The sequence below is a fragment of the Sarcophilus harrisii genome, chromosome 6 (genome assembly GCF_902635505.1).
Source record: "Sarcophilus harrisii chromosome 6, mSarHar1.11, whole genome shotgun sequence".
NCBI classification, from domain to species: Eukaryota; Metazoa; Chordata; class Mammalia; order Dasyuromorphia; family Dasyuridae; genus Sarcophilus; species Sarcophilus harrisii.
This window is the reverse complement of record NC_045431.1, coordinates 43,536,166-43,608,254: the sequence shown is the minus strand read 5'-3', so window position 1 is coordinate 43,608,254 and position 72,089 is coordinate 43,536,166. Positions and strand designations below refer to the sequence as shown.

Here is a 72,089-nt window from a genome sequence, read left to right as displayed (position 1 = left end):
GGTCTATGCCAGGTGTTGCCAAGAGAAGAGAAAAGTCATTTCTAAGTCAAAGACACAGTTGGAAGGAACCACAGCTGCTATCTACAAAAAAAGAAAGGAAAAAACCCCAGAAATTCCTTACTTTAACTTACCCAATAAGCAATTTTATAGCTTCTGAAAACCTCTGAAAAGGGAAAAAGCACCATATTTAGAGATAAAGCATCTCACTTTTGGACTATTTTAATTGGTCGGGAGGTTTTGGTTTTTGTTTTTCCTTCCTGACATCAAGCTTAAATTTGTCTCCTTGCAACATGACCTTTTTCGGCTGATTCTGCCTTCTGGGGCTAAAAGAGTAAGTCAAAACTGTCTTTCAAATAGTTGGATGCAGTTATTATCCCCTAGCACTTCCATGATACATCCTTTCTCCAAGCATGGTTTCTTAGCTGAATTGTTTGTGATAGTCCATATCATGACATCACAGTTTTACATTGGCCATTTTTGGGGGAATGTTTTTCCTCTTTACCTATACTTCTTTCAACATAAGCTCAAATCCTACCTTTTGCAAAAGTTCTTTCCCAGTGTGACAGTTCACCCTGCCTCAGCAAGCACCATCAGTGCCTTCTGAGATAAAATCTTTCATTTATAAAATATAAATATATACATATCTTTTATGTAGTCAGTTATTTGCATATTAACATATATTTCATTTGGATGAGACTTCAAGAACAGGTTTCAGGTATGATATAAAATTTAGAATGAGGAGAACTTTTTCAAGGAAAAGTTTCATTGGAGAGAATGGGACATGCATAAAATGGTTTCAAGTAAAAATGATGTGGACCACTGACTGCTTCATTGATTCAGGCCAAAACACAGAAGTAGCAAAGTGGAAATTTACAAGGATCAAATATATCATAATTAATGATTTTGTCTCTCCCTGACTAACTTTCTGTTATCATACTAGTTTAACTTTCATTTGTCATTACAGAATTGGGATTGTAACCTGAAGATTTCTAATGGTAGGAAATTCAGAAATTCTTAAGGTTTTGGATAACAAATTTAAATGAATTAATTTAATTTAATTAAGGTTTTGAATAACTTAAATTATTAAGTAGTTTTTGCTCATAGCAAGTTAAACTTTTTCTCTTTCTTTTTCTTTTTTTGTAAATCCCACCATCTGCTTGACTTCTTGCCCTCTTTAACCAAATTATTATTTTAATACTTCTTAAACATAATAGCCCTTCACATACTTAGAGATGGCAAGCTTATCTACTCGGAAATTTTTCTTGCTAAGGCTATATGTTATATACATATACATCTATAAGGCTATGTATATACCACATATACATATATGCCATGTATACACACACACACACACACATATACACATATACATACTTAAGGGTATGTATACACATACATAAGGTATGCATATATACATATATATATATATATATATATATATATATATATACATAAGGCTATACAACTCTTCAGTTTGGCAGTGCCACTTAGTTTTTTCCCTTACCTTAAAGCTAATTGATTTAAAATTTAAATTAATTTTAAACTTTTTATTACTTATTTATATTTTATGGATGTTGCTCATAGTTTTTATAGTTTGTGAAAATCCACATTTAAAAAAAGAAGAATAAGAATTAGATTGAGTTGTTGCCTAGGGGTTCACAATAGGATATATAATTTCAAGTTGTTTCTTGCAAATTAATATTAACATCCATTAAAAAAATAGAGCGACTTCACTCCAAGCCTCCTAGAAAAATATGTTCTCTTTTAGATATCAATTATAAGGGAAATTAATTATATATATATGTAAATATACATATGTGTATATATATATGTGTGTGTGTGTGTATGTGTGTATATATATATATATTAATTACCATGCAGGGGCAGGTTAATTCTCCAAGAGTCTCCACAGCTATAAATCATAAACTTGAAGGAACTGCAAAGCAGCCTTTGCAATTGTTGCTTGTGGATTAGGAATGAAATAAATTGGAGGCAAGAGAGAAGAAGAGAGAGGTCAGAAAACAGCAACTGCCTCTCAGTTTTATTGTGTCATCATCATCTTCTCACATGAAGAGATGCATTTTACAGGCTGCCACCAGCCCCTGACAGGTGGCTCCTGTATCATGACATATATACAAACAGACCTATCTTATATCCTGAGAATTTAAATTTTTGGATTATATTTCCTCTTAATGGGGAAAATCATTTCAGTTCATTCTAATCTTGCAATGATGTTTTCAGGATGGATGAAAAAATAGAAACAAAATTATTTTAATTCCTAAGAAAATTGGTAATTAAATAATTAAGATATGAATTATTGCAATCTTTCTGCAAACATTTTTGAGTACTTATTGTTATTTGTCCATTGCATTATTTTTAGTTGTGATCAAGAGTTACAAATAGAAGCAGAGATTCTTGGAGTTGGAAGGAATCTTAAAGGTCACCTATTCTAACTTCCCACCTACGTAGGCATCCCTACTACAACCTCCTTGACAGATGGTCATCCCATCCCACTTCACATTTTAGGTAAAACTTTTACTACCTGAAACGTGAATGAAATGGTAGATCCAAGATTCTGTCAACGGAGACTAATATGTGAGAGGGAGAAGGCTTAAGGTAAAATTACTCTTGTGGTGAGAACACTGATGATTTGTAGATATCCCTGCAGTAGGTGAAATAGTTGAACAGAAACACAGTCCATATGACGAGTTAGGCATTTGATCTTTAGATAAGTGGCTTTCAAAAATTGATGTAAAGTAGCTCACCTACATCCTAACTGCTATGGTCAGTGTATTTTGAAAACAATATTATGCCATAAAGAAAAAGAATAAAATGGCAAACATAATCTTTTAATGGCCTGAATTTATTAAAAGCACTTAACAATGATTAAGATTGTAAATTAAATGACCTGTGGTCTAAGCCTTGAAATAAAATCTTTATTTTTACTTCTCTTTTCAGATTGGTTTTTTGATGCATATAGTTATGAGATTGTATTTTGACTTGACTAAGTTTAAGATAGCAGACGTACTAGGGAACAAAAAAAATTCTAAGATTCCTTTCTCCTCTTAAGACTTTTCTAAAATTCTTTAGGAGTTTGTTTTCAAAATTCAAGTTGCCCAACTGATATTGTTGCTGCTAATGTTTTAAGTTAGTTTTTTTTTGTTTGTTTGCAGAAACTGATTGTAATTAACATTTGTTAATACATGCACAATTTTTTATTACAAACATCTGCAGCCACTCAGGCATTGGCAATAAATTGTTAATAATTTCCTTCATGTACTTGGAGTAAGTGACCATCCTTGATTGCTTTAATCAGTTAAACTGTTTAAAGTCTTAATCTTATATATGTTATACTACTTCTATTTAGACTGCAATTATTTTCCTTCACAAAGCTTTGAAAATGGACATGGGGATAGTCTGAATATTTAAGTTAAAAACCGAGTATGTGTTTCTGTGTGTACCTATATTCTTTATATGTAGAACAGCTCCATATGGCATGAAACATATTTGAACAGAATATGGGAATAATTTTGTTGGAGGTTAAAGTTTAGTTACAGTGTTCATAACTTGTTAGTTATGCCTCAGTATTTTGGTGGATTTATTAATTCATTGCTATTATTATCTCCCCCCCTTCCCCCCCCCAGTTGATACAGATTACAACCTCTCCATATCTTCTTATCCTGTGCTATTCTTTGTTCACTTCTTTCTGTAAGTCTTCTAAAAAAGATCTTGGCTATGTAGGTCACTTAACATCTATTTACCTTATATCTTAGTGTCTGGCTATATTATTTCCTATACTGCTTCAAAGGAGAACTTTCAAGCCTTTGTTATAGGGAAATCCATAAGTAAATTTTCACTTTTCAAAGATATTCTTTATCTTTCATCTTTTCATTATTCATTCATTGTATATATTGATCATAGGTTCTGCAATGTAAGTTGGAGATTTTTCTTTTGTTACTCCTGTTCTTAAAGTATTTCAATAATACAATTAAATTTTTATTGGTCATTGACTCTTTTGAGTCTTTTTTGATCATTTGTCTCCCAAATTATAATTTTTAAGTCCATTTCAAGAAAGATATTATGATAGTATTTCATGAGGGTGCTTATGGGGTGGGGAAAAGAAATGCATTTGAAATTCAATTTTATCATTTTCTTTTTATTTCTAACCTTTGAAGAGGGGAGAATAAGTGAAGGGACTTTGTAGTTTCTCAGCATGTGAGATCCTGATACTTTTAGAATTGTATTGCTTTTGAAAGGAAATACATTCATTCTTTCCTTGTTTGTCTTCTTGTACTCTAATTAAATTGTTATACTTTAAATACATGTACCAGTGCCCTAAATCTGAAAAGCCATCATTTAACATTGCAACCTTTTTCAGTCAGTTCTATTTTCCAGTTAATATCCAATTCTTTAAATATTTTATTTCCATTTGTTGCTTCCATTTTGCCTATCCATCAGCTCTCTCCATGACTATTTTTATAATTTGGTTTATCTCCTCACTGCTCTAACTGCTTAAAACTGGACTTAAATGGATCTGTACTTTTCTTTATCTTTCTCCTGTTCTCTTTGTACTATTTTTATTATCCTAGTTCTGTTATAATGTTTAATTTTACTATTACTACTACTACTTCTACTATCTGGCATCTATATAGTACTTTAAGACTTGCAAAACACTTCTCATTTTATCATCACAACAACAAATATTTCTCCACTTTTCAATGGAAGAAATGGAAACAGGCTAAATGAGTTACCCAGGGGTCTTCTAGTTAGAAAGTATCAGGCTGAGTTTCAACTCAGTTCTTCTTGATTTTAGGTTGAGTGATTCATCTACCATTCTTCCTAACTGCCTACTTTTCTAAAATTTTGGAAGATTTACAAACTCCTTATCTCCTGTTTCTTAAGTTTGAAACATTTAGAAAAGAAAGGAAGTAGAGCTCAGATTGACTAATTTTATTATTGAATTATCTTTTTCCTATAAAATTTAAAGGCAAAGATAATTGAAACTTTAGACTCAAATGAAAGTTAGTGATGATGATTTGATCTCATTAGTCCTTTAAACTATAATTGCCCCCTTCCCAACACCATGTATAATCTCAACTCACTATATTTGAGTGGTATTAAATAGAATCCTTTTATTCACGTTATATATGATTTTCATTGAATCATGCACACTCTCTAATTTGCTTCTCTTTTGTCTGCAAGGCAAAATAATTGACAGTCTGAAAGCGGTCTCTGATAGATATTGATGAAAGGATTTCCAATAAAGCTTCCATCTTTGTTTCTTGTTGCTCTACTGCTCTAAATTCACATTTTTTTTTATATATTGTCTTTGAATTTCCAAATTAGTATATACAAAGAAATGGAAAAGAAAGCCCTTAAAAATCAAATAAAAATGTTCTAATGTGTCCGATAATCTTTGACTCTCTCTGCTGATTTGTAAGATTTAAGTTTGATCAAAAACTATCCAAGAAGACATGAGAATTTATGGAGGAAAAATTAATAAACTGAAATGTTGGAAGCTTTTATTTGTCTTTTTAAAAAAGCAAAGTAACTTTGTGTTTTGTTTTCTCTATAAATATTTCTATTTCCAAAGTATACTTTCTTTGGAAAAACTACATAATTGAATGTTAATTTAAATCTAGACACCAACAAGTCTTACTTAACATGCTTTTATAGAACCTAGTCTATTATTTTAATGCAGTTTGGCTTTCAGCAAAGGAACTGTCTTAATTTTAAAAGCAGGAAGATGAGCATCATTACATTATAAGAGGCAGCATCCTGCTGCCTTGGGCACAGGAGAATCTGAACTTAAATACTTTGAAGGAGAATTCTACAGCTGAGTATCTTCCCTCTTCAATCTATTAATCTCTCTATGTGTTAGCAAGGGATCTACAAAGAGTAATGGAATACTCAAATTCAAGTATTTCCTTTAGAGGTTGGTTATATCTGAATGAGGAACACTTAAAATATAAGCATCAGTGGAAGCTTATAACTCTCAAATTCTGTTTGTAAATTCATAGGTTTAGTGCCAGAAAAGATCTTGGAAGCCAGTCTCCTTACTGGTTAAATGAGCAGCTCATGACTCACAGGTGAGATTTGGAATTTAAGTGTAGGTCCTCTGCTTCCAGAACCCTTAATCTTAATAATTTTGCTATGCTGCCTTCCCCTTTAGTGGTATGACTTCAAAATTTTAGAGTTTGGAAGAATTTAAAAAGTCATCTTCTTTAATCTCTGCTTGGTAGAGATGAAGAAACAGTGTTATTAAAGGAAGGAATTTGGTCAATTCCCTCTGTCCTGAGTCTAACACTATTAATATAAGGTAGTTAAGTCAAGGTCTCTAATCTTATCTAATCTCTAATCTTAAATAAAGAAAAATTACTTAAAATAAAATCTTCCAGATGACAGGCAGGGGGGATCTTTTCTTCAGTCCAATCCTCATTCCAATTTAGCGAATTCCCTAGCAGAGACTGTGTATGTATTAGACTTTCTGTTTCTCCCTTTTGAGGCAGTATCTCCCTCCGGCTCAACTGTGTCTATACTTTGGGTTTCTTGCCCTGGGCTGGTCCTCAATCCCTGCCTTAGGCCCAAATATCCCTACCCATGGAATCAGCAATTAGATGAACAAGATGGAATAGAGTACCAAACTCCTAATAATGCCTTCCTTTATAATGGGTAGAAACTGGACTTTCCAGTCCATCCCATTTTGTAACTGCTGCTCTACCTGGTTTCAATTCTATGGAACAAGATGCCCCTGCTCTGGGTATCTCTTAGTCTCCTTCATTCTTTCTTGCTTCCTTTTGAATGTTATCTCCCCCCCCCCAAATTATTTGGGTGAAGGGACTTTCTTTTTATTAATAGTATTTAGTAGTAGGCACTTAATAAATGCTTATTGGATTAAATCAGAAATTAATTTCTCTTTAAGATATATAATATAGATCGTAAAAGAAAAATAAGTTTTCTGTAGGTTCTATTTTTCTCCTCTTATGAATCAAATTGTTTTTATAACATAAAAAGGGATATTTCATATTCTTCCCTTGAACTGTTCCTTTTCGGTGCACCATGGAACCTTAAACCATTTTATGTCTGTGCTGTGTCAGTCCAAAGATGTGAAGAACAAAAAGTGACCTATGCCAGAGGGAAAGAGAAATGCCAGGAAAATGAATTTAATTAGTTAGTAGATTTTGAATTTCATTAAAAAAAAAAAAAGCCTGCTTTAAAAAAGAAATCACCAAAAGAATCCAAGGAGAGGCATTTTGTCAAAAGTTTTATGTGGATATAGATTTTTTTTACATATATCTTAAAGATATGCCAATTTTCTCAGAATTATGGAGAAAAGTTATCAAATTTGATTTTTCTTTAAACTCAAAAGAAAATTTTAGATGTTTTTGAAATTGATAAAATAATATAAAGACTCAAATTGCATGTATATGTATATATAAAATTTGAACTGCCACATTTTGTGAGGCTAAATTGTAGAGGGCAGAACTTTGGAGAAGTATACTTGAAAGAAGTATGTTTGAAACAAGATGTTAACTCAGTGGAATTGATGAGACAATGGTTATCTAGTTTACATATACTTAGTACTTAGCATGGTGATGTAATAGTTCTACAGCTGGTGTAATTGTAATAGAGTATTTAAATTGAGGACAAAGTCAGCCACAGAGATTACATCTTTGATCAGCTTTGTGGTGGCTCTCCTGCCTCCTGCACTAAGATTAAGACTGGGCCAGAATAAAGAATGTAGACTCTATTCTTGACCATTCTCATGGTGATTATTCTGCTGAGACCAATGCCTTCCAGAAAGCTAGCCTGAACATTACATTAAATGACAATATTTTATTAAATGACATTAACAGTACATTGTCACTTTTAAAATCTAATAAATCCTCTAAATTTCAGCATGAAGTTATTAGGGGCATGTATTATTCATTTAATAAATAAGTAAACTAATACTTATAAATAAGCTTTAATATAAGATGACAAATGACAATGACTCGACAGTAAAAAAATTAGTTTCATCTAGAGCCAAAATTACATGAGATTCTAGAAATCAAAATCAGATTTTATCTATAACTGAGATTTCTCTTGTGAATTCTTTTTCCTTTGCTTTTAAATCAACATAACCAAAGTTATCCCTTTTATCAGACTTGATCATGAATTTTATTATTTTATTTAATGTTCATTTTTGTCTACTTTATTATTACTCAGTGTATTTTGGTCTGAGTAAGGCTACAACAAATAAAAGAGATGGTCATGGAACAGCATTAGGCAATTTAAAATATATGCTTATTCCTGAAAGAACTATTTGGCACCCATCCATAATCCCAGGATGAGGCAGCTACTAAGTAAATTGAAATTTAGCTCCACAGAGAAATTAATTAATGTCAGAAGGCCACTTCACTTGTTAATTGTATCAGAAAAAAAAAAAGGTATTTTCTTTAGCATATTCCTCATTACCAAAAGGATAATACTAAACCAGGCAAAAATGAATCATTCAATTGGTTTTGTCTGGTTGTGGTTATGCTATTAAAAATAATTTGGAAACATTTATTTATATAAGATTCTGGTTCTTAAAGATGTATTTCTAAATATATTGAATATATTCATGTCCCAAAGTTCTGTAGAACATCATTGCAGAATGTCCTTATGTTTTTGAATAGATTCTTAAAATGTCCACTTAAACTGACTGCCATCATCAACATACTACTGTGGATTGAAGAAGATTAAGACATGTATTAATATGTGTCTACTTTGAGCCTAAAATCTTCATCCTTTCAGTTGTTAACTGAATTTTGCTTTCTGAACCACATATTTTCTCATTCTAAGATATAAAATGAAAGTATTAGAATATAGAATGTGAATTCTTTCCACTTCTAAAATTCTGTGATTCCAAAATTGTATAATTGAGAAAAAAGCATAACCTTTAAAAAAATAAATATTATTCTTCAGCAGAGGTCAGCAAACTAGAGGTTTCCATCTGTTTATGTAAGGCCTTTGAGCTAGAAATTTGTTTTAAACATTTTAAAATATTTAAAAATTTAAAAACAGTTTTTAGTTAGGGCAGATGGGATTTGGCCTTTGGACGCTTGTTTTTTCTGACTTCTATTCTACAGGCTATTAGCAAAGTATTGCAGTAATGTGGACTCAAAAGTTTAGACCAAAGTAGTATTTCCCAGTCTGTAGGCTGTAGACCTCTAAAAGTATGAAGTTAATACAGGAGATTTTTAAGGCAATCAGTAAATTAATAAAAACATATCTTTATAAACTAAAAAAAACTATGCATAAATAAATAACATAATTAGCAAAATATTAATTCATAGATGATTTTTGTATTTTATCTCAATCAAGGGATATTCATGATATATTTATGTTCACAGCAGGAAGATGATATTAAAGAGATATCTTTGGAACAGAAAGATTGGGAAGCAGAAAAGTAGATAAATTTAACTGGATTAACTACAGTAGAGAGTAAAAATTTCCTTATGTGATTATGAGATTCAGACTTGACTTGCCAGTGGAGTTATATCTGCTTACTTGACTTTTGACTTTTGATATCGGAATATCATATGAATGAATTTAACATAAAGAACAATTTGGTATACTAAGAAACAGTTTGTTTTTCCTTATAAACCATAAAGTGTTATTTTTTCCTCCAACAAAATGTTTCTTTCCTAGAATTACTCAAACGCTAGAAGACAAAAAAAGATATTCATAACAGTATAAGAAGCAATAAGGAAAAGAATAATACCTCAAGTTAAGATTGGATTAAAATTTTGAAATAATTATACATTTCAAAATTCTATAAATACAAGTAAATATTGAATAAATCTCTACATCCTTAATTTAGAACTTTTTACATTTTTATTTTAAAATGATTTGAATTTGTTAAATAAATTAATATTTACTCTGTGTCTATATATAATATATATATTATATTATTATTATATATATTATATATAATATATATATATATATATATTATAAGTATATATAATAGGTGTTTTGTGTTTTCTGTTATTATAATTGATGTTTATATATTTTGTCTTATGACATATGTATATGTTTGTGTGTTTGTCTTTGTGTTTTCTCCCTTAAAGTCCTGTTTTGGTACCTCCTAGGATGCAGGTGATCATGATTTCTTTCAAGATATATCAGTAAGAAGGTAAACTATAGTCTTTCTAAGCTAGAAACATAGTATTGGACTGTATGTCTGTTATCTAAAGACTTAAGATTGAGAAGATTATCACAAGGTGGGACAAATATGGTCATCAACATCATTTTCAAAATCATCATTATCATCATTAGCCCAAGAGGTTCTTAGAGACTGTTTATCAATTTGTACAGTAGTTCTGATCAGTACTGGACAGCCTATTCATAGAGAAAAAAATGCAGATCTTTGGAGTATTGAGGTACCTGGAGATAACATCTATAAATCACTTTTCAAATATGTTTTTCGTGTTTGAAAAATGATCAAGGAATAATAAGGCATATTTTCAGGTACTGTCTCTCAGACTAGTAGAGGCTCATGAAAAGCAGATAAACCTAGGGATGAAATAAATGAGGTTTTGCCCATGGCAACACTTTTAGAGAAATGGCAGCTCAAGCAGTTCCTTCTTGGTATAGAAATAACAGAGATTAGCACTGAGTTAGTAAGAAAAATTACTTAAAATAAAATCTTCCAGATGACAGGCAGGGGGGATCTTTTCTTCAGTCCAATCCTCATTCCAATTTAGCGAATTCCCTAGCAGAGACTGTGTATGTTTCAGACTTTCTGTTTCTCCCTTTTGGGGCAGTATCTCCCTCTGGCTCAACTGTGTCTATACTTTGGGTTTCTTGCCCCGGGCATGGTCCTCAACCCCTGCCTTAGGCCCAAATATCCCTACTCCTGGAATCAGCAATTAGAAATGTTATTATTTACTTCAACCAAAAATTGAGTGTCCTTTTTTTATTCTGTACAAAGACCAGAATGATACTAATAAGAAATCCTAAAGACGAATCAATAAACAATAACAGCAAACATCTAATTCCCTTCAAATTAAAGGGAACTCTTTTGTGACTATTATCTGTGAAGAGGAAAACTATCACTCAATAGTTTTTTTCTTCAAATTAGAATGTAGCATTTGGATTGATATAGTAGTGAGTAGTTGTTTTTGGTAGTGCCATTCTTATTATACAGGTATGATAGGGCCAAGAATTTCTCACTGATGGGACAATTCTTCCAATGTTAAAATTAGAACAGTATTTCAGAAAGCTGTTCTGATTTATCTGGAACCAGAGAACAAGTCATAGGTTAAATTCATTATTATTAAGGACAAAATATTTATAGTGTATTATAATGACAAAATAACAAAAATATTAACAACATTTTGTACTGTCCTTTTTATCTCAATCAGTTAAATCTAGCTCTTACTAGGAGTCAGATATTGTGCCTAGCACTGAGAATACAAAAAGTAAAATGAGCTGACATTCTAATTGAGGAGACTACATTTAAATAAAGAGAAGATAAATACACATGTAGAATAATATAAATAAATAAATAGGAAATTCATAGAGAGTAAATAGAACATTTCATAGCCTTAAGACGACACTAGGTTCTGGGACAAACCAATAAAGGCCTCTTTTTAAAAGTGAGATTTGAGTTAAATTTTGAAGGAAGGGACACTGAGTGGCAGAGTTGAAGTGGAAGAATATTCAGGACTTGAGAGTCAGTGAAAGTCAATGAAGTTGGAACTAGCATGTTGGTTGTTAAAAAAAAAAAAATTATTGGAATCTTTACTAAACAAAGAAGAAGATGCAGATTTCTAAGGCTGCAATAAAAGCTTGGAATTCTCTCCCTGGACAAAAAGATGGAAATAAAGCTTTCACAAAAATAGAGCAAGGTCCCAATGAACCTTTTGCAGATTTTGTGGGACATTTGCAAACAGCTGTAATCAGAACCATTGGAGATAATGCTGCTACAGAAATAATGACAAGACATCTGGCTAAGGAAAATGCCAATGAGGTTTGCAAAAGAATTATATGGGGACTAGACAAAGATGCTCCTTTAGAGGAGATTATAAGACGCTGTGCCACAGTGGGCACAAATGCTTATTATACCCAAACTATGATGAATATGGCAAGACAGGGTCCCTCTTGGCAAGGGACTTCTAGAAAAATTCGTCGATGTTTTCAGTGTGGAAAAGTTGGACATTTGAGGGCCCAATGCAGATATGGAGATAGAATGAGAAGACAGGTGAGAGAAAACCCAAAACCCCATGTCCAAAATGCAATCAAGGCTTTCACTGGGCCTCTGAATGTAGATTGACTCAGAGAAGTAAGAAGCAGGGCTCAGCTCCTAAGTATCAATCAATCAAGGACAGGTGGGGCATGATAGCAGCTGAGGTTACACTCAGACAGTCTTTAGAAATTCAGGATTCTGATGTCATCAACCAACAGAAAAACAATCAGGATTACAGTTGGAGAGAATACAGATTTTTTAACCAAACAGGGCAGTGTCCGGGGCAAACAGCTCCAATATAATTACCAGATGATAAAGAGAAAGACCTCAAAACAAAGGAGAAGATTCAAGAAACATTTGACACTGAAGGAGCATGGCTGACAATGAGACTGTTAAAATAACTTTAAAATCTATTATTGGATTCTTGGCACATTAATGGACAATGGATTTCTTTGGGACTATTTCTAGGACTTATGGACATGTACAAATTCTCATGTTGATTCATGTTATTTGTTACATTGCTACTAGACTGTGTTATATTGATGGACAATGGGTTCCTTTTGGACTATTTTTAGAACTTATGGACATGTATAATGTTGTATATGAAAAATTGTTTACCTCAAAGCTTACAGGAATCATTGGATTCCTGGCACATGAACTAATGGACAATGTTTAAATGTGTAAATTCTCATGTTAATTCATGTTGTTTGTTACATTACTACTAGCCTGTGTTATATTACTATGTGCTTATGTAACTGTGTGTAATGCCTCCCATACTGATGGATTTATGTACACCTTGTTTCAAGTGAGCCCCTTTAGAAACCCCTTAATCTGATTTGATTTTCTATTGGTATTTTCATTTCAGTTAATAACTATCTGAGGCCAGATTTCAACTCGAATCTTCCTGACTCCAGGTTCTGTGCTTTATTTATTGTGCCACATAGCTGCCCCCTTAGTACTTGCCAAAAAGATTCAAAAGACATCCCTGATGCTAAGGATCTTGCAAGTCAATGGAAGAGGCAACATTCAAACAAATGTATAACCAAGATAAATAGAAAGTAAGTAATAGAGGGAAATCAGTGGGTTTGAGAAAAGTTGGGGAAGATTTCTTATAGCAGATGGGATCTTAATTGTGACTTGAGGGAACACAGAAAAGAGTAGGCAGAGATTAGGAGGGAGAGCATTCCAGGCATGGAGGAAGTAGGACAGTCAAAGGAATAAGAAATGAGATACTATGTATGAGGAACATTATGTAACACAATTAAGCTAAATTTCAGGGTATTGGGAAAAGAGGAAAGTATAAGAATCCTGGAAAGATATAAAAGAACTACATAAAGAAGAGCTTAAATTAAAAACCATTTTATTGTAAAGGTAACATTAAGCTGTTGGAATTTAGTAAACGGGGGTGACATGCACATAACTATATTTCAGAAAATTCACATTGGTAGCTGGGTAAATAATGTATTGATGAAGAAATACTTGAAGCAAGGAGATCAACCAGAAGGCTATTGCTATAGTCCAAGAAATAAATGAGGAAGCTCTGAAAAAGCTATAGCTAAAATGATAGCTTTATAAGTGGAGAGAAAGGGATATATATATATATATATATATATATATATATATATATACACATATTTATATATACTAGATGTTGGGAAGAAAGAACAAGATCTGTCAGTGAGTGACAGCTAGGAGTCCGAGATGCCATTGAGGTTGGTGGACAGGATCACTGGGATGATAGTGGTACCTTCTACAGAGGGAGAACATTATGTTTTTCATGAATATTGCTATATGTTCCTATATGTCTCTGAATTCTTTGTATTTATCATCTTTGCTACTGAACATGTGCTATTCCATTCATAATACACAAAACTATAATGTAGCATTGTAAACTCTAGCTTATAAAACTACAGTTTGCTTTGTCTTCCCTGACTGATGTACATCTTGTTTACTTTTAATTCTTTTCTACTACCAAAAGGGATGCTAAAAATATTAAGGTTTATATGGGATCTTACTTTTCATCTTTGACTTTCTTAGAGGTATATACCTTTTCATAAGATCACTAAGTCCAAAAGGAGTAGACATTTCAGTATTTCGAACAATAACAGCATCAAACAACAACACAATTCCAAGTTATTTCCCATAGTTTTATATTATATTTATACGTGTATATATATGTGTGTATGTATGTATATATATGTATATGTATGTGTGTGTATGTATATGTATATATATATATATATATATATATATATATATATATATATATTTCCCCCTCCCCCCCAGTTCTACCATTACTGTATTCCTATGCCTGCCTTTTGGCAGAACCTCCAGCATTGACTATTTCCATCTTTTCCAACTTACTATTTCTGCTTTATTTTTAAATCACTACTCTCTAATAGAAATCTTAAATACAATTAATTTTCTGAAAGATTTCTTCCAAAGCTATAAAAAAGCAGGGATAATTGCAACCTTCTACTATTTTTAATTAAATCACAGAGTTAATGATGCAAATTTTATTGACTTAATCAATATCTAGGCCATTCTATCTGAGAGATTTAAACTCTTGATATTCTAGATCAATTGTATTATTCATATCCTGATTCTACAGATCATTGAGAGACTGTGGGTAAATCAGGGCAAATCCATTGTAGCTATTATTAGAAAAATAATTTAAATTGACTACTTGGGAGAATTCTGTGAAGATAGTGAAAATAGGTCAGAAAATTCCAAGCTCTCTACATTTCCTCAACAAACAAGATAAAATAGGGCCTCAAGGTGAAAAAGAATTGTAAAAACAACTAGGAATTGAGGCAAAGCAGCAGTCTATCTAAGGACAATTTAAAACTTTGAATAAAGCTATCAAGATAGTAGTTTGACCTCTAGATTAGCTCCACTGCCCAAGCCACAAGAATTATCACCTCCTGGACTGTGTGGGGAGTTGGGTGTCTGAGTAGAGGAAGATTGAGGGAATCTCTGCTGATAATGATGCCAGCCCCACCTGTGCGGCTGAGATATGGCCCTAGGTAGGAAGAAACAAACATATTCTTGATGAATGTAAAAGCAGTGGGGCAGGCATATTGACTGTGGAAACTTATAGGATAGCAAACTTCTTGGTTTCAGATCCAGCTCAAGGGGAAAATTGTAGGAGGACCTAAGGCCAGAGACCCCATCCCTTATAACCTAAGACAAGATGTGATAATTTGAAAAATAAGCAGGCAAAAAGAGAAAGAACCCAATCATGCAATGCCACAATGCTACAGAAAAGATTGAAGTTCATCTTCAGAAGATACTAAAAGAAGAAAAGAAAAACAAAAACAAACAAACAGAAAAAAACTTTAAAAATCAAATGAGAGATTGAAGATTTTTTTTTTTAAATAAAGACAACCCAAGAAGAACAAGATTGTAAGGGGGGGTAAAGTCTACCAACTGGAAAAGAAGATCCAGAATCTTAAGGAAGAAAATAATTCATAGACAAATTCCAAAACTCCTAGCTCAAGAAGAAAATAGTATGAGCAACAAGAAAAAAAATAATAAAAAAACCAATGGTGTAGCCACTATTAGAATCACACAAGACCTAGTAGCACCTATATTAAAAGACCACAGGTTTTGAAATACTATATTAGACAGCAAAAGAATTGGAGTTGAGACTGAAAATATCATACCCAGCAAAGTTAAAATTAATCTTTAGTGTAAAAAAGGATATTTCAATGAATTTCCAGACTGTCAGTATTTTGTTGCAAAAACTTAATAGAAAATTTGATGTATAAGATCTAAGAGACCGATAAGGTAAATATCAAAAACTAATTACAAAATTAAAAAAAGTTTTTAACATGTGGAAATGTACAAAGTATATCTAAGATTGTCATTAGTGATTGGGTAGTTCTGAAGAAAGATCTGAGGAGAGCTGAGTATTATGTGATTCTAAAAAGCAAAACTTTAAGAAAAGGTAAAATAATCTTATCTTATCCAAATCTTATACAATATCTTATACAAATGACATACAAGAGGAAACACTGACAGAGAAAGACCTGTCTTGGTCTGATCAGCCATAGTTAGACACACTGTAACTTGATTCTAGCCTAGTGATGTAATTTTGGTCCTATTTCAGAATGAAGGACAACAATCAAGAAGTGGAAAGAAAAAAAAAGATGACTCCTATCTTCAAGGATCTGTCTTACACAATCCCTAACTTCCTTCCAAGCTCAGATCAAAAGCTGCCTCTTAAAGGAAGCCTAATCTGTTTGACTAGTTGATTGTAAATTATTTTGCATCTTTTAAAATTTTTCCCCATTCTCCAATTGATAAATGGTCAAAGAATATGAACAGACAATTTTCAGATGATAAAATTGAAACTATTTCTACCCATATGAAAGGTTGTTCCAAATCACTATTGATCAGAGAAATGCAAATTAAGATAACTCTGAGATATCACTAGATACCTCTCAGATTGGCTAAGATGGCAGGAAAAGATAATGGCAAATGTTGGAGGGGATGTGGGGAAACTGGGACACTGATGCATTGTTGATGGAGTTGTGAACAGATCCAACATTCTGGAGAGCAATTTGGAACTGTGCCCAAAAAAGTTATCAAATCGTGCATACCCTTTGATCCAGTAGTGTTACTACTGGGCTTCTATCCCAAAGAGATCTTGAAGGAGGGAAAAGGACCCACATGTACAAAAATGTTTGTGGCAGTCCTTTTTTGTAGTGGGTAGAAACTGGAAACTGAGTGGCTGCCCATCAGTTGGAGAATGGCTGAATAAATTGTGGTATATGAATGTTATGGAATATTATTGTTCTGTAAGAAATGACCAGCAGGATGAATACAGAGAGGCTTGAAGAGACTTACATGAACTGATGCTAAGTGAAATGAGCAGAATCAGGAGATTATATACTTCAACAACAATACGATATGATGATCAATTCCGATGGACATGAATATCTTCGACAAAGAGAAGATTTAACTCAGTTCCAATTGATCAGTGATGAACAGAATTAGCTACATCCAGAGGGAGAACACTGGGAAATGGATGTGGACTGTTTGCATTTTTGTTTTTCTTTCCAGGTTATTTTTACTTTTCTAAATCCGATTTTCTTTCAACTTTACAGTTGCTGGCTGTATAAATATGTACACATATATGTAGTTAAGATATAATTTAACATGTTTAACATATATGAGATTGCCTGCCATCTAGAGGAGGGGGTGGAGGGAGGGAAGGGAAAAGTTGGAACAGAAGTGATTGCAAGGGACAATGTTGAAAATTACCCATGCATATGTTCTGTCAATATAAAGCTATAATAAAAAATAAAATAAAATATTACCCATTTACTTCTTCCTTCTCCCTGAATAGAAATAGAAATTCTTTGATGACAAAGTCCCTGATGACAGGGACTATTAATTTTTCCCCTTCATATATCTAGTTCCTTGCCTCATTAAGTGTTTATTGAGTGAATCAATGAATGAATGTAGAACAGCACTTTTGTGACTTTCCATTCTCTACAAAATATTTTCACAGCAAATGGACAATGATTCAGCAATTTATTAAATTAGCATTCTGTGGAACTTCTGAGTAGGTGCTAGCATAAGGCTAATTACTATGAAAAAGAAAACAAAAGTTAGCTGTTCCCCATCCTTAAGAAATTTATTATCTCCTGAAGGAGAAAATGTATAAATAAATAAACATTCTGAAAGATAAGAGAAGGGGACAAACATTTATTAAGCACCTACTATGTATCAGGTACTCTGTAAAACACATTTTGGATTTATTTGATCCCTATGGCATTTTATTTGATCTTCAAACAACTCTGGAATGTAGGTGCTATCATTACATCTATTTTACAGTTGAAGAAACTGAGATAAACAGAGGTTTAGTTAGTTGTTCAGTGTCACACAGATTTGAAGCTGAATTTGAACTCCAAGCCAGTGAGTGAGTATTTGTGTGCATGTATTTATATATATATATATATATGAATTATATATGTTTAGATTTTTGCTGAGCTGCCTTTCCTTTTCTAGAAACAATCATTTTTAGGGGTCAGGAGTTAGGGGAAGTGACATTGGGCTGGTGATAATTAGGAAGAGTACCAGATAATTTGTGTTCAGTTGCTAGGACAACTCCCTTCCTATCTTGTCTATATTCAACATGGACCTTGGTAAACTTGTTCAGTACTGCTACTTTTTCTTCCTTAAAAGGTTTCATCGCCTTTAACCCTTCCCTATTTATTGGGAGCTGTCAATCTTAAACTTTTCTAGAATGCTACATTTCAGTTAACCTTCTCTTAAAAGGTTAGCATTTCCTTTTCTCTCAAAAAGACAAATAAAGATGCAGACACTCATCTGTTAATTCTGCTTCTTTTTACAAGGATAAAGAAACTAAAAGTGCTCCAGATGCTTTAAGCGTAATTTTCATTTGACAGTAAATTTTCTTCAGAGTGCTTGCTTCAAATAAGGTCAGGGCATTAGTGCTCATTAAGGACTATATACATGCAGAGCTTGAAAATTCATCCGAAAAACAATCAGTTGTCTAAACTCAAAGAAAGCTTGAGAAAGAAATGCTAACTGATTTTTCCCCCCTCTAACTTAGTAACCTACTTTCACCTTTCCTTCACATAAGATAAGAAAAGGAAGACGGCTGGGTTGCAGTGTTGGAGAAAGAGGGCTAAATTTGGAATCCAGGGACCTGACATGGAATGCTGGCTATACAGACCATATATTTCTTGGGAACGTCCTAAGGTCTCCAGCTTCTGATATTTCATATAACATTGGAAGACTGGACCAAATCACCTCTGAAGTACTTTACAGCTCTGGGGAAGAAGGAAGAAGAAAAAGTATTCAGTCTGCCAAATCTCAACTAAGGTAGAATTTTGGCACATGGTCTAAAAGCAATTTTAAAGTATGTGTCAATGAATGGGTGTGTGTGTGTGTGTGAAAACCATTTTTAATTCTTATTTAGGTTGGCTGGCTTTACAATGAAGAAAAATTATAGTTAAGTAGTATTAAAATAATTGAATGACTCCATATTTCATTACAAATGATTCCATATAGTATAGGAATGCCTTCCATACTGTACGTTAGTGTAATTTCTTTTTTAAAACTGAGTATGCTTAGATGGTTTCATATATTCCTCAAATGAATATCTTAAACTCCTTTAAGATGGGAAATGAAATATTTTACACAGGGGTATGAGACAAAGGGAAAATTTAAATCTCTCTGCCTGAGCCTTTGTAATAAAATAGAAAATTACAAACATACTTATTGTATTAATAATATTCTTTCAGTCTTATGACTGGACACATGACTTTGTAAAGCTCAGTAATTATGTGTGTATATATATATATATATATATATATATATATAAAATTCTGCATTTAATGTGGTACTTCTGGTGGGTGGAAAATTATGTGAAAGGTAGAGAATAATAACTGGCTGAATATTTAGCTGTATAATTGAAGAATTTTCTTGTACTCACACATACCTAGTACATTACTTTTTTGATTCTTAATTGTATTTTGTTTTTCCAATTAAATTAAAGATAGTTTTCAATATTCATTTTGGTCAGATTTTTAGTTTCAAATTTTTCTACTTCTCCCTTTACCTCTCCCCTCTCTAATAAAGCAAGTAGTCTAAGTTTTACATGTACACCCATTTTAGATATATTTCCATATATATTTTCATGTTGTGAAAGAAAAATCAGAACAAAAGAGAAAAACCGCAAAAAAGAAAAAAACAACCCCCCACCAAAGTAAAAATAGTATGTTTTGATCTGTATTCAATCTCCATAGTTCTCCCTCTGGATGTGGATGGTACTGGTTCTGCTCACTTCACTCAGCATTGGTTCATGTAAGTCTTTGCAGGCTTTTCTGAAAGCAGTTTGCTGATCATTTTTTATAGAATGATAATATTCCATAACATTCATATACCATAACTTATTCAGTCATTCCTCAACTGATGAGTATCCACTCAATTTTTAGTTCCTTGATACCACAAAAAATAAATGCTACAAACATTTTTGTACATATGGATACTTTTCCCTCTTTTAAGATCTCTTTGGGATACAGACTCAGTAATGGCATTGCTGGATCAAAAGATATGCATAGTTTTATAGTTCTTTGGGCATAGTTCTTAATTGCTTTCCAGAATGGCTACATCAGTTCACAACTCTACCAACACTGCATTAGTGTCCCAGTTTTCCCATACCCCCTCCAACATTTATCACTATCTTTTCCTTAGTCATCTTAGTCAATCTGCCAGGTACAAAGTGATACTTCAGATTTGTTGTAATTTGCATTTATTTAATCACTAGTGAAAATCATTAATTTCTTCATTCTCTCTCTTATTCCTCACTCCATCCTGTAGACCAGTGTTTTTTTTTCCCTTCTTTACCTTCACCCTTGGCATGTACAGATAAATGTTTAGCTTTCAAAAAAAAAGTGTTTAAGATATAAGCACTATGAAGATTAATTTGCATTATTAACATTTTCTCCATACTTAAATTTAGACAATCAATAAAACAATGATTGCTGATTTCCAAGGGATAAGAACTCACACTGAAAATTAATCTCTTGTTGCTTGGAGCTGGCTCCAGGACATCCTTGTTTTAGAATCATCTCTCTTCCCTCTGTTTAATCTTTAATATTAGGTTTGTAGTCAGTGGTTCTATTTAGTTATACAAAGTTGTTAAGGAATTTTTCTGCAAATAATAAGGAAAAGGGGAAATTTTTTTCCCCTTATACATTCAGACTCTTTCTTCTGCATTCCTTTTTACCTTTGTTCCCATGATGCTTTCTCCATTGAAGCACCCAGGGTCTTCAGCTCTCTTCAAGATTATTATGAAAGTTTTTTTCTTAGATTTCCTCCCCCTTCAAACTACAGTATAAAAGACTAATAATTGAAAGTATTACATTGTCTATTAGTATTTACATTTAAAATTTAAAAAATTTATTTAACTTTTAATTTATGAAATAAAACAAGCATTTCTATAATGTAATGAAAAAATGATTGTATATAAAAGTGCAAATAAAGTATTGAATCTTCTATTGGTATTTGAATTTTAGCAGTATGATTTGATCTAAAGAAAAAAAAACAAAATTTTTTTGGCATTAGCTTTTGTATTAAGATTTGAAAGATATTTCCAATTCTCTTGCAACAATTACATCAGAAGTAATCAACTTGACTTTTTATAAGAATGTCTCCTATAACATACTTGTTACATGTGGTAAAAATCCATGGACAGGAAGTTCAAGTTGATTCTCAATCAATAGTGTTAATCAGTGCAGTTGGACTTTTGTGTATGTCTCATTCCTTTAAATCAACTCGATAAAAATGTTTATCATTTTTACTATTTTGTATAAATATAGACTATAACATATCTATGTTTGATTTCTTTCTTACTTTTAATGAATAAACTTTTTTTCTTTCTCTTAATTCCTCCCCTCCATTTTTTAAAAATGGAAAAACAAAGTCATTCTATGGCATAAAAGTACCTTATTTTCAATTTATGGAAGAAAGTATTAAAGGAAAAGGTAAGAGCATGATTGAAATTATGGTCAAATTACTTAAAAAAAAACCTGCCTGATTATAAATGCAATAAATACAACACAAACTTTTTAATATATACAGAAGAGCAAAAAATGATTACATGAAAAACTGTACTTCTTTTGTGTAGTTTATAAATATATATATGTGTGTGTGTGTGTGTGTGTGTGTATGTTTACATATATATGTGTCTCTGGTTGAATATACTTATATCTGTATTTCTGTATATTATATTTAAAATGTGTGATGAAATTGCTGTACTTATATCCCTTTCTATGCTTCTTTTTATGCTCTTTTGTATGCTTTTAATGTTATGCTGCTATTCTTTGTAGGGTTTTTTTCATTTTTCTCTCACATTAACTGCTCCCACACCTGTTCCCAAACATAGGTGTTCCTTAGAATAGATATTTATAGTTAAGCAACAACAAACACAATGTTTTTGTCTTAAAATGGATGTATTCATTCTATATCTTTTTGAGAGATATGTTTCTGGAGTCACAAATCGTTGCTGCTTTGATGAGAATTCTGAAATCTTTCAAAATTACTTTCATTTATGCTACTCTATTTCCCATCTACTTTTACAACAATAGTATAGTGAACTATACCCTGAGGATGGGTAAAATAAGTCATATTATCTCTTTGAATGTCACATGTAAAAATAAAGAGATTGGATTAATGGAACTCTGAGATTTTATCAGTCTCTAAATGTTATGATCTAATGATTCCAAATAATGGTTCAGCAAAAGGAACGGTGAGGTTTTCCCCAAGATAGATACTAACCATCCTTCAAGGAAATTAAATTGGATAGTTTCATAATGAATTTACCATTTGTATACTGACAAATTAATCTAGCTTTCATTATATTATACTGAATAAAGAAATAAGGATCTATTGGATAATTTAAAAAAGTCTTACTGAATTTTAGGAAGGGGGAAAAAAGTCCAACGTTACATATAATACAAATTATTAGCTGTTTTGATGCTTTGGTTTCCCAGTTGTGATTGCTAATTCTTTAGATGGATGGAGATCATGGCTCACTCATCTCTTTGAGTGAGAGCCTCGCCTTCTCACAGAATTAGAATTAGAGAAGAATTTGTTGAATGCTACCCTTACTGACAATCTTGCCAATACTGATGCCATCAGCTGACTAAATTCTTCTTGGAATGCAACTGAAAAATGACCTAGTGGCCCTGAATGCTCCTTGTTACCATAGAGACTAGATTTTCTCATGTTAATAAGTATCCCCAGGGTCAACCTTTTGTAACAGTGATGTCACTTAGTTGGTAGCAGAACTGTTCCTGACTGTGGAAGAGAGCCATAAAACAAAACTACAGTTATGGGAACAAAGAATAACACCCACCCTCGTTTCTCCTAATAAGGTTTGCTATTGTCCCAATCTCCCTGCATTGATGACTAGTATTCTTTTGCAGAATAAAAAAAAAAAAAAATGAGGGAAGGTGGAGAGGAGAGAGTGGGGTGAATGCGCTAACATTAGCAGTGTACAAATGGCAAATTACTTGGGTCTTCGTGTATTCAAAATCCAGGGGAATTAAGGCTTAGCAATCATATAGAAATGCATGGGAATTTGTTGAAGTTTGGTCATTGTCAAACACTTTCATGTTCTTAACTCTGATTCAAAATAAATGAGGTGTCCTCTTTCAGGATTTGGTGGGTAGCTTGTCAGGATCAGTTAGAGTCAGAGATACAGAGGAAAGAGGGAAGAACAAGTGAACTGTTTTTCTTTTCTTTCTTTCTTTCTTTTTTTTTTTTTTTTTTTTTTTTTCCCCTCTCCTGACGCCGTTTTACTTTTTGATTATAGTTAGCAGGCTTGGTTGCCAGTTACTATGCTGTATAAAAACACGTTGAAAACTATGACGATTCCTGAGAATTAAAAACCTATGGGTTTTAATTAAACATTTTAAAAAATAAGGTGTATGTGTTTATAATTGAAAGTGTGTAATTCAATTGTGGTTCCAGATTGTTGAGTTATTAACCACTAAAAGATACTTAAGCAATATCTTGCATATTAAGGGCCGATGTAATGAATTTAGAAGACTTGTGTTTAAATGCTTCCTCCACCAGTTGCTGATGGTACTTTAGGCAAGTAATTTCTTCTCTCTGAATGTCTTCTTCCTCAAATGAAATGGAAGGATAGACCTTCCATTACCTACCTCAGAGAGGAGAGTTATAGAAATGAGAGCTATTTTATTAAGTCCTGAATGAACGTTTGTTGAATTGAATTAAGACAGAAACCCAAAGTGACTGTCTTTTATAACATGTCAGTTTTAGCCGAAAGAAGAAAAAAGATGTCTGAAAACTGACAGAATGTGATTTTTTCCAATACTGACATATTTTAGCTGAATTTGGTTTATAGAGCTTTGTTTTCCATTAAAGTCTACAACAGGTTTAAGAATTATACATTCTCAATTGCAAAGGAGCTAAACCTGTACCTGAACAGCAATCTCTTGATATTACCAAGTTTCCTTTTATAGAAAGTTGTCTAGCTTGTTATCTCCTGAGGTGGCCCATTTCACTTTGGAATAGATATGATTTTGAGGAATTTGAGAAAAAAACCCTGATATTGAGTGAGAATCAGTATTTCTCAGCTTCTACCTATTACTCCTACAGCCAACCTTTGAGGCCAGATAGAATGAGTATCATCCCTCTACCACCTGACAATTTTTTGTACACTTGAATACAGTTATCACATTCCCTATCTTTCAAATATTCTGTTATTCAGACTAAACTCCTCAATTTCTTCAACTGATCCTTATATGGCTTGATTTCCAGTTACCTCACCGTAGTGGTTGTTCTCTGGAAAGATAAGCTGTTCCCTGTCCTCCCCAAAATGTGACATACAGAAATGAATTCAGTATGAAGAATTCCGTCTGATCAGAGCAGGATATGGTAGGATCAATGATCTCCATTTTTTCTAAGTATTGTTTAATTAATGAAGCCCAGGAAAATATTCTGAGACTGGTGAGGAAAGGTACATTTTTGCCATGACAAATTGTCAACTCACTGAGCTGGCAAGCCCATTAAAACTCCACAAGGATATTAAAGGCATATGATAGGGAAAAATTCATCAACTCATTTCAGAAGTAGTCTCAGCTAAAGATAAACTAGATAATTTGCCTAGATAGTATGATTTTTCTTGTTTCCCTATTGCTTCCCATCCAAAATGCCATCCCCTCCTTTTACATTTGACATTTAATGAGTCTTTCCTATTCTATACATTTGCAGATGATTTTTTTTCTTTTAATCAAAATAGAGGACTTTAACTTTCTATAGTATTTCAAGTTTTATTCTATCTTGTAAATTCTGTGTGGGTTAATGAAGGAGATTTCAGAACAGGATTGAACAAGCCAATTACTCTGTGGATTTCATGGAGGATATTTAAGGAAATGATGGGTCAAGAAGTTTTCTAAGAAACAGAAGTTTGAATCAGAAATTACTACTAGTTGGCACACAGATGTGCTTAAAAGCTATAGAACTGTATAATCTTTGATTATAACAAATTTAATGCATGCTCTTTATCTAGCTTGACACTTCCTTTATGTTCCTCAACCATCTTCCTTTCATACTTTTTATTTCATGATAGTTTATATTTAGATTAAAAAGACCTTATACATACATGTATAAATATGCATATATATATTTATATATACTATGCACATACACACACACACACATATATATGTATATGGTATGGTATTTGGGTATATCGTATAGGATGTGAGCCTAAATCTCTTTTTTGCCAATGTGCTTTCTTGATTTCCCATAATTATTGTTGAATGATAGTAATTTGTGTTGAATTATCAAGTACTAATATGTTCACCTGGTTTGGGGTCTTGCTTATCTAGCCTTTTCTGTTGACCAACTTTTCTACTTAAAAAAATACTTATCAATTTTTAATTATTCCTGTTTTATAATATAGTTTGAGACTCAGGAGACCTTCCATTTCCCACTTTTTCCCATTATTTTCTTTGATATGCTTATTATTAGTTCATTCTTTTGGCTGACATTTGCTATTGTTTTCTCAAAATATGTAACATTTTTTGATAGTTTGATAGGTATAACATTAAATCTATAAATAGATAACACAGTCATTTTTATTATATTGACAGAACCTAAGCAAAAAAAAAAAGATTAATCTCTTTCTAATTATTTCTGACTTCCTTTATTTCTTATAAAGAATAAAGGATACAATTTATTCACTGAAAAATTGAGCAGGTCATAAAGCTTTCAGAACACTTAGAGTTGATAGAAACCTTATAAATCAAAGACTTTGAGCTGGAAGGCATCTTAGAGACCATTAAGTACAATCCTGTATAGGATTTTAGAGGAAGAAATTAGATCACAGCAACAATAACTGACTTGCCCACTCAACAACCAGTAAATGTCTGAAATGGTAATTTAACCTAAATCTTCTCTAAGTCTAGAGTCTATCCATTATGTTATGCTGCTTCATCATACCTTTCTCTCCCTACCTCATCCTTTCTTCCAAATTTCTAGATTTCTCTTACCTTTATTACTATTTTCCAGTCACTACTATTTTCCAATCACCTAATCCCATAATTAGGCATTGTCACTTCCACTGATCCACCTGGGTAATACATTGGCAACTCCTGTGATTTCTATTTTTACAAACTCTGGAATATGTCTTCTCTGCTTTCAGATGGGTGACATCCTCCTCACTTCATTGTGTTGACATTCTGTTTGGTCACTCTGTCTGAATTTTTTTTTTATTCCATTCCATCATTTACTCAGCTGCCAAAAGAATCTTCCCTAAGGACAGATTTGACCATCTCATTCCCCTCAATAAACTCTAGGAGCTTCCTATTGCTTTTAGGCTAAAATAGAAAATATTCTGACTTTCAATGCTATTTACAGAATGGCCATTTCCTATTTTACCAGATTTCCTACATTTTATTTTCTTTAATATACTATTACGGTCCAGAGACACTAGTCTGTCGAGTTCTGCCAGTCCTTCCACCCCCTTGCATCTAGCATCCACTTCTATCCCTTTTCCTGATCTATGTCCACCTGACCTTTCCTTGTTGCCCTTTCTGGCTTCATTCAAGACTCAGTTCAAATCTCACCTTTTACAAATGCTTTTCCTGCTCTTTTTTTTTTACAATTTTTTTTCTTTTCTCTAACTGTTAGTGCCTTGGTTAATAAATCACCTTACATTTATACTCTGTATGTCTTGTATATACATAGGTGTTTGCATGTTGCCTCCTCCATTAATAGAAAACTCAAGGAAGACAGGAACTATATTTTTGCCTTTCTTTAGAATACCTGGTGTTTAGCATTGGTATAAAGTAAAAATTTAATAAATGCTTGGTGTCCAGATCTCACAAGGAGTTTTAGTGAAAGTATGATTTGTATCCAAATCCTAAGAAACCACATGGTACACAAAGTAAGAAGAAAGATAGAAAAAAGAAGAGGAAGAGGGGGAGGGAGAGGAGGAGAGGGGAGAAAGAGAAGGAAAGAAAGAGAAAGAGGAAAGAGAAAAAGGGAAAGGATAATTGATTTGAATTCAGAAAACCTGAATAAATCCTGACTGTCAATTAACCTTTTAATTCTCAGTATTCTCTTCTATAAAATGAGCATATTAGGCTAAACCAAGGCTTTTAAAACTTTTTTCCATTCATGACCCCTCTTAGTCCAAGATATTTTTAGGTAGCCCTAGATAAATAGATATATAAAATAGTTATACAAATCAAACATTTAACTGATAATAAATCATAATTCATGACCCCCACATTCAGTTACACTATATGGGGTGACAAACCATAGTTTAAGAAGTTGGGGACTAGATGATTTTCCATAGTGCCTCCAAATCTATGATCTTATTTTTTTTTTTCATTTAGAATCCATTGCTTTTTCAAACCTCCATACTCAATACCTATCTGTTTGCTGAACTTAATGTCACTATCTATTAACTTGATTATCTTGACCTTGCTCCTATAGCTTGACAGTTGTTTACTTCAATTGCATTTGATGATAACCTTTCACAACTTTCTTTATATTGAGGTCCAGAATGCTATATTGGACAGAGAAAAAGGAAAGAATTGATACCTGAAGCAATCAGGGACAAGACACTGATAAGATGAATGTAACTTCAAGGTCCCATCCTTTGGGGAGGTCATCCAATCAGAAATCCAAGTAATGTTAAATCCCTGAGATCCACCCTCTACAGGGCACTTGAGCAGTCTCACCTTGCCATATCCTATCAGAAATCCCAGTCATATATCTAAATTTAAATTTTTCCTATAAAATCTACTTGGGCCATGGCTTGGAGGCTACCCTCCTTTGAGTCAGTCTGCCACAACACTCTGCCCTCCTTACCTCTCTCATGCCATGTGGTATCTCCCCTGGCTCCACTATTTTTCTCAACACCATTTCTCCTCCTTACAGCTTTTTGTCCTAAGTTCTTTTCAGGATTTATCCTGCCACCTAAGGACACACCTCAACCTCATGGGATGTTCCCTTTTTACTTAGTAATTGTGAGTTCCATCTAGGAACTTGTCTTTCATATGCTTTCTCACTCTATTTCATATTTACCATTCCACGTGTCTATCATATCCCTTCATTTTGCCTGTAACCAATTCCCCTAAATCAATCTATCTTTTGCCAAAGAGAATGGCCATTGTGAATTCTTCACATGATCAGACCCCAATTTTTGGTGTCTATCATGATCATAGCCCACATCATTTATAACCTTTATTTCTCAAGCCCATGTCTCACACAGGTCTTTCTGACTCAAAGATAAGTCTGTCCAATTCTCTGTCCACCATTCCCGGCTCTCTCTCATAGTAGATTAATGACCAGAAATCTTGAGTTATGTTTATGTTATTCCAGCTATGCTTCCACACAGGGAAGTCTTGTTGCTCAATTTGACCAGAAATCTGAAAGAGTTAATATCACAGTGAATTCATTTCCTTTTGAAAGGTATGATTAGATCTGTTGAGGTATAAGTACATCATCAATCCAATCTGAACCATAAAAACAAAGGCATAAAATGTCTGTTCAATATTATGTACCGTACAAAATGTCTATATTAAAGTATGGTCTCATCATAGAGAGAAGCAGTGAAATCTTGGGATCCAATTGTGCTTTTCAAAGTGTCCCAAGGAGTCTATATTTTATTGGTATCTTCCAGACTAGGTTGAACATTTTTATCTCTGTCCACATTAACTGCCATTCATTTCTCCTGCAGCAGGAAATAATATCTTCAATAAGCTAAACGTCATGGAGATAGGTAGGACTTAACTATTTTAAATAGATTTGAAACTTATCTCCTCCTCTTCCCAATAAGAAGAAAATTTTCAATGTTGGGAAGAGTGGTGAGGATGTTGATTTGGGGAGGTTACTGTGTCAAAAGATACTATAAAATGTTTAATGACTATAGCAATGTAAATGAAAAGTCACTAAAACACAAATTGAACAAGGGAAAAACCAATAATAGGTGGAGGGAGAAAGGGGTATAGCTCCTTATCAGTGGTGAGATGGGAGACTACTGGGGCAAAAGATTGTATTCCCTGTTTGGTGTAACCACTAGAATGGTTGCTTTTACTTTGTCACAAGAAAGTTCAATGGGGGTTTTCAGGAAACAGAAAGTTGAATGAGGTGGGGAGGGTGAAGAATGAATTCTAGAGAACACCCAAAAATGATTGTGGTTAAAAGCAAAAGTCACAAATAAAACTATTTTCTTTAAAAATATATTATTTTTATCACATTAATTTTGAAATATATCTTTCTGTCTTTGCCTATCTAAAAAACCTTTACATATAAGAAAATATAAACTAATAATGGGCGGGGGGATGATGTTGCAAACTAAACAAGTCAATCTCTGATAGCATAGACCACTTTCTACATATATCAAAAACAACCACCACCATTCCTTCCCCAACCCCCTCTCCCAAGAAAGGAGAATGAACAGATAGATCTATTTATTCTTTGAGGACAAACTTGATCATTACAATTAGGGAGCTAGAAAGCATACTGGATAGAGTTCTGAAACTGGAGTTAGGAACACCTGAATTCAAATTTAGCCCCAGATACTGATAAGCCATGTGATCCTGGAAATGTCAGTTAAGTTTTGTGTGCCTCTGTTTCATCAACTGGGAAAAATAATAAACTTACTTCACAAGGTTGTAAGAATCAAATGGCTTTGTAGAGTGCCAGACACATAGTAACTAATAAATACATATTGCCTTGCCTCTCCTCTCCTCCCCTATATTCCCTACTTCTTACCTTCTTTTCCCTTTTCTTCCTTTTCCTTTCCTTCCCTTCTCTCTTGCCTTCCTTTTCTTTCCCTTCCCTTCCCTTCCTTTCCCTTTCCTTCTCTTTCTTCTATTTCCCATTTCATAAGCATAGCTATAGAGCTCTAAGGGATGCTAGGAGTCATCTTGCTCAACCTCCTCACCTTCAATTTACAGCTGAGGAAACTCAGCAGATGAATTGACTCACCTAAGACTAAACATATAGTACCTTGTAGAACAAAATTTGAATCTGGTCCAGATTCAGTGCAGCTTCTGCTCTACCCAGCTTCCATCTTTGTAAAGTAGAGCCTAGTGCATCCCTATTTATTGTATTCTCATAGTGCATTTGATAAATGTTTTTTCAATGTAGAACAAACCACAGTTACCAATATTTAGCCTTGATCATTGCTTTATTTTTAGCATTTAATTTGAAAAGTGGACCTTTGAGACAGTTCAAACACTAAAGTGCCAGTCCCCAAAATATAATACAAAATTGAATTGACAAATCCAAGGGATCCCAAGGGGCCATCACATTTTTGGGACCTGTTTCTCTAATTTGCTGGGTCATTATTTTCTCAACAGATCAGGAGTGAAGTAATTAATTTTTTTTTTTTTTTGTGAAACCCATTGAGAATAATTCAGTTGGATAATGAATAAGATTCAGAATATTATTAGTAAATTCATTTCTAAACTCACTCTATTAAAATTGGTTGGTGCTGATCAATTTCCCTTCAAATATCAGCAGAACAGTAGTTGAGAATATCTGACATCAGCTCCTCCAAACCTGCCAAGGTTTCTTGGCCTCTTGAACATTTGTTTCAGTATTTAGATTTTAGTTCTGGTCAAAATATATTGAAATTTGCTCTTCATAAATCTAGTTCAAAGTTTATAAACACAGAACAGATGAAAAGTGAATCATTCATAAGCCTTGGGGAAGAGAACTTTTTATTATGAGACTGGGAGCACAGGGCAGAGGTTAGGGGTGAGGAACTTGGCAATGGAAAAATACAAATGAACTTAAATTAGTAAATGACAAGGCAGAATGTGTTAGATGGTAGGGTTTATGTCTTTTAGAACTGATTAATTTTATGGATGGTGTCCTGGGAAGGAAAAAGGGGACTTTATTTTAAAATAAGATACAAAGAAGGTACAATTATGTTCTTTGAATATTTTATCATAAATTTAGATCTTTGAGAGAACTCTTTGAGGTTATGTAGTTCAACATTCATTTTCAGAGGAGGAAACTGAGTTCCAGAAGACTGACTTGCTCAAGGTCACATGGACATTATGTGATAAACCTAGGATTTAAGCCAAGGTCCTTTAGCTACAAAACTTTTACCTTTTTTTACTCTGCCAAATTAACTAGCTTATTAAGACTCCAGTCAATTCACAAGCATTTGCTGAAGAACTACAATGGATAAGATGCTGCAAAGATAAATGTGCTCATTTGAAGGCTTACACATGGTAAGCAGATCTTTGTCACCAAATAAACTCATCAATTCTGTCAAACAAGTTAGTAACTGGTTAGTAATTGAGTAGTGATGAGTGATGAGTGTGTTCATACAAACACTCTTAACATAGCTATACAGATATAAAATACCATATTTACTAATTTTCTCATTCTCCCTAGCATTTACTCCATCATTTTATGATGACATATAACTTTATTAAATATCAACTTTAATACAAGAATCCTGAAGACAAAGCAGCTAATGAGAGTTTCTTGAAAATGAAGATTTTTATTACTTAAGTGTAATTCTGACATATTCTGTATATATATATATATATATATATATATATATATACACACACACACACACACACACACACACACATACACATCATCATCATCAACCTTAGGAATTGTTTTATTTTTCCTTCCCTTTTATTATCACTTGTCAGAGTGATTGACACAATCACTGGAAGGCAATGGAAACACTTTGGATTTGTAACCATGGGATTTGGGTTTGAGTCTAGATTATTTTACTATCCTCCTGTGTGAACTTGGACACATAATTTTATCTCATTAGGTTTCAGTTTCCACATTTGTAAAACAATTGATTTCGACAAGATGAATTCAAAAATCCCAGTTCATAATCCATGATTGTTTGACCACCTTTCTTCAAAAATTCAATTTCAAAGGAATTTAATGTTTCTTTCAGGCTTTGTGTTGTCCTGGAGATAGTAGCACAATATTGCATACATAGCTTTTTCTCTGTTTAAGTAAATAGTAAAATATCTGTAAATAAAGGAGAAATAAGAAAATTAGGCAGTTTTGCTACTCATTCAGAAAAAAAATATATATATAATTTATATATGAAAAATAGAACTTACTTTTTAACTTTCAAAATAGTAGATCTGAATAATATCTGGAATTATACTGTGAAATGTGACATTTGGTAGTATGCTTTCATGGATTTAATATTGGGAGAGTCTTTCTAATTCTTTATTTCAAAAAAGAAGAGAGTGATTTCAGCTTAATGACAGAACAGATTGATCCCTGCCAATGCTAGGAAAGCTAAAATCCTTTCAGTGCTGTTGACAGGATTACTGATGTCTACTGGTAATGCTACCTACACATAAATTAGCATTGATGTAAACTAATTTGTTGTATCTCTGCAGATTCCTCCCGCTACATAGACAGTTTACCCACAACTACGTAAATAGAAAAAAATTTATTTAATATCCTTGTTTGTAACATAACATATCAATTGATTTGAAGCTTACTTAGTTCTTATTATTTTCAGGTGACTTCACTTTTGTTTCTATTTTCACCTCCAAATATTTCTTTATTACTGAATTCATATTCAAAGATGTTTTATATTCATTCTTTATATTTCTGGGAAAAAAAAACAGAACCTCCCGTTTTTAAGAGGGAGTTCTCTCTTTTATTGCTACTCATGTCTCACCATTCACAAGTCTTCAATTATTCTCTTCTGGGTCTCATAAAGAGGTGATCATCACCTCTTTTCATCAGGACAAACCTCTCTATATATTATTTCCTCCATACTGTCAACTCCCAATAGCATTTCAGGATTCAGCTCAAATCCTTTTTGTTGGAGGTTTTGCCAGTATCTTTCCTTTGACCTTATTTCTAGTCTGTATAGATCTTGAATATAGATCTTGAATATTTATAATTATTTACATGTGGGCTGCTCCCTCATTGTGAATATCTTAAGGGCAAGGATTGTGTTTTACCTTCCCCTTAATGCAGGGCTTGACATATAATAATTGCTTCAAAAATGCTTGTTAATTGATTTCAAAGTACATTGAGTGTGTGTAATATAAGAACTTTAGGGATTATACTCATTAAACTGGTCCCTGCTTGTTGAGATTTGATGGAATGACAAATATTTTTCTCTTCTACTCATAAATTACTGCAAAAATACATACATATATATGTATATGAATATATGTTCTCATCAGTATGGATGTTTTTTTTCCTACAGCCCAGTTTACAATCCCAGTAAATCTCACAATTAGGTCATATGCTGAAATATGTTCAAAGAAATGGAGAGGTTTAACTTGATTGAAGGGATTATACTGCTCATGATAAGTAACAAAATAAAATAAAGTATTGATATATTTTTTATCATTAAGTTTTATAATTTTATTTTTATCTTTTGTTCTAAAACTCTTCATTTATGAATGTCAGTTCTTTCTTCCACACATATCTTTGCTTGTTGAAAAGTTTTTCATAAAAGGATATATGTTACTTTGTTTAGTACTCTTATCAGTTCCCATGGATTTATTGACATTTCTATGCTGATAATTGTCAAATCGGTCTTTCCTGCTCCAATCTCTTTGCTGACCTCTAGTTTCATAATTCTATAACTGCTTTTCAAACATCTCAGACTGGCTATATGGTAGACATCTTAAATTTATTATGTCCAAATAGTATTCATCCTCTTTCCCCTAAAACATTCATAAAACCAAAAACCATTTTTCCTATTGTAAAGTACAACACAGTCCCTCAGTCATCCTCTTGTGTTACGTCTCATCCCTTAAAACTAAGCTGTTGCCAAAGCCTGTCAACTTATCTTTGCTGTATCCTAAATTCTCTCTTCTCTCCTCTGACTTTGTTACCATTCTAGTGAAAGCCCTTATCCACTAGCTCTTGATTACCCACTGCAGTTGTTTGTTGGCAGATTTGCATGCCTCAAGTCTCTCCCCATTCCAAATAATCCTCCTATCAGCCATCAAGTTATTTTTCTAAAACCTAGGTCCGATTATGTTGTCTTCTGTACTAAATAAACTCTAGTGGCTTTCTATTGCTTCAGACCAAATCCAAAAATCCCCTTTGGTGATCAAAGACTTTTAAAACCTAAGCCATTCCTGCCTTTTCCAGTCTTTCAATATCTTGCTACCCAGTGCTCCTATGGCATTGGTTTCTTGGTATATAAGATATCCCATTTTTCTTGGTTCTGATCATTCTCTTTAGATGTCTCCCATGTCTAGAATAGTCTGCTTTTTAATTTTTGCTCCAAATACTGACTTCGCCGGCTTCTTTTCCCAATTAAAAATCCACCTTCTCCAGGAAGCCCTTCTCAATTCCTCTTAATGTCAGTCTCTTTTTTTCATTAATTATTTCCTATTCATTCTGTATGTAGCTTTCTTTTTATATATTTGTTTGCCTATTGTTATAAATAGATTATAAGTTTTTTGAGGGCAAAGACTGACTTTTGCCTCTTTCTGTATCCCTAGTGCTTGGCAAAGTGCCACAAGAATCTAGTAGACACTTAATAAAAATTAATTAATTGATTGAAGAAAAAAAAATATATATATAGTGTATGTGAGTGAGAGAGACAGAGACAGAGAGACAGAGAGACAGATTGATAGAGAGACAGAAAGACAAAGAGAAAGAAAATGAATCTTCATCTCTTGTTTGGAAAAGTTTTCCCACAACCTGTATCTGTGAAAGGTACTTGATTTAGCACTTGAGAGAATCAAGAAAAGTTTCATACAGAATACAGAAGCTAGAGCATCTATAGTGATTGCACACCTTAATTTATAACATCCTAATAAGGAAGATGGTGAAAAATTGCCAGCCATGTTGATTCATAAAATAGTGAGACACAACAGAGAAGAAAATGTTTATCAAATCCTTGAACAAAGGTACCTAAATAAAAAATTTTTTTGAAAGTATTTTGTGATAATATTGAAAGATATCCAAACATCTTTAGTATATACACATCATTATTATTGTTACTACTACTGAACCTTTGAGGTTTAGAATTTAACATTTAAAGCACTTCATACTTTTCTTCCTCCCTTTTGAGTCTTCATTTAATCCCTTTTGCTCATTCTAGGCATTATTTTCCACACAAATATTGTATGTCTTATACTTTTTATCTTCATATTGTCTCTCCTTTCTCCCTCCATTAGAATGTGAGATCCTTGAAGGCAGGAATCTTGTTTTTGTCTTTCTTTGTATTCCTAATTCTTATTTAATACAGTATCTGGTACTAAAGCAGTAGTAAATCAATAGTTATTGACTGATTAAATACTATCCATTCCTGTAAGTGCTATATCAGGAAGCTGAAAAGGTAGTGGAGTAAACAAAGTCAGAAAGAATAGGTGGACAAGACAAAGAGGAGGTCTGTCATGTAGGGGAAATATTTTGAGAACATTGTGAAGAATATGATGAGAAGATACCAAAATTCTTAGAAGTACTCTTACTGTATTTCCAAAAATGAGGTGACCAAGATCATATTAATAATTACTCATCCATACACATACTATTCTACCTCTATGAAAATATTTGAAACCCCAGTGGGAAAGATTTGGTGGATTCAGAGGTTTTAGGTTTTAATATTCCCCCAACCCCTCCTTTCACTTCTACTTTTTGATTTGGACAAGATATTTAACCCCTGCCTCAATTACTTCCTCTATAACAGGATATTGGATTAGATGTCCCCTAAGGGGTTTTCTGGATTTAATTAAATTATTTTATGAATCTATTCATTAGTAAATCTTTGATAAAATAGGAAAAGGGAACAGGAAGGCATTTGTAAATGGCATAGTATATCAAGGAACATCTTGACAGTTTTCCAGTTGACTTGATTCGACTATGCCCATCATCTGTTGACTACAAAAATGTATATAATTTGATAAAATACACTATGATTTTTGGTTAGATAAATACAATATAAATGATTATGCATCTTCTTGACTTTTTTTTTAATTGTGAGTTTCCTGAGGGGAACTTTTTTTTGTTTTTGAATCTTCAGTGAGTAACACTCAGCCTTTTGCATTAAGGACACTTAATAAATATGTGTTGCTTTGAATACAGCAAAACAAAGGAAGTGAACAAATTACATGCAAGTGTTTGCCACTAGAGGTTGTCTTGTCCAAAATCCAAATGGAAAGATTTTACAAGTAGAAAAATGAGGAGGTCTTCCAGATGCTATTATTTGCAGATGATAATGTGGTGATTGCAAAAAGCCTCAGAATGCTGCAGAGCCTCTTAAATGAGAAATAAAATCATCCTAAATAATTCATGCCATTATTTATTCAGAGAAAAACAAGTGGAATAATAATATTTATTTGAAATCTATAATATACAATTGAAGGGATAATAATAAATCTAGTCCACCAGCTCACATGTATTGGACAGGTACTGCCAGTGAACCTGGCCTAGAATTGATCAGGAGAGAGAAGAGGGGTGGATTGCTTTGGGTAACCATGCAATCATTTGTAACCTTTTACCTGAAACTTAGAGCTATCTTTTGAACTATAGCATTCTTCTAGAGATATATAATTGTGAGTTTCCCAAAAATTATAGCTAAAAGTTACTTAAATGACAATATAGATTTATATAATAAATGTGAATAGGCTACAACTTGGTACCAAGGAATACCTGCAAAAATAAGCAGTATAAAAATGTTTTCAATTGAGCTAGACTAAAATATGTGGATCAATCATATGGCAAGAGGGAGGAATAAGTGGTTGATAACTTTTGTGTATTCTATTAGTATTCTTGAAATAACAAGACTGCTAGAAGAAGGCCTCCAAATGTTGAGTGAACTTTCTGTGAAGGAACCATAAGAGGATATATAGAAAATAGTGACATAGGGTAAAATGACATGGAGAGATGGTAATCTGCACCATTGGAGGGAGTGCTTATTTCAGTGAAATTATAAATATATTAAAAATATCAAAGTATAATATTGTACCCCCTTCACATTTTAAAAGCATACTATATGATTGCTTAAAAATCAAAATATTTAGCCTTTAATCTTCATGTAAAAGAACAATGACTATAACAGAAAAACGTCCCTAAACCCACCAAATAACCAAACAACCTTGCTAAGAGAAATAAGAAATCTCTTTGAAAGTCTTGAAGCAGAGCCATGTAGATGAGTCTTTAGGTATGGCTTAACACTATAGAGCCTCTGAGGCTTCTTCCAATCCCCAAAGTCTGTGATTACATCCTATGTGTTTCTGCCCCATGCCCTCCCTTACATCCTTCAAAAAAGCTCCTCTTAATGTGTCGATGTCTTCCTCTAGGTCTCACAGCTTCCTCTTGGTACCACATAAGCACTTGACCAGATATAAACCCAGTACTGGTATTGCTGGGTCAGAGAATATGCACAGCTTTATAGCCCTTTAGGCATAATTCCAAATGGTTGAGATAATATTTGTAAAGAGCTTAGCAGAGCCTGCAATATAGCAGAGACTAAATAATTGTTTGTTCTCTTCCTGCATGTAAATAATTTCCATAGTAATAACTTTGAATTGTCTCAAAGACAAGTTATTAAAGTTTAGTGCATTTTTTAGACAGCCACATACTGTCTTACAAGTCATAAAGAGGTGATACTAAAAGTTTCTGTAGCCTTCATTTTCCCTTCTCTGATATTGAAGACCAATCAGTGGCACAGCCACATTTTTACTTTTCTGGAAAAGAAACTTGACCCAATTTTTGACATATTTAAGATAACATTACCATAGGTTATTTTCCATTGTAGCTTAAAGACACTACTATTAAGAAAGCAAAGGCCTGAACAGTTTAAGCCACTGATTGTTTGCTAGATAGTTACTCTGTACTTTTACTAAGCCTTGGTTTATACAAAGATGTATAAATTATGGTTCTTGTCATCACAGAATTTAAACATAATACTAAAAATAAAATATATGTATAAATAATTATAAGAAAATGTAAGCACATTAGAGAATTAAATAATGCAGGTGATTTTATAGCTCTTTAAGGTTTGTGAAGCATCATTAGATATTATACCATTTGATCCTCACAATAATCCTGTGAGGTAGGTGGTTCAGGAACTGTTTTCCCCATTTTAGAGTTGAGAAAACTCAAGAAAATGAATTGATTTGTTTAGAGTCACAGGGTAAATAAATGTTGGAGGCTGGATTTGAACACAGAAGTTGACTTCAAGTACATTACACTTTACTTTTAATACAATGAAATACTGAAGAAAGGGAAGGAAAAAATGACAACTGGGGGGACTCAAGGAAAACTGGATGAAGAAAATAGTGGTGTATCCTATACAATGCCCTATGTCACACTGGAGTGACCACTCTGTGTTTTCTGCCACCATTTGCAATCCTGATCTGCTACAGAAAGTTTCCCCTTCAGAACAACCACCAACTCTCTACTTGAAAAGAGCAAAATTGACTTGACCTTGTTTTTTCCCTGCATTTCATTTTTCTGCTTCACTGCCTGGAATTGTCACTACAATGAATATTTTTATGTATTTATTTAATATCATTAGACAAAGCTGAGGAAGGCACTTTAAACACACTGAGTATGAGAAGAAAAATGAAGTTAATTTCCCCAATCATCAAAATTCAAATGGCTATAGTGTTTAAGGTTTACAAAGTGTTCTCAGAACAACTCACTAAAGTAGATAGAACCAAGTTAATTCTATTATGGATGGGAAAACGTTTAAATTGCTGTCAGCTGAGTGCTGCTAAGACTTATTACAACTGAAATGGCTCCTTCCACTTCATTTTCCCTTAATTCTAGCTCTCCCAGAATCCTCAGAGCAGCAGGTGCTGGTCAATAGGAAGACCTGCCATCATTGGATGTGCTCTCTCCCCTTGTCTTCCTGCTCACAGGGATGGATGAGATGGGATTCAATGACCCTATTCCTTCTGATAAGATGGAACACTACAAGCTTACCATCTGCCTTGCTGTTGCCTTGACATTGTCATATGACTTATATGTCTTAAAGGCTGCTGTGCTTTTCCATTTACCTCACCACTGAATCTTTTAGTCTTCTGGGCTTTTTCATCTGCTCTGAAGCTGAACTTTATTGTATATATTACTTTCTTTTCTCTCGCTCTCCTCACCTCTCAATATAATTTCAGTTCTCTGATAAGTACTGTTTCAATGTCTCTATTCACATGCTTGGAACAGTTTGAATGACTTTTCTTGCTTACTTTAAATCCCCAACTAAAATCCCACCTCTTACTTGAAACCTTCCCCAATGCCTTTTAATTGTAGCACCTTTTCTCTGATAATTAATTCTTATTTATCCTGTACATAGTTTGTTTTGTATATATATTTTTGCATCTTGTCTTCTGCCTTAGATTGTAAGTTCCTTGAGGACAGGTACTATTTTTCACCCCTTTTTATAATTCCCCCCACTTAGCATTTGGCACAGAGTAAGCATAAACATTCATTGATTAATTTTAGATTCAGTGATTAGCACAGGTAGTTGACAGAAAGACCTAATAAGTGTTAATTAATTCAGTATGATCTGAGAATGCTGAGGCAAATTTTTTCTCTAATTATAAGCTGTGTACATGCTATTTGCTTCATTCTTTCTATTCTGAGCTTGTAATCTATAAACTATAATGGCAGAGTTTTACATAAGATTGTTGATAATACACTTAAAAAGGTCTATATCACAATTTGCTCAAGACAATGAACAAAATGTCTGATGTGGTGGGAGGTGCCTGCGATTTTATTTTTTTGGTAAGGGAAAAAAGATTTCTACAAAATTTTTTAAAAATACTATTTGAAGCATTAGAGCTATTTTCAGAAATAAACCAGAGGAACTTGGCTAAGAACATCTAATTTTGAATGAATCATTTTGACAGCCCTTGTCTTATTTCAGAGGAAAATCCTTTCCATCTTGGAGGAGATTTTAAGATCAAATATTTGACCTTTTGAAGGCTTAGCTGTTCTTTAAATTTGATAAGAATCTGGCTTTTCTTAAGTCATAAATTTGGAAATCCATGAATTCCTCTAATAGCAAAGAAAATGTCCATGTTTGGCGTTATGAGAATTTCTTTTTACTCTTATCATTTGTTTTGCTTTGTGGGTACAATAGAATGTCCATACTATCTTTTTATTCCAATATCTGGGTGCAAGTCTTTTATCCAATTTCTCATGACCTCTGTGAAATAATTTCGTTTTTAAAAATTCATGATTTCAACATTGTCTTATATGGTATTCCATTCACGCTGTAGTTACACAAATATATACAAGCAGATCATAGGGTAAATTGGAAAAAGAATATTGGCCAATACAAACAAAATAGGATGACTATAAAAACAAATAACTCCTTTTTTTCCACTCACAACATCCATGGAAGGAAAATGCTCTTATTATCATCTATATTTTAAGAAGAGGAAGCTGAGGTAGAAAGAGTTCATGACATGTCATGAGTCCAATAGCTCAGGCAGGATTTGAAACCAAGTCTTTGAGGCTTTAGGTGGTACAGTGTAGAGAGTAGTAGGTTTGGAATCAGAAAGACTCATCTTCCTGAGTTTAATCTAATTTCAAATATTTACTAGCTATGATCTTGGATATGCACCTTAATTCTATTCACCTCAGTTTCCCTGTCTATAAAATGAGCTGGAAAAGGAAATGACAAACTACTCCAGTATCTCTGCCAAGAAAACTCCAGAGAGGTCACAAATTAGAATTAAGGAAAGAAATAAAGGGAAAAGAGGTTTTAGTAGTAACTCTTAGCAACATTTTCCTCTCTAGCTCTGTTATTCTACCCACTTCACTCCCTGATGCCTTATTTTTAAAAAAGTTACTTTGGAGTCTAGAGTATTAGGAAGGAAGGAAAGGGGAAAGTAACAAGCAATTTATTAAACTTTATTTTGTGTTGCTTTATTTTGTGTGCTAAGATCTTTAGGAATATTATTTTATTTGATGCTCAAAACAACTCTGTAAAGTAGATGTTAGTTGTATTTTCCTTTTATAGTTGAAGGAAATGACTCAGACAGAAATTAAGTGACTTTCCCTGGAAATTTGAACTCAGGTCTTCCTGATTCCAGGATTCTGTCCTCTGATACATGCACACTGGGAGCATATTGTATCACGAGTAAATAGGGAGTATAGAGGAAAGTAAACTTAAATTAATAGAAGATGAGACAAAGTAGGGAATTGTGGGTCCTAGAAGTCCTTTGGTGGGAGTTCTTCATTTTATTCCTTTATGGGACTCTCATGACTTTCTCCTTGAGTGTGATAGTTTTCTTTGGGGCTCCTTCGGAAGCTGCATGTCCTTGGGGCATCTGGCTTGTGTTCTACATTTGATGTAGAAATAGTCATCAGCTGTTTCAGGGACATATCTGAGATGCCTGTGGGAAACCCTCCTTTTGATCGTTCAGTATTCACAAGATCCTCCTCTAGCCAAGCTTATATAAACCTCTTCTTCTCATGCTCTCCTGCAAACAGTTCCTTCTCAGAGGCTAGAATGGACTGTTTTCTCCTGTAGGTTAGCATAGTTCCTTGCATAATAGAACCTAAAGTGATTGGCTTTTTTATATAAGCCTCAATCAACCCTACAATACTCCCTGGGTCACATCCTTGCCAATAGTTCTAAATACTCTCCTCCATGCTAACCTGATCAATTTATTTTAATTTCTTTGATTAATTAATTCAGGAAAATTGTTCTCACCAGATTAAAAGTGCTGTGATTGTCAAATTGATCCCACATTTACACTAACAGTTGGGAAAAATTGAATTTAAAAATCATTTTTTATTTAAAAGCATACTTCAATGAAATCAAAATGATTTGGGATCACATATGAGAACATAAAATATTTCAAAAATTAAAAAATATTTTTAACAAAGCAATCATTACCACATAAGCTATTTCTGAATTATATTTTTAAAACTTATCAGTGAGTTAAAGAGGAGGAAAAACCTATTAGTTTCAGGAGGAGGTAGGGACTAGATTTGTGATTTCATCAGTAAAAGAACTAACTTCTCAGAGGAAACTCTCTCAGTGCTTCAGTGAAGTAACTTGTTTTATCAATGAAGGGTATTAGTGTTTCTACAACTTGTAGTCTAAAAGAGTTTCTGAACACAGAAAAAAAAACTTAATGATTTGCCCAGAATTATACATTAAGTATGAATTGAGTTCAAGACTTTGTTGAAAAAATATATTTGCTATATCATGCTGCTTATACTTAGTTTTAGTAATCCTATACAAATCCTAGATTGAAATCCAGAAGGAAGTCAAACATTAAAATATATTTTAAAAGGAAATCAAAGATCATTTTAATAACTTTAAAGTAATATAAAAAGTGGGTTTTGATAATGATGAACAGCAAATATATATGTACATCAAAGACATTGACATTTTTATAAAGATTTTAAAATCCTACTATGTCCAAGGTCTTGTGTTTGGTAGTGAAGGAAATGCAAGAATGAATAAGAAACAGTCTGAAAAGTTTATACTGTACTTTAATAAAGAAGCCATTATCAAATAACTATAGTATCCCCCAAACCTATTATAGCATGTAAGAGAAATATATTTCAAAGAAAGGCTATAAAGGTTTAGCAAACAGAAGGGATCTTTAAAAGCATCCAGTTGAACGTCTCTTTTATAGATGATGAATGCAAAGCTTAGAAAAGATTACATGGTTTGCACTTATTGACAGAACCAGACCTTCTGATTCAATTAAGTGTACTCTTCTTTAATTTATTTTTACACAGTGATCCCATAAACTCAGGAAAAGAGCAAAGGTATTCAATTAAATTCAATAAAAATATATTGGGTACCTACCACATGAAAGGTAGTGTGCTAGGCACTGAGGGATATCAAAATGAATAACATAATTCCAACCTTCAAACAACTCAGTCTAGGGGTAGAAAGATTTACACAATTCAAATGCAAGATAAGTCAAAGTCAACCAAGATAAATGACAAGAGAAAGAAGCAATTCTCTAAATTCTAAAGAGGGTGAGATTACAGAAGAGGTGAATTTGGTCTCAAGTCCCATGTCTGACACATACTACATGTGTGATACTGGTAAATTCTCCACTTCTCATTTTTCTTGGCAACAATATAAGATTATAAATTACAGAGATGGTGTCAGCCAAACTGCATCAGTAGAGTTTCTTCACCTTGAAGTTACCTATACGATGACATGACTGGTCTAGTATGTTTTTCTTAGGAAAAAATCAGGAAAAATCTAATTTGACTTAGATAGGATTTAAACAAACAGGGATTAAAAAAGGACATTTGTATTAGCAAAGGTGGAATGATTAAATATTTAATAACTAACTATGCAGAGACCAAGTGTATGCAGGACATGCTTTTTAGTCTAATCTTCATTATTAACATTTCTCCATCATTCTCTTAAGCTTAGACAATCAATAAAACAAAAATTCAATATTTGCTTTGCAGATTGTCAATATCTGTTGTAAATGATAACACTGAAAATTTAACAATCGGCTCCAATTGGCTTTAGCATGTCCTGCAAAAGGGTACAACATTAGAAAAATCATGGAGGAAAAGGAAAGGATGAGACACATTGGGGGAGCATTTTAAACAAGTTTGTGTTTATTAGTAATATAGGGTCGAGAGCCAACAAGTAAGGACTGAAGGTAGATTAGAATGAGATCTCTGCTGGGGAACAACCAAGAGAGCGTTCTCAATCCAAGGACAGGACTTTTAGTTAAAGTTAATTGGTATTCAAAGGAAGTTGTTTTTTTTTTTTTTTTTTTTTTTGGGGGGGGGTGATAGAGATTCTTCAAATCCCAATTATTAAATCGTTGCCAAAATAAACCAGTTGCCTGTCGGAGATATACTTTTGTGAAAATTGATGATTGTACTTTCCTCCAATTAATAGACATGACTTTTCCAGACAGACAAGACTATTTGTAACTTACACAGAACCTGAATTCACTTAGTGAAGAAAAATGCCCCAGAGATTCTGCTAAAAAGTTATTAGAAATAATCCACAACTTTAGAAAAGTTGCTGGTTATAAAATAAACCCACATAAGTCATCAGCATTCTTGTATATCACTAACAAAATCCAACAGTCAGAGTTACAAAGAGAAATTCCATTTAAAGTAACTACTGATAATATAAAATATTTAGGAATCTATCTGCCAAGGGAAAATCAGAAACTTTATGAGCAAAATTACAGACCACTTTTCACACAAATTAAGTCTGATCTAACCAATTGGAAAAATATTAAATGCTCTTGGATAGGGCGAGCAAATATAATAAAGATGACAATATTACCTAAACTAATCTATTTATTTAGCGCTATACCAATCAGACTCCCAAAAAACTATTTTAATGACCTAGAAAAAATAACAACAAAGTTCATATGGAAAAACAAAAGGTCAAGAATTTCAAGGGAATTAATGAAAAAAAAATCAAATGATGGTGGCTTAGCTGTACCAGATCTAAAATTATATTATAGAGCAGCAGTTACCAAAACTATTTGGTATTGGCTAAGGAATAGATTAGTTGATCAGTGGAATAGATTAGGTTCAAGGGATAAAACAGTCAACAAATATAGCAACCTAGTCTTTGACAAACCCAAAGATCCCAGCTTTTGGGATAAGAACTTACTGTTTGATAAAAATTGCTGGGAAAATTGGAAACTAATATGGCAGAAACTAGGCATTGATCCATACTTAACGCCGTACACCAAGATAAGGTCAAAATGGGTTCATGACCTAGGCATAAAGAATGAAATTATTAATAAATTAGAGGAACATAGGATAGTTTACCTCTCAGACCTGTGGAAGGGGAAGGTCTTTATGACCAAAGCAGAACTAGAGATCATTACTGATCACAAAATAGAAAATTTCGATTATACCAAACTGAAAAGTTTTTGTACAAACAAAACTAATGCAGACAAGATTAGAAGGGAAGCAATAAACTGGGAAAATATTTTTACAGTCAAAGGTTCTGATAAAGGCCTCATTTCCAAAATATATAGAGAATTAACTCTAATTTATAAAAAATCAAGCCATTCTCCAATTGAAAAATGGTCAAAGGATATGAACAGACAATTCTCAGATGAAGAAATTGAAACTATTTCTAGTCATATGAAAAGATGCTCCAAGTCATTATTAATCAGAGAAATGCAAATTAAGACAACTCTAAGATACCACTACACACCTGTCAGATTGGCTAAGATGACAGGAAAAAATAATGATGATTGTTGGAGGGGATGCGGGAAAACTGGGACATTGATGCATTGTTGGTGGAGTTGTGAACGAATCCAACCATTTTGGAGAGTAGTTTGGAACTATGCTCAAAAAGTTATCAAACTGTGCATACCCTTTGATCCAGCAGTGTTACTACTGGGATTATATCCCAAAGAGATTATAAAGAAGGGAAAGGGACCTGTATGTGCACGAATGTTTGTGGCAGCCCTTTTTGTAGTGGCTAGAAACTGGAAACTGAATGGATGTCCATCAGTTGGAGAATGGCTGAATAAATTGTGGTATATGAAAATTATGGAATATTACTGTTCTGTAAGAAATGACCAACAGGATGATTTCAGAAAGGCCTGGAGAGACTTACACGAACTGATGCTGAGTGAAATGAGCAGGACCAGGAGATCATTATATACTTCAACAACAATACTAGATGATGACCAGTTCTGATGGATCAGGCCATCCTCAGCAACGAGATCAACCAAATCATTTCTAATGGAGCAGTAATGAACTGAACTAGCTATGCCCAGAAAAAGAAACTCTGGGAGATGACTAAAAACCATTCCATTGAATTCCCAATCCCTATATTTATGCACACCTGCATTTTTGATTTCCTTCACAAGCTAATTGTACAATATTTCAGAGTCTGATTCTTTTTCTACAGCAAAATAACGTTTTGGTCGGGTATACTTATTGTGTATCTAATTTATATTTTAATATATTTAACATCTACTGGTCATCCTGCCATCTAGGGGAGGGGGTGGGGGGGTAAGAGGTGAAAAATTGAAACAAGAGGTTTGGCAATTGTTAATGCTGTAAAGTTACCCATGTATATATCCTGTAAATAAAAGGCTATTAAATTAAAAAAAAAAAAAAGAAAAAAAAAGAAAAATGTCAGGTTGATACACATTTTATCCAAAATATTATGGTTACTTGAACATAAAACATACAGATCCAATTTATTTCTCTTGCACAGAGAAGTATTAGTTTAAATTATACATCACCAGATTTCTAATATCAGATTGCAGAGTTAGATATATAGAGAGGTTCAGGTCTATCTGCCTGAGGCCTCTACTGGCTTTGGCCAGATTTGCCACCCTTTTAGACTCACTGAATGTATCTAGTTGACAATTCAGAGGATGTAAGCTCAAAAGCTACAGGCTAGTTTGTATTCAGTTTCATCCTGATTAACTTTCCATTTTAATATGAAAATTTGAGGTCTTTCTTTCTTTTCTTTTCTCTTCTTTTCTTCCTTTCTTGCTTCCTAGCTTCCTTCCTTGCTTCCTTCCCATTTTACCAATAGCTATATGATCAAGAACAAATCATATAATCTCTCTGATTTCAATGATGTCACCTTTAAAATAGGGACAAAATATATGACCAGTTTTGTTGTGAGGAATGCATTTTTAATATCTTAAAGAGCTAAATAAATACAAACTATGTTTAGATATGTAAAATATAATTATAACTGTAGATAGAAATAGACCAAATATGCAAAAACAAATACATACATGCATATACATATAAATATATATGGTAGAAGAAGAAAGAGAGATCTTACAATCATTGTCATTTCCTCCACAGTTGAGAAGAGCCATTTTCAGTAATCCTCCTCTATATCTTGCCCCTGGATTCAGATGGGGAAAGTGAGGTAAGTGACCTTGCATAGCCCTCCCTCACTTAAATCCAATTCACTTTCATGCTATGGCAGCTCCTTCCTGATGATGTGGTCTCCTGGAAAAATGAATAACAACAGTTGAGAAGAGTATTTAGTCTTGTTTGTGTTGCCTCATCTAAGCAAGAGCATGGAATGACTAGACATGCATGAGCTGTTAGGATATGTGAGACCCTCAGGGCCAGAGTTTCCCTGGCTCCTGATAAAGTGACATACTCATTGAACAAGGCATTTGTTTTTTCACCAACATTTATCAAGTTCTTATTGCATATAGTATGTTTTCTAGTGCCCTGGGTGATGGCAGAGTATGAGGGAATTTTCCATTCCTTTTGTTTTCAATGTATGGTCCATAGCTTTTGAAAAACTTTTTACTTTATGCCAAAATTTCTTAGGCCTCATTTTAGTTACTGATTTTAGAGCATCGTGAGGATCTCAGTATTTTCCACTTGGGTGATTCAAAGGGAGAAATACATTCATAATTGATTTTAAAATCACTGTATTTTGGGATATGTATCCAGATTGGAGCAAGTTATAGAAGAGAGGAAAAAAAAATAAGGGATAAGACCTGTGAAAATTTGAAAAAAGTTGCAATGTTCATTTCTAAGGTGGTTTAATTCCATTTTAGATATAATGTGTTTGGCATGTTAGATTATTATGTTTTAATATTTGTTTATATTAACATAGTTTTCATAATTTTAAGACTTTTTTTTAATAATCCTAATCTATGTGAGGATTTGACCTGAATTATCCAGAATACATGCACATGTACACACAAATACAGACACATACTTCATTTATACTAATTTGGCATCTATTCAACAATTTAATTTCATTAAACAGACAGTTATTAAACATCTACTAATACACAAAGTCCTTTATTAGATGCTTGGATAACAAGGATAAAATATAACTATTTCCTGCCCTCAAGAAATTTGAAGTACAATTGAGGAACACTAGACAAGGATTCTAATTAGTTTGCCAATTTGAATGTGATCATCGCAAAATAAAGATTGAGACAAAGAAAAAAGTTGAGAAGGGATAAATCAATTTCAATATGAAGAGAAATTAAGAAAAGTTTCACACAAAAGATAACCGGAACAGGGCCTTGTAAGAAGGAATTTTACTTTAACAGTGGAAATCAGAACCTATGTTGTGACTTAAACTCCAATGGCACCCTCTGCTCCCCTAAAGGACTCTTGTTCTGGACTCAACTAGCCTAGGTTATTCCAAGGAGTGAGTTCTGAATACAAGCAAAGAATCAAGATTCTTTTGAATTTTGATTGATTGCTCCCACACAGATAAGAGTTCCAGGAAATAATCTCTTCAAAGTTAGGTCTACACTCTAATCATGGTGATGTTCTGGATGAATGCATAGAGAAACAGGAGTGAAGGCCATCATTTTGGAACAGCACAAAATAAAAATATATAAATTAATTGATGTTATTTGCAGCTTGAATAATGGAAATTTCTAAGTATTGGGAGTCAGAACTTATATTCTAAACCTGAATTGACACTATGTGACCTCAGACAAATTGCTTAACATCTCTAAGTTTCTATTATTTCATTTACAAAATGATAACATACATCCATTAAGCATAGATACTTTGCTCTCCCTCCTCTCTGTCTCTCTCTGACTTTGTGTCTTTGTCTCTGTCTCTCTTTCTCTCTCTCTCTGTCTATGTTTCTGTCTCTCTTTTTATTTCTCTTTCGATTTCTCTCACACAGTTTCTCTCCTACTCTATCTGTATCTCTCTGTTTCTCTCTGTCTCTGTCTCTATCTCTGTCTTTCTGTGTGTATGTCTCTATCTCTCGCTATCATTGCAGAATGGCAAGAATCATACAAGATAATGAGTATACAATAGTTTGCAAATTGTAAAGTACACAACTAATTGGAACTATAACCATCAGATAACTAATACAACTTTTCTATTCCTATTTGAATGTGGAAACCCTAAGACAGAAGCAGCTTTTTTGCGGGGAGTGGGTGGAAGACATCATGCATGTAAAATTCCCAAGAAAGAATCCAGGATACATATAGAAAAAGAAAATGAATCAGTTATTAAATTTAATTTTAAAGCTTTGTCAGTGATGATATGGAAATGAGTATGTAAAAGCTTCTAACTATATAATAAGGCCCAAAGTGAATTGCCAGACTCAACTAATGCTGATATAACCAGGGATGTGATGTACATAATTATTTGATAGACTCATCTTTGAATATCATCGAGGTGGAATATTTATCAGAAAGTGAAGATGCACATCAAATACAAATTTGCTGTCATTTCAGGATAACTATTTACCTAATTTCCTAAAGAAAAAAAAATCCAGTAATTGAACCCTGTAGCTATAGATGTATTGTTAAATACAGAATGCCTTAAAGACTTGAACATGAAACTACTGTTGTGAATCTCACAGCAAATGAGTGAACAACTAAAACTGGCAGAATCTTGTTTACTGTTGTTTGGTACATGTGTCATCTGCATCACTGCAACCTACTCTTCATTCATAGTGATAGTTGTCATAGTATTTGGCAAGGAAAAAAAGCACCAAAAAAAACCCGAACCAAAACAAAACAAAAACCTTCCTCAACATGGAACAAACAACAACAAAACAGCCCCTTTGCATCTGTTGTTGTGAAACTATGATAGTGTTTATTAAATTTTATTGTCGCTTCTTCAGAAGCTAAAGAATGAACAACCAGTCAATGAGGCTTTCACTTATAATTACTTCTAATTTATATTTAATTTAGGGTGCCTCATTACATTGAATTCCCAATCCCTATATGTATGCCCACCTGCATTTTTGATTTCCTTCACAAGCTAATTAATTGTACAATAAAAAAAATAATAATAATTTAGGGTGCCTAAGCTCCGTTTCTAAAAGAAATTTTAGAAATTTATAGACTGAAAATAATATTGATAAATCATCTAATCCATATTATAAATATCCCAAACAACTTAAATTATATCCTTCTTTGAAAAGCTTACAGAAAGTATTTTTAATTCCCCTTGATAATATGTATAATAAATAAACTTTCATTATCAGAAATTCCCTCATATTTAAGCTGTCTTATACTATTGTTTAAGATTATATCCTTTTGTTTGTTTGACCTTCATTGGAGAGAGAATGCCTCTAGTCTTCATCTTTTTAATTTTTCATATAATAAAGAAAAAAATACTTTCTCCCTTAGATTTACCCTGAGCTGCCATCTATTATTTCAGCAATGTTTTGGGCTCAGATGTTTTGTAGCTTGGTCAGAATTATGAACAAGAAAATGTGTACTAGTAAATCCACATTTAAAGAAAAAAAAAATCTAGGGATTGTTAAATTCTTATTTTTTCTTTCTTTGGTTAAAATATTTCAATCCCCCCTTTTTTTGCTAACCCTTTAATTCTCCTCCACCACTTCTTCTTAAACTGTTCCTGGTTTCTCTATGTCTTTCTTAAATTATGGAGCTCAGAATTGAACATTACTTACTCTTTAAGTGTCTGAGCAGGGTTGAATTAATGGGAGAATTACTGCAGGTGGAGCAGATGATAAGGAAAGAGTACTTTATCCTTGCAGATTCTTTGAATATTTCTGACAGTAGTTTAAATAAACTTACCTTTTGCTTTCCAAGGTGAATTTAAGCAATTCAAAAATTGTTCCACATTTCAAACTCTAACAGATCTCAGAAGAACATTCTATGCAATGCCAAGATGAAAGGATCCTATTTTTTATCTGTTGCTCTCATCAGGCATAATTTTAACAGAAAAAATAAAACTGATTTATGTCAGGCATCCGATGACTGAATACACAAGAGAATTTTATATTTATTGATATAGTATGGATTTTATTGCTGAAAGTTTGGGATTCCTGTTTTGATTAGTTTCTCTTTATGTCATCTGTCTTGATTACAAACTTGAGAGACATCTTTGCTGTCTTGTGTATTAGTTATGTTTTATTAAAGGAGTGTGAATATTCAAGTGTAGTAACCTTAACCGAACTCATAATGTAACATTTATGCTATATTCTACTCTCAGTTCAAATCTGAGGATAGTAACGGAACTGATCTAGAGGTAAAGGAAACTCACAGGTTACTAAATCCCCCACTTTATTTAAAACAATAACTTTTTACTCTAATTATTTTGACAGAATTCCTTGTTGCTTTTCTGTCTTCACCATTTCAAATGGAGCTCTTGAGAGCAATGAAATGACAAAATTGATGCAATTGACAGAGATGGAAAGTCATGAATAACCAAAAAATCAGTAACCTTTAGTGAAAATGTACCTTTTTTTCCTTTCACAGTATGATACAAGAGAATAAATGCCCACATTAACCGATCACCTTCTAGTTGAAAAACATTTTATGAAAATTCAAGTGACCTGCTCCAAACTAATAAATGGTGGAATATGGACTTTAACCTAATTTTCCTGACTTTGGAATTCTTTATCTTGGGTAAGTTTGGTAATGATGAGATATCAGGAAAATTCTTTAAAAAAAAGAATATTAACAACGTTAATTTAAATTTTGTATATATATAATATACAACATATACATATATATATATATATATATATATACATCCACATGCATTGTATGTGCATGTATATGACTAATACTATTAATTTAAAGGACCTCATATGGAGATGATTTTCATCAAAAGAAAATTAATTAAAATTAAAAAATTAATTTGAGGTCATTCTGACAGCAAAGCAGTATATATTAGGATCATTTTACATAACTTATTTCTGAAATATTAGTGAGAAACATTTTTGACAGTCAATAGAAGGGGAAAGATAAAATGTAAAATATGGGCCTTATCTCTCTATTTGTGAGTTTGGAGATAGAATAAACAATTTCACAGGATGTTCTTTAAATTACTTTTAAGTTATATTTTTCTTTATTTGAGGTAGCAGAAAATGGTTGGATAGTCGGCCTAGAAATTAGGAAAATCCAGTTTCTAATACAGGCTCTTGACATGTATTGACTAAGTGACCCTGGGCAAAGCACTTAATCCCTTAGTTCCTCAGGCAACCTTAAAGTATAAGGAGCAGAGGAGTTATTAAATGTCCTTGGCTGAGGAAGTTTGCTTGCTAGGAATTCTTTATAACAATAAAATCATAAGAATCATAATGAAGATGATATGACAAAGCAGTATCGAAAGCTATATGTACAAAGTACTTAAGTGCAATACAGGAAAACTAAAATCATACTATAAATTCATGCTCTAGAAACAATTTGAATAGATCTATTTTTGTATTTATAAAGGAACATAGTATAAATTCAAGAATAAGCTTTTAGAGAAGATAAATTATTTTAACATAAAAATTATCTTGACAATTTCAAAATAAGGAATATTATCTCTAATGAATATAGATTCAAAAATTTGAAATAAAATTCTAACTGACTACATTGTCAAGGATCTTAAGTTTTAAGTAAATGGTGAGAATGAAATCATGGGGGACAGAGTAGTGAAATCTTTAAGGTAAGAAGGAAACTTTATTACCTTTGAGATATCACAAATAAAATTAAATATATAATTTCATTGAAAAGAAAGTGGTTTAACAAAAAATGGAGCAGTCTAAACAAATAATCACTATTCTATAATTAGAGTAAATAGGAGGTTAGGTAATGAATATGAGAGGGCTTAGTTATGATTTTTTTTTTGAAGAGTTATTTAACTCAGTATAATATACTTAAAAAGAAATCAAAACACAATGAAAGATTTAAATCAAGGCCTCAAAATTTAATACAAAGACCAAGACCAAATCCTAAAGTATCCATATTGCATCTCACAATTAAGTTTTTTTTTTTTTTAAGTTTGAACATTCATTCCGTACAAGGTAGTAAACTAAATAAATTAGAACAAACATGTTGAATGTTTCACTTTTGAATCATAGATACAGCTCCTATATTTGTTTTATATATAAAAAGCATGTCTCCCAACATTCATTTCAAACAATATTCCATGTAATGTAACCTAACATAATTGTAACTACTGTAATTTAAATACACTTGCTGCTTAAGTACACTCCTACAACATATCTACCTTGAGAAAAGCTGAGATAGTTTAACAGATATAATCTTTTCTCAACTAAGTTATTATCTCCTAGATGAATGTTTTTCTGTGTTCAAATATACTGAATTTGAAGTTTTAACAACAATCCCAATTTCACTTACAGTAATCATAAATCATAAGCTTGTATTGAAAAAGTATTAAACTTCATTTGTGTCTGTGTTTTTTTTTTCTTTTAAAAAGGATCAGAAATCAGTATTACTTCCCCTCATGTTCGATGTGTCAAATGTCCCTCATGTTCTATCACTCCCACAGATGTACTGCTCCCATTACTATAGGATCTGCTATTCCTTTACTTTCTATGCAATGTTTGATTGAAAATTCCTGCAGTTTTCCTGTAAAATTTGGTCATCTCCGTTCATGCTTCTTTGACCACCATAACCTTCTCCATAACCACTCAGCTGGTGGATGACTGGACCAGTTTGACAAGCTCATGTCCTCCATCATTCACTATAAACAACACGGCTTGCACCTGCTGTAGAACTCAAGAAGATGTCTTTTGACATAACTGTCCCAACATCTTCATGAGCAGCAAATTCAGTATCTGCTTCTCCAGTCACTCTGCCATCAGGTGTAATTTCAGTGTGCACTGAAACAGGGTTGAGTGATGAGAAGAAAGTTTAATATCATTTTCAGTAGCTCCGTAAGGTAATCCCTCTCTTGTGCACACAATTCCTCTTGTACTCTGGAAAATGGGCCCACCATCTCCATATGTATGATCAGATATTCCTGAAAAGTAGTGATTGAAATCTCTTCCAAATGTGTCCGACCCAAAGCCATGTCCATCATTATATTGTAATCATCAGAGACTCCATCCTCTCCACTATAGAGGTCTCATTTTATTCTTTCAAATTCATCTCCCCTATCAATGTTATTATAACCTCTGTTAGCCCCATGTCTGTCTTAAGCATCTGGTCATTGCACAGCCATTAGCTCTTGAACCATTGAGTATAAACTTCTGTTTGGTTGCTCCTGAAGATTTCAACATACTTCTACCCTTTTCTTTTCTTGTGTTTCTTTAGAGCCTTTTCAGCTATTTCCCACAGAGCAAACTGCATGAAGACCTCCCTTAGATTCCTTCTCTGGAAATCTACTGGCAATATTATCCCATTTCACAAAATTTCCAACCCTGAAAAATAAAACACATAACTAAACAATTTCTCCCTTGCTACAGCCAAACGGGAGTCCACTAAGATACACAGAGCCATATTGGCAGTGTCAGGACTAATTGGGCCATTTCCATATTGTTTAACTTGAATACTACAACATATTTATATCCCTTAGTTTGTCTTTTTTTCCATTGCCAATTTGATTTCATCTTCTGATTCAAGTTCAACAAATGCTTCCACACTTGGTCTGTCTTTTCAGATACCGATGAAACAAATGCCCGATGCCTCATTTTGAATTTTACTCCAAGAAGAAGCATTGGAATTTATCAGCTGAATAGGATTAGGGCAATTCCTGGACTTTCACCATGAAGCCTTCTCCACCTTTGATCATCAGCATCACTTCTGCAGCCAGTGATGGTGGCTTGATCCTTGACTTCAGTGTGGCTACAAAGAAATAATAGTCATCACTTTAAATGAATATATTCAAGTTAAAAGCTAATGCAGAATGAGTTAATGTTCATAAAAGCATTGAAGATAATAGGAAAAAGCATTTACAAAGATAGTATACCCGAGGGAAAGATCCTAAAGAGAAAAGACTCTGGTAAAAAATGAGGAAGAGAAAAAATTAATGATGATGTTAAATTGGCACAGATATCGAGCTTATTATTTAAGTGAATTTTTCCATTAAATAATAGTAGATAATGAAGAAATAATGAAGACCTTGAAAAACTGACTGTTGACAGAAAGCAGATAAGGAAGTATAGTAATTGGAAAATTTTCCGTATATGCAAATCAGTTGGTCCAAATGACACCCCTCCTTTTTTTTTTTTTTTTTTTTTTTTTTTTTTTTTTTTTTTTTTACCATTATGTTAGAAAAAATATCTTTTGTACCTAACTTTTTTGTCATCAAGAAATTTGTTTGTATTGGCTCATGTGTGAACTATGTCACTCAGCATCAGTAGTTGGCTGAAAATACATATACATAGAAAAAGGAATCCTGTTACTTGGAGGAAACTTCTCTGGTTCCAGAGGTTTGGTGTTAGACTCAGTCTTGTTTGGAATACTTATTAATAATATGTAAATGATACTTAAATAGGAAGGTATTGTAAATTCTGTTATTGTGGTGGAAATGTTAGAAGACTGCAGCTATCTTTGATGAATTATTTAGGTTGGTTGTCTAGAAGGTGCTAAATCTAAGCTATTTCATCAGGAATTGGAATTTTTACTATGTGTCAATTGCTTCAATTTTGAATGTTTCTTTTTATTTTAAAATCATATATTTGGGTGTATATGTGTGTGTGTGTGTGTGTGTGTGTGTGTGTGTGTGTGTGTATGTATAAAAGGAAAGGAAAATAAATCAAAATGTAAGGAAAGAATGAGTGGAAAAAGAACAAGATCAAGTAAGAAGGCATGATTTCTATTTGGTTGCATGTAATATAAAGCATTGCTATTGGATTATACTTAATATATCAATTATTCCCCCATTAAGTCTTCCTCTTGAGAGAAAAAAAAAAGACATTATGAAGCTTTAGGTAGAAAAAAAACATTCATTAAGGAAGGATTTATTATGTATCAGGCATTGTGATAAATGCCAGGACATCAATAAAGACCACTCCTATTTTCAAGAAGTTTAAATTCTAATGTGAATAGATAGTACAAAAAAAAAAAAAAAAAAAAAAAAAAAAAAAAAAAAAAAAAAAAAAAAAAAAAAAAGACAGTTGGAAAGGGAAAATAGGGAGACAGTCTGACATAGGGTATGGAAGATTTAGGTTCAAGACCAATCTTTGACAGAAATCATCTGTGAGATACTGAGCATATAGGTCATTTAAACTCTTAGTGCCCCCTACAGACCAGAGGCATATCTCCATTAAAAAAAAAAAATACAGGTTTTTATTTTTCAAAATGGATGCAAAATTGTGCTTGCTTTGGCAGCACATATACTAAAATTGGAATGATACAGAGAGGATTAGCATAGCCCCTGTGGAAAGATGACATGCAAATTCATGAAGTGTTATATATGTGTGTGTGTGTGTGTGTATGCTAAATGCAAATTTCCTTTTCTATTTTAAATATACTCAAATATATTTCCTATTAGAAATAATATGGCAGCATTTATTTATTTAGATTCATTGCAGTACAAATCTACACATAATTTCAATAGATCCCAGAAAATATAAATCAAAAGTCATACTCATTTAAACAATGCACTTTGGATCTGCTGTCCTGCCTGCTCTCAAGATGTCCTTCTCCAGATATGTTTATCACTTCTATACTTAGCACCAAACTGCTAATTCACTACTTGACTGAAATTTGATTCCTTGTTATAGAATATTATTGTTCTGTAAGAAACGATCAACAGGATGATTTCAGAGAGACCTAGAGAGAATTACATGGACTGATGCTGAGTGAAATGAGCATTGTTTCAATGGGCTTGTGAAGTAGAGAGCCATTTACCCCCAGAGAGAGGACTGTGGAAACTGAGTATGGCTCACAAGTTTGCTTGCATTTTATTTTCTTTCTCATTTATTTCTGGTTTAATTTGACTTTTCTTGTAATTGTATAATTGTGTATGCATATATTGGATTTAACATATATTTCTACCAAGTTGAACATATACTGGGCTACTTGCCATCTAGGGGAGGGGTGGAGGAAGGGGGAAGGAATTGGAACACAAGGCTTTGCGAGAGTTAATGTTGAAGAAATTGAAGTTAAGCATAAATTTAATTCCTTCAAACCTCCTCTTCTCTCTCTTTGGAGGGCAGAGTACCAAACTCCTTACAAGGTTTTCTTTTATAGAAGGCAGACTTTAAACTTTCACATCATTGTACAGGGATTTTGCTGCCCTATTTGGTTTCTGCTCCATGGAAAGAGACCCTCCTGGTATCCCCTCCATATGCATCTTCATCCTTCTTTCCTCTTTTTATATGTTGTCTTCTCCTTTAGATTGTAGATTCCTTGAAGGGGAGGGACCATTTTTCTTTTTATTAATTGTATCCTCATTGCTTTGCATGATCTTGGCAAATAGTAGGAACTTAAACATGTTTTATAGTGTTAGAATGCTTTTTTAAAATTGTTCTTCACTTACAAAAACAGTAAGTTTCTAAGATGCTTACTAAAAGTTCCTAATATTATTTTATTATATAACTCTGTTATCTTAACCAATAATGTTCACTGTCAAATATGGTGACTACATTAATGAATGCTAATGTTACAGCTGCATTTGCTCACCTTGAACAAAATTGACTTTTTGAGCACACTAGCCAACAAATACTTTTTTTATTGCCCCTAAGGTAGTTTTTGTATCTCCATTTCCATTTATTGGCCTTATTTATGTTCTTACCTTCCTCTGTTTTCTAATGCCTTTTCATTTGACAAAAGTCAGAATATAATAGGACAATCTCCTTTTTTTTAATAGTATTTTAATGAAGAAACAGTACCTGGAAGTTTTTTTCACCATCAACCCCAATTGAATCTTTTCAAATTCACATCATTTAATACTGTTTTGGAAATGTGTGAAATCTAGCCTCTTACTGGAGAGACTACTTTCTCCTGAGGGTATAGAAAATTCCATTAATACTTTGTGCCCAAAGTAACATCAAAAATATCATTAAACTACCTGATTACTATATAACCAATGCCTTCTATTATTCACTTGCTAACAATGTTTGTTATTTTTAAGTGAGGAAAGACTATCACTGATTTATTAATGTTCTTCCTATTTTTATTACCCTTTCTTTCATCACAAGGCTTGATAATATCCTATAAATGCATCCTAAGGAAGCAATTTTTAAAAATGATTTTATCTAGCATTTCTTTTAGTAGATTCTAGTAGAGATAGTCTTTTTTTCTCTTCCCTTTTCTTTTCCCATCAATTTTCTCCCACTTCTCCCCCCACCCCGCCCCAATATATATCCACATACTTACTCCCATGTTTAGGAACCACATCAGTAAGAGTAAGGGGATCAAGCAAAGAGGAAGATAAAAATGATGGTGATAATGATTAATATGATGATGATAACTAGTCTTTATATAGTATTTTAAGGTTTGCAAATCACTTAATGAATACAATTAGTTTACTTTGACAGCAATCCTATGGTGTAGATGCTGTTATTATCATCACTTTATAAAAGATTAGTTGGTACAAGAGATAGAAAGTTAGACTTGGATTTAGAAAGCTCTGAATTCAAATACTTCCTGACCTGAACTATACATTGATACTTCACAACTGTGACTCTGGACAAGTTACTTAAGTAACTCAGTTAACTCATTTGTAAAATGGGGGTAATAAATATCACCTATCTCCCAGGAGGGTAGTGAAGATAAAAGGGATTCCTGTTTTAAAGTACTTTTCTAATATGATCACTATATAAATTATTATTATCATCATTATATTATTATAATGGTACAGATTAAGAAACAAGCAAAAATGCCAAATAATTTGTACAAGATCACAAAACTAGAGTCTAAGGGACAGATTTAATCTTAGATCTTGACTTCAGATCTGGGAGTCTGAGCTTTTGAGCTGGAACAGTGAAAAGTTGCCTGGCATAATTTAACCTTTAATATTTATGACTATGTTGCCATACAACTGAATGTGATTAATTGAAATATTGGAAATATTTTGCTGTGTTACAAGGCTAGTTGTATGCAGATATTTGTTTTCTTCAAATTACATTAAGGTTGGGTTTGCATAATACTAAATGACTGGTCAATTTGATTAAAAATAACAAATGAACAATGGAGAAAAAAAAAACTTTAAATAATTTAGCCAAGTTCTACTGATTATTTGTAAACTATCATGCTGTAATGAGGAGATATGGACAGGTACTTTCTATCTATCTATCTATCTGTCTATGTATCTGTCTATTTATCCATCATCTCTCTATCTGTGATCTATCATCCATCTATCATTTATGTATCTGTCATCTATCTATCTATTCATCCATCTATCTCTCTATTTAACTTTTATTCACATATAGCAAGGTTCCTGAACTCCAGTTTAACATCTACATGGGAAAAATGTTTCTATCCATATTCAAATATTTACAAATATATAATTTTTTATATTTTATAGAACTGATCGAAAGCTTTGGTGTCCTGTAGACGTGTCCTAAGGAATAACAAGGCTTGTTCTCTTATTGATGACATAGTTAATCCTATGTCACTTCAATTCATGAGCAAGTCAAGATAGCAGCCTTGCGATGTCATTGGTTCTCTTTGAGAATGAAGGACAGTTTTACTAAGGAATTTAATATTTCTTATTTGTAAAACTGCTCAGAGATTACAAAATGATTTTTTTAACAAAATGCATAAAGTAGGTAATTGAAAATAATTATTTACATTTGTTAATAACAGGAAAAGATACAGAAAAAAACAAATATTTTGCTCACTATCTCCCAACTATTTAACTATCAGAGCAGGGACCCAAACTGAGGCATTTTAACTGTATTCTTTGGATTTTTTTTTTTTTCAGAAAACCACATTTAATTTAATTAATTTATTTATTTTTTGTGGTATTTGCCAATTTTTTTTTTTCTTTCATAATTATAATGTTTTATTGACAGAACCCATGCCTGGGTAATTTTTTTACAACATTATCTCTTGCACTCATTTCTGTTCCAACTTTTCCCTTCCCTCCCTCCACCTCCTCCCCCAGATGGCAAGCAGTCCTATATATGTTAAATATGTCACAGTATATCCTAGATACAATATATGTGTGCAGAACTGAACAGTTCTCTTGTTGCACAGGGAGAATTGGATTTAGAAGGTAAAAATAACTTGGGAAGAAAAACAAAAATGCAAATAGTGCATTCATTTCCCAGTGTTCTTTCTTTGGGTATAGCTGCTTCTGTCCATCCTTGATCAATTGAAACTGAGTTAGATCTTCTCTTTGTCGAAGAAATCCACTTCTGTCAGAATACATCCTCATACAGTATCATTGTTGAAGCATATAATGATCTCCTGGTTCTGCTCATTTCACTCAGCATCAGTTCATGTAAGTCTCGCCAATCCTCTCTGTATTCATCCTGCTGGTCATTTCTTACAGAACAATAATATTCCATAACATTCATGTACCACAATTTACCCAACCATTCTCCAATTGATGGGCATCCATTCATTTTCCAGTTTCTAGCCACTACAACCAGGGCTGCCACAAACATTTTGGCACATACAGGTCCCTTTCCCTTCTTTAGTAAACCACACTTAATTTAAACTTTATTATCAATCTCTATAATTTCTCAGTCTTCCCTCCCAGAAAAACAAAACAAAACCCTACACAAAACCTTCATTAAAAGGAAATTTACCCTGATCATTAAGCACAAAGTGTCTTCACTTTTGAAATGGTTAGATATTTCTACATTTTAATAACCTTAAAAAAGTAAAATCTGTAAAGAAATGTGAGGTTGATAGTTAAATGCCTGATTATTTAAATCTATAAAATATTTACTCCCCTATTTAAATACAGGCATCCATTTCAAAAAATAACAATAAAACTTCTACTATATATAAGACATTTAATATATAAAAATCAAAATGATGGAGGTTTGATTCAATGAGCTTACATTCTACTGGGAATAAGATTAATATATGTGCACAGACAAGTAGCCTACAAGTTAAGGAGACAAAGGAGACAGAAAAAATAATATAAGAAGATTTGAATAGGGAGAGAACAATTTTAATTGAGAGAATTAGAATAGGATCCTTGGGCTAGGGATTAAGCTAACTGAACTTTGAAGGAAGATAATAACAGTAAAAGGTAGACATGAAGAAGGAGTGCATTATGGTTTCCAAGTAAGTATAGAGACAGGAAATAATTTGTTGAATTTGAGCAAAGGAAACCAGCAACAAGGAAAAGTAATTTGAAAGGGGAAGAAATTTGAAATATAGTAAACTGGTTTCAGATTTTATTTTTAATTTTAAATTTTTTGAAATTCTAAACTTTTAAAGTTTAAAATGTTAAAATAGGGAGCCATTAAAAATTCTTGAGTAGGAGAGTTACATGATCAAAATTAGGGTTTTTTTTGTTGGTGATGTTGAGTTTTTTCAGTCATGTCAAAATCTCTATGATCCCATTTGAGGTTTTATTGACAAAGTTACCAGAGGCAAAGATACTGGAATAGTTTGCCACTTTTTTCTCCAGGGTTAAATTACTTCCCCAAGTAATATAGTTAAGTAAGTGTTTGAGGAACAGTTTGAATTCTCGTCCTCTTGGCCCAACAGCCCGCTGCCTATTCATTGTACCAGATAGATGGGCAAAAATTATGATGCAGAAAGATTATATTGGCAATTTGTGGGTTTAATTTGAGAGGGGAAAAGGCTAAAGGGGAAAACCAGTTGGGAGGTATTATAACAGTAAATATCTAAACTAGTGTGTTGATAGTATGAGTGGAAAGGAAAAGGCCATGCAAAATATTGTGAACATAACAATCAAGACTTGTCAACTTAATGGAAGTGGTAGATAAGAGACAGATGTTTCCTAAATTTTACTCCTGGTTGATTGGGAAGATATTGATATCCTTAACAGCTATAGGGAAGTTTAAAAGAAAAATAAGTTTAGAGGTGAAGAAGATAAATGATTACTAAATTAGGTATTTTGTGGCTAGAAAAAGATGATGCCATCCTGAAAATATGCCATCCTTTTGTTGACAATCACTTTTCAACTATGATATTGGTAGTTCTGATAATGACTCTTTGGGGAAAATAATAAATATTCCAGAAAACCTGCTGTGTATATAATTTTTTTCTTTAAGGTATATTTTGAAGGATAAGAATATTTTTCAAAATTGTTGATGCACTTCATTATGTCACTTCATAATGAAGAAAATGTTAATTTCATCACATCTCAAGAGAAGAGAATATTTCTGTAAAAATCTGCAATCTCTCTCTCTCTCTCTCTCTCTCTCTCTCTTTCTCGTTCTCTCGCTCTTTCTTTTCTCTTGCTTTTTTCTCTCTCTGATTATCTCTCTCCCTCTCTCTCAATATTTCTTTCTATCTCTCTGTCTCTTCTTTTCTGTCTCTCTATCTCTGTTTTTCTGTCTCTGTGTGTTTGTGTGTGCAGATCAGTTTGCATTGATATGTATATGGAGAGCAATAAAGTGCATCTGGGCCCCAAATCTAGGGAAACAAATGAATCTTGTCAAAAACTTTTCCCAAAGCCATTTACATTTTAAATTAGTTCTTAACTGGAATGGAATCTCATCTTCATCACTTACTACTTTTATAACCTTTGTTAAGTGAATAATCTCTCTGGATTCCTGTTTCTTCATTTGTAAAATGAGGTAGTTGGGTTCAATGATGTCTTCCCACAATTTAGCTTAGTGCCTGGCTCATATTAAATATTTTACAAAAGCTTGTTAACTTACTGACTTTTCTAAATCTATAACTCCTCCACCCTCTCCACCCCTCAATGAAATCTCAGGACAGTTGATGTCAAACTTATTTTATAATCCTATTGAGAGAATTAAATTATAAAACAACAAAAAGACCTCTCACACTTTCAGGTTTCTGAAAGTTAAGAAAAATGTTAATAATTCATTTCTTTTTACAATGAGGAGTAGACTTTTTGTTGAAATGCAAACTAAATGGTATTTTATGTTTCTACCTATAAAAAGGCTACTGAAGACAAATGTCCTTGGTCCTATTATGTTTAAGGTTTATTATAAATGAATTTGAAGAAGCCATAGATAGTTTGCTTATAAAACCGGTATGTGTCACAAAAGTGGAAAGAATATGTAGCTAATGTGTTTTAGGAAATAAGATTCAAATATATTTTGACTAAAACAATGGATTGAATATTTCACATTTGGTTGAAAAAAATAGCAACAAACTCATAGAGAGGTATCATATCATAGTGGATTAAGTGCTAGACCTGGACTCAGAAAGACAGACCTAGATTCAAATTCAAACTCTGACATTATCTATGTGATCCTTAGCAAATCACTTAAACATTCTCTAACTCATTTTCATCTACAAAATAGATTTGTATTAGATGGTCCCTTTCAGCTCTAAGTCTTCAATCCTAAAAATACAAAATGAGGGAGGAAAATATGAAGAAAAAAAAATCACGTGAATAAGATCTTCAGTTTTTAATAAACTGGATAGTTATTATGTGAATTTTTTAAACTGGTTTTGTGGGGTGGGACAAAGAAGATATGGCTAGGGAGGCAAAATATCTTTCTGTAATAACAGCATGAGAATAAATATCTCATGGTCTTTCATTTGGAAGATACATCAATTGTGTTGCAATTCAGAAGCTAGAAGTAGACACAAAGGTGAAAGTTGCAGATAAAATTTTAATAACTATTGTGCCCCAAATGAAATAGGTTGCCTCAACTTTGTCTTCAAATGGACATTGATTAAACTTCTACTGGCTATATATTAAAGAGGATTTCTATTCAGATCTATATTCTATAAACTTGGAAATGCATTTCAAATACTAGTCTTTGGTTCTTTAATAAAATGACTTAAAATTACTATTTTAATTTCACATTTTCATTAACTTCTCTGTATGTAAAGATTATGTATCCAGATGTGCAATAAATTATTTGTGTGTATATATTTCTGAAGAAATTAATCTTTGTGTGTTTATATAGTGTGCTGCTTTCCAGGATCTAAAATTATTTCAATAAGTATTCATTGAATCCCTATTATGTAACGAGTATTTTGCTAGTTAAGAGCATTTTCTAGTTTTAAATTGATTATTTGCCTCCTTATGTCTATAATAACAATATATATTTATCTGGTGCTTTAAGATTTACAAAGCACTTTAGGTACATTATCTTATTTAATCTTTATAAAATCCTGGTGAGATGAGCACTCTTGGTGTTATTATCCCTATTTAAAATATTAAGACTCTGAAACTCAGATCAGTTACTTTACTGCCCCAGGTTCACACAGCTAATTATTTCAAGAGAACGTATTCAAACTCATATCTCTCCCAATTCCAACTCCAGTGCTTTTTGCATGGTACAAAATTCTGCTAATCCTACAAAGAACTCTGAGTATCTTTTAAAAATCATGATTATTCTTATATGGGCTGTACATAGAACAAAGGTGAATTGGGTGGGTGGCCTGCTTTCATAAGCGAGAACAATGCTATTTTAATGGAAAACATATTTTGTTACCCAAATGATTCATTGATATTAGAGCTTACAAAATAGCCACAACAGTATGGCCTGAATATTGATTATTTTTAGCATTAGACATTGTAAGAAAAGTGGTTCATATACATTTTACATGTCTCTGTAAAGTATAAATTCATGACAGTTAAAGGGATAGAGATGAGTATAAGATTAAAATTGATATGAAAATATAATGATTTAATATTAAAAATCAACTCATATAACAAGAAAAAATAATTGACTACAATAGATTGTGATGAATATTTCTGACAATGTTCTGCTATCTAAGGTCAAGAACTAACTGTCAGAAATATACAAGCAAATACCATTCCCTTATACAGGCGTTCTCAAAAGAAATCATAAGAATGGATCAGTTTTTAATATGGCAGAAACTAAGCATTGATCCATACTTAACACCGTACACCAAGATAAGGTCAAAATGGGTTCATGACCTAGGCATAAAGAATGAAATTATTAATAAATTAGAGGAACATAGGATAGTTTACCTCTCAGACCTGTGGAAGGGGAAGGTCTTTATGACCAAAGCAGAACTAGAGATCATTACTGATCACAAAATAGAAAATTTCGATTATACCAAACTGAAAAGTTTTTGTACAAACAAAACTAATGCAGACAAGATTAGAAGGGAAGCAATAAAGTGGGAAAATATTTTTACAGTCAAAGGTTCTGATAAAGGCCTCATTTCCAAAATATATAGAGAATTAACTCTAATTTATAAAAAATCAAGCCATTCTCCAATTGAAAAATGGTCAAAGGATGACCAAACAGACAATTCTCAGATGAAGAAATTGAAACTATTTCTAGTCATATGAAAAGATGCTCCAAGTCATTATTAATCAGAGAAATGCAAATTAAGACAACTCTAAGATACCACTACACACCTGTCAGATTGGCTAAGATGACAGGAAAAAATAATGATGATTGTTGGAGGGGATGCGGGAAAACTGGGACATTGATGCATTGTTGGTGGAGTTGTGAACGAATCCAACCATTTTGGAGAGTAGTTTGGAACTATGCTCAAAAAGTTATCAAACTGTGCATACCCTTTGATCCAGCAGTGTTACTACTGGGATTATATCCCAAAGAGATTATAAAGAAGGGAAAGGGACCTGTATGTGCACGAATGTTTGTGGCAGCCCTTTTTGTAGTGGCTAGAAACTGGAAACTGAATGGATGTCCATCAGTTGGAGAATGGCTGAATAAATTGTGGTATATGAAAATTATGGAATATTACTGTTCTGTAAGAAATGACCAACAGGATGATTTCAGAAAGGCCTGGAGAGACTTACACGAACTGATGCTGAGTGAAATGAGCAGGACCAGGAGATCATTATATACTTCAACAACAATACTAGATGATGACCAGTTCTGATGGATCAGGCCATCCTCAGCAACGAGATCAACCAAATCATTTTTAATGGAGCAGTAATGAACTGAACTAGCTATACCCAGAAAAAGAACTCTGGGAGATGACTAAAAACCATTACATTGAATTCCCAATCCCTATAGTTATGCACACCTGCATTTTTGATTTCCTTCACAAGCTAATTGTACAATAATTCAGAGTCTGATTCTTTTTGTACAGCAAAATAATGTTTTGGTCATGTATACTTATTGTGTATCTAAGTTATATTTTAATATATTTTAACATCTACTGGTCATCCTGACATTTAGGGGAGGGGGTGGGGGGGTAAGAGGTGAAAAATTGGAACAAGAAGTTTGGCAATTGTTAATGCTGTAAAATTACCTATGTATATATCCTGTAAATAAAAGGCTATTAAATAAAAAAAAATTAAAAAAAAAAAAAAAAAGAATGGATCAGTTTTAATAATTACATGAAAGAATACTCCAAATCTAAAATAATAAGAGGATTGCAAGGCAAAATGATCTTCAGATTTTACCTCACATTCAGAGAGTTTGAGATAATAAGAAAAAATGAGAATAATCAATTTTGGAAGGGTTAGAATGATAAGCACACTAATGCATTGGATGAGGAACTGTGAATTATACCAAAGAACCTAGAAACTATTTTGGAATTGCATGGAGAGATGGATTAAATCATTCATATTTATGTATATGTACATATATATATATATGTGTGTGTGTGTGTGTGTGTGTGTGTTTATATATATGCAATATTTATGTAATTGTATATCTTTATATGCATAGATCTGTGTATATATTAAAGGCACATACTCCCATATACACCCCCCCCCCAACATAAAGGAAGTTGTCATTGACTTTTTCTGTTTGTCTAAACAGAGAAGCATTCTATCTACCAAAATATTTATAGAAGCGCTTTTTATGCTTCTATATACATAATGACTATGATAACTTTAATGAAACAATACAAAAATTATTAAAATTAAATGCTGATAAGTGAGAATGATAGAGATTGAGACAAAAAAAGAGATAAGATGGTATCCTCCCCCTGCTTCTTTGTACAGATGGAAGACTTCTAACATCATATTTCTCTGTTATAAGAAATATCTCTTTGGGGTGGGTGCAATAAGTGAGAAATATAAGAGATAGTAAAATAAAAGTATGATCAAAACTTTACCTTGAGAAAGCATTGAAGAATATGAATGAAAAGCGTGGACATGCGGCTTGCACCGCAACATTGGAAAGTGTCTCACCCAATGAGATCACAAATTCACTGAGTTGTTGAAGTATAAAATGAATAAAAATTAAAGTGATATGTTCTGAATACACAGTAGGTATTCCAAAAATAGGGAATAAATGAGAGGCAGTTTGTATTCAAAGGGAAATTTGTAGTTATAATTTATTTTTATTTAAACAAAGCATTCAAAGAGGTCACATGTGACATAATATGAAGGCTCCCTTTTCTTGATTCTGGCATACAGGGATTTGTGCCGAAGGTTTCCATTGTTCTCAGAACTTTAGACAAAGGAGATTGACTTTTGAACATTATGGCTTTCAATTGTGTTCTTAAGACTTGTTTTCAGTCAAGGAAGTTGGAGCCATTTAATAATGCAACAAAATATGGCAAGCAGAACTCATGCAATTAAACTAAATAAGAATGCCACAGTGATTGGTTGGCACGGTGCCTTCAGTGGTTAGACTAAGGGATTCTTCAATGACCTTGAGTTGTTTCTGTCTGTTTTCTTCCCTCTGGGGAGAAAGACTAGACTCCTTCACTGTGACTTAGTTTGCATTTTAAGATGTTAAGACTTGGGGATGAGAATATCAATGACCTACTTACCTCATATGAATATATTGCTAACTTGCTTGGTATCACTCGAATTTACTATGGCTTGACTACCCCTTGGATTTGGCTAATATTATATCTACACATCTAAATAACAGTTTGTAAATGGAAGCTTAATTATTATTATTATTATTAATATAAAGTAGAAGGTGTCAAGTAGATGTTAAGCTGAATAGAAGTCCTCAAGGGAGGTAAAGAAAGAAAGAAGAAAGAAGGAAAGAGACAAAAGAGCTATGCAGCCATTAGTATGACAGCATTTTCATTAAATTCAATTTTTAAAAAATTGAACTGAAACATTTTCATCTGACATTTCTTTAACATTTTAAATTTGCAAAGATCTTTTTGTACATTATTTTGATTGATCTGAATGTTTCTTCTATAACTGGTTATTTTGGTATTGCCTAGATTCAATGCATGTAAAGTATATCAAGGGGTTTCAGAAAATAACAAGAACAATTTCTCCAATATTTATTCATTTGTGGAAGACATAGGCCACTTAACGGTTTCAATAAGCATTCCATTCCACGCAATTGCAATGAAAAAGGGATGTAGCTATCATTCTGTAAAGAACAAATCCTATCACTCTTAAGCATCAGCACTTAACCAACCTTAAAATAATTTAATTTTTATCATGATTTCCTTATTAGTTGTCTTGTTAAAATGCTAAATTGAAGCAATAAAGCGCACATTGTATTGAATGTTAAGATATCTTTGATTAATTTTGAATTGAGAATTGTTCTGTCTTCTTTCTCCCAGGGCAAAAATTACATTGTCCTTCTTCCATTTCTTACAATTTGCTGGTGTTTGTGTTCACTATAAACACATATAATTTTCTTCACAATATATTCTCAATGTACTTGTGCTTTTTGATTTAGGACTAAAGTAATTTGTTCTACTGAGTGCAATATGGAAAGAAGAATGACAAAGGAAGCAAGAGATATAGGGTTAAGACCCAGTTCTGCCATTATGCTGGTGGATAAACTTCTGTTAATCGCAGATTCTTTGTCCTTCAGTTTTCTCATATGTAAAATGAAAACACTAGAGTCTTTTTCACTTTTCAAATGCTTTTAAAACACTCCAGAGCTCTGAGATCTCAGTAAATATTCCTTTTCCTATAAAGTTATATCTCATTCACATCTTATAAAGTACATCTCTTTCCCTTGGCCTTCCATATTTTTGCCACAAAGGCTGGACCCAATATTCTGGAGACTTTTTTTTACTTTTTTGTTGCATTGTGAAAGTAACAGTATAATACACAGACTATCCATCTATTCTTCTTTGATTGATCCTCAGTTTAATTCTTGAGAGACTGTAGTGTTTCACAACTTACAGGAATATAGAAACACCAGAAGGATGCTGATAGTTTAAATGTAAAAAAAAAAATGTTTTTGTTTTGTTTCAGTTTTGCCTAGGGTCAAGTCTTTCTAGAAAGTCACTGCTGACTTGCACTGGTGTAGTTTTGGCTAGTCCGTTTCTCTGGGCTTCAATTTCTGCATCTGTCAAGTGAAAGGTTTGGAGTAGAATACTCTTACAATCCTGTCCACTCTTAAAGCCACAATCTACAAACCCAGCTGCGATTCTCCCTTGTGGGTTGGTATATGTACCAAATATATTTTCATTTTTGATACTATAATTTGAATTAAAAATGTTCCTATTCATACTCAAAGTCCAAAAGGAAATACATCCATAAAACTTATTTGTTTTACTATCTGTACACACTGTTATGACTGTATGACTTTGGACAAATCACAACCCTATTTGCTTCAGTTCTTTTTCTATAAAATGAGAAGAAAATGATAAATCTTTTTCTGAGAAAACAACAAATGGGGACAGGAAAAGTTGGAAAAGACTGAAACCGTTTTGCTACATATATTTGTATAAGCAGGTTTGTTTTGCTACATGTGTGTGTGTATCTTTGTATGTTTATATAATTATTAGGTTTGGTTAGCATATATATATGTATATATATATATATATATATATATATATATATGTATCGTCTTGTCTGGCATAAATATTTAACTCAATCATTTAATTTAAATGAAATATGATAAAAATAAATTGGGCAAGGAGAGGGATAGATACTGGACCTGTGATTTGATTGATATAGAAAACACCTGGAGAAGAAAAGTTGCTTCAGCAATCCATGTCAGTGTAGAGTATCCTGAGGTAAAGTATCTTGTCCTGCATGGAAAGCCAGTATTTATGACACCTGGGATTTGAGTACCGATCTTTTAGAACCAAAGGCAAATTCTATATCCACTATGTCATACATAATGATTCTGTCACTGTATCTCTCTGTCTCTTTCTGTCTGTCTCACTCTCTGTCAATGTTTCTCTCTAGCTTTTCTATCTCTCTGTGTTTCTATGTCTCTCTCTTCTCTGTTTGTCTCTTTTTCTGTCTACCTCTCTGTCTCTCTGTCTCTCCCATTGCTATCTGTCTTTCTCTGTCTCTGTTTCTCTCTGTCTTTTCTATCTCTTTCTGTACCTCTCTCTCTGTCTCTGTCTCTCTCTCGGTCTCTATTTTTCTCTGTCTCTTTCTCTCTCTTGTCTCTCAGAATCTCTGTCTCTTTCTTTCTGTGTCTCTGTTTCTGTCTTTGTCTGTCTCTGTTTCTTTCTATCTCTATGTCTTTGTCTTTCTCTCCCTTCCCTACTTTGTCTCTCTCCTTCTTTCTCCATTAGGTGACAACATACTAGAGATCATTTGGTACCTCATCAGGATAGGGATACTTGAACCTTAAATACAATTTGTGCTATACCAATTTTAGATCAATATTTGGCCCTTATTATGATCAAATTCACCCATTATTTAAACAAAAAAAAAAAATGATGAGTTTGTTTTACCTACTTCAACTTGTGTCCAAATTATGCCTAATAAATTATTTTGCTTCAGATTTAAAAATTGGCATTTATCTCAAAGTCTAAATTTAAAAAAATGATAATCTTTAGTCTCGCTACTTGGACCAGGTGTCAGTTATAATTACTCTGCATAGCATTATCCTATTTAGTTTATATCTGATGATTTTCTCTAATGGTCAAAACCTACTCAGTGGGCTTATAATTGAATATAATGATTTTATTTAATCTTAACTTGCTGATGTGCATATCTAATCCATTTAAGCTTCTTCACTGAAGTTAGATATGTTCCCGTTTCTAGATGACATCATAAGAATTTCACTGAACCCTGTGTTTAGCCAAAGGAAGAAGAGAAGCTTCTTTTCTTGTTATCATCAGTATTTTTCATTGTTGGAAGGCTCATTTTCTTTATATTTCTGAGTAGTTTAAGAACATTTTTTCTTGGCCTTGTCTTTCTTTGTTTAATAAGTTGTTTATTCCTTAATGTTCCTGAATAAAATAATTGCCTGTATTCCTTCCTTTCTGCTTTGGCTGGCTTCTCTAGAGCGAGGCTTCTTAAAATCTTTCCACTCACAACATTTTCCCTCCCAAGACATTTTTACACAACACCAGGTAAATAGGTGTATAAAATCGGTATACAAATTACTGATCATAAATCACAATTTTGTGACCCCCAGATTTAATTAAATGACCTCATATGGGATCATGAGCCACAGTTAAGAAGCTTTGCTCTAGACCATCGCTCCCTTACCTCATCAGAATTCTGAAAACATATACTCCATATATTCCAGATTGGAAACGTAAAGCTTCTCAGCTGATTACTTCCCCATCCCCTGTCAGGGAGGAGCCATTTAGAGGTGGAAGAACCTCTTCTTTGCTTTTCAAATACTCTTTTTGCACTGATCCTAAGATAATCATAATACTTTGGCTGGTTCAAAAGTTGCTCAGATACTTAAGGTGCCTGAATTGCCTGAGCCATTCTAAAGCTTGAACCTTGAAGTCCTAAACCTTCATGGATTTCCTCTTCCTACTATGAACTGAAGGTATTTGCTGATATCCCTGATTTTATCCCTTCTGAACTCCTCACCAGTTCTACTTTAGGGGCACTATCTCCTATAGTGTGAGGGATTTGGTGGGCTACCTTAGTTTGGAGATGTTGGTCCTAAATTCAATACAAAGATCTCATCGGCCTGCCCAGGTAAACTTTCCTTGTTTCTGTTTTTTATCCCTTTGTCTCCAGTTTATAAGATAGGTGGCCTTCTTTCCTGTCATGCCCTTTAAGTCCCAGCAATATATTCTGACAAACCCCATGCAATATTCATCCATTAAGACTAGCAGTACTAGGATTGAGTTCCTCAGATATGTTTTATTGGACTTTGAATGATTGTATTTACCATTTGTAAAGGTTACCCCAGTGTCTCACATCTTAAGTGATTTACTTCGAGATTGCAAAAGCTTCAAATCTGTGGTCCATTCCTACCGAATAAATAGTTCACCCTTTCAGAACTCAAGGGTTCTTTATGGTAGAGATGTCAAATCCTGCTGTCTGTAGGCTGTAGACTCCAGCCAAACTAATGCTGCCTGAATCAGATGAAAATGTAATTGGG

The 72,089-nt window shown here is 33.0% G+C and overlaps 1 long non-coding RNA gene, 1 other non-coding gene and 1 pseudogene across 2 annotated transcripts; 1 reads left to right on the top strand and 2 right to left on the bottom strand.

Moving 5' to 3' along the window:
- Positions 1 to 31,851: 31,851 nt before the first annotated feature.
- LOC116419969 lies at positions 31,852 to 50,771 on the bottom strand. The gene is made up of 3 exons (XR_004230294.1): positions 50,692 to 50,771; positions 46,974 to 47,146; positions 31,852 to 32,263 (listed from the first exon to the last, which is right to left on the bottom strand). It is a non-coding gene; the product is annotated as an uncharacterized LOC116419969 (long non-coding RNA).
- A 2,674-nt stretch (positions 50,772 to 53,445) lies between these two features.
- On the bottom strand, positions 53,446 to 54,694 carry LOC100920754 (annotated as a pseudogene).
- Positions 54,695 to 56,171: 1,477 nt separating this feature from the next.
- LOC116420165 lies at positions 56,172 to 56,278 on the top strand. The gene has a single exon (XR_004230446.1). It is a non-coding gene; the product is annotated as a U6 spliceosomal RNA (small nuclear RNA).
- Positions 56,279 to 72,089: the final 15,811 nt, after the last annotated feature.